Here is a 57,921-nt window from a genome sequence, read left to right on the forward strand (position 1 = left end):
CCAAGGAGAGAAATGAGCTGACAGAACGCCTCCTTTATGTGACAGGTGGATCCATGAGCAAGAGGTAGCATTGCTCCAAACAAACGACCTTGTTCTAAACCTCATCTCCCATAGAGAGGAGATTCAGAACCTGACCCTTACTGAGGAGTGAGTTTGGAAATGGACTCTCTGATTCTGCCTGTTGAAAATCTGAACTTGTGATCTGAGTGAAGAATTCAGGGATAAAGTCACTGGAGCATGAGTTCCCAGTGTACAATTGGAAATCCCTTGACAGGTGGCAGCTTTGCAAGGTTCTAGGTGCTGTGAGTTTGTGGAGAGTGTTTGTACTTGCTAGGAAGGTGACTGAACGCTATCATCTCATGGCAGCACCCTTAGGTAACAGGTCCCACATTGTTGATCATCATGCTTAACTAGAAGGCCTGAGGCTCAGGCCTGTTCCTTCTTGTCTGTGTGCCTTAAACACTGAGACAGTAATGGTGCATACATTTCTACTGATTCTCATTGTGCTCTTTCCATATTTGTCTCTCTTTCTCATTCTCTGAGTCTGTTTACTTTTCTTTTCTTGTGGGTGTGTCCCAGTTTGTGTGTCTGTGTGTGCACAGGTCTGCATGCATATGCACAACTTTTATATGTTTCTATGTCCCTGCACACTTGGAATTTAGGGGTCTGTTTTTTGAACTCAGGATATACCTGTATAATAGTTTCATGGAGGTGTAAGTGCTTTATTTTGGAAGCCCCACTTTCAACAATACAGTTCTTTGCCTGTATGGTCACATTTGTCTATACATTTGTATGCCTTGGGGAGATTATAAGTTTGTGGCAATATCTGGTCTCATCTCCAGAATTATGTGTACTGTCTGCCTCTAGAATATTAGTTATTCGGCTTGTAGCATTCCACTTGTCAAAACAGGAAAAATGAAATCAGAGGTTTCTGGGTGTGTGTGTGTGTGTGTGTGTGTGTGTGTGTGTGTGTGTTTGTGTGTGTGTGTGTGTGTGTGTGTGTGTGTGTGTGTGTGTGTGGTTGGGTAAGCTCTGTGGCCTAGGCTCTTGACAGCATAACAGGTTTGAATGCAGATCCAGCCCTCCTGATTGAAAAAAGTGAGCCAGGGAACCCTTTATCTGGGTGCTTAGCTTCTGTTGTCCTGGGCACACAATTCCAAGTTTCTGAATCTGAAGAAGATCCAAATATGTAGAATTCAGAAAGTGTCCTTCCAGGGCTGGGGTAGTACAGGACACAGCCTGAGTTCATATAATCCTAAACCTCGATGTTCATTGGGTTCTATCTTCCTGGGGCCAGCCCCTACTTCAGGCCAATTCCATTTTATGAAAACTTGAAGATAAAGGAGAAAGAGGTCATGTCATTACTGCACAACTTAGACACAAAGAACATTGAACATCGTGAGAAATTTCAGGAGCTCAAGAAGGAGATTAACTTCTATCAGTAAGTACTGGTCAGAAGGGCCCATCACTTGTGGAATGGCCATTGCTGCCTCTCTTTGTTCTGGACCGGAGGGTCTGCAGCTCTGGGCCCATCTCTTCTGCTGTTTAAATATCACTGTGCCGTGGGTCTTTTGGACTCAGTTTCAGTTCCATAAGAGACTGTGACTTCTCAGCACAGTGTCTATGCATCTTTAGAAGGCTCTGGATAGAACTACACTGATTCAGGCATCAGAGTGTTATTAGGCCAACCTGTGGCTCTGGGGTCATACCAGGTTTAACAAAGCTCAATGTGTGGACCACATGGTTTGCATGACCTCCCTTGGTTCTACTGTCCTCTTGTGGTTGTTTACTGCCTACGAATTGATGCTGTCCCAATGCATAGGGCTCTCATGGGTAGTTGTAGATCCCTTGTTCTTTTGGACAGACATGGACTCTTATTGGTGCTTGGGTCACAGAAACAATTTATTCTTCCCTGGATTGGCCGTTTGCTGTTTGTGCAGCAGCCTTACATGTATGGAGATGTATTCTATGAAGTCTTTATGGGTATCTGGGTCCTGGTGGAGTTTGTGGGATTTGGCAGTTGGAATGGGAGGAAGAGGCTTCAGGATCTTACTATGCAGAGTGTGTTTCCAGCAACCTGCACAGCCGGCTCCTGATGGACCAGGCATGTATGAAGAAGAAGTTGGTCACATTGAAGCAGGAGAGCAAGGAGTTACAGCGATACTTGTTTGAGTTGAACCCGAATGATGAAGACGAACAGGAGAAGGCCAGCAACCTCCAGACCCAGCAAAATGTGGTAGGAACAAGCAGCTGAGTCAGATTAACAATGTCTGATACCATTTGCCTATTGGATACATCTTTGCTTCCCCTATCACCTTTCTAATCTCCCCACACCCAGTCAGTCACCCACCTCATGTGATAGAGTTATTCATTGCTCTGTCTATGCACAAGTATTCTGGGATGTTAACCACTCTTCAGAAACTGAATTATGGGCAATTATACTTCTCTGCCCTTTTTGAAACTGCAATCCAGAAATGGTGACAGAGGAATAACATATCACATGACTGCATCTCCCTATCACAGATTGGATGCTATGAAGAGTTTTGAACGAGTTCTTGGTCGCGTGACAAAGGTCATACAGGGGTCATGTGATGTTTGGAAGCACCTTGTAGGGATAAGAACCAAGTGCAAATGGCGAATGAGTCCTGGTCATTGGCTTTGATCTCAGTATCATGTGGCCTTCTCCTTTCTTCCTGCACCCCAATTAGGTCTCTCCCCATTTCCCCATTCTTGGTTTGCACTGGTAGAGTCTGAGGAGCAGCTTGTTCTCCCACAGTACTGTGAGGGTTGCTGGTGATGTTCCCAGCCTGCAGAGATATCAGCAATGATTTCAGTGAAAAGATCAGTGCTGTCTGTCCAATGCAGCTGTGGGGACAGAAGGCAGCAACTTGACAGCTGGTATGCGTGTCCCCACCAAATCAGTGTCTTAATAGCTGCCTTCTCCTCCCAGGTCTCAGAAACTGCAGGAGACATGGCATAGGACGGATCCCAGGAAGACAGCCCCCTGAGGAATGAGTTTCTCTCTCAGGAGTTCCCTGTGACGACAATCCTCACAGTCAAAACTTTTTGGGGGAATATTCTTCTTCTCAGATAATTTCCTCAATGTATAGAGACCCTAAATTTATGTATCCGTATGCCAGCCTGTCTCATTGAGGTATTTCTCCTTTCTCATACCGACAACACCATTTGAGAGACATCTGAGGGGACTGCCTTGACATCTCACGTCCTAGAGGAGAAACAGCACTACAACTGTGTTTCTAAATGTTCATATAGAAAATGCTGTTAAGAAATGTTTTTGGTTATGATTTTCATTGAAGTTTTCTTTTTGTTATTTCATAGTTATATATTCTTGTTACTGTTTTTCATTTTTTATACCATTTTAGTTGTTCATTTTATGCCTGTTTTTTGTAAATTGTATTCCTTATGAATAAAAATTGATTTGTAACTCTTGACTCTTAAGACCATCTTATTCAAGGGTCCTTTCCCCTCCTGTAGACTTAGAACTGACAGCTGGATATGGATCTTTGCATGATCCAGTGAATTGAAAGCCACCAAGGGGTACACAGGGTGATAGTGTCTTTTGTGTGGATAATGTGACTTATTTTATGGACACACACTTTATGATGTAATCACTGACATACTGTATCCATGCTGTCATGTGTTCTGCTCATCCTAGTCTATATCAGTCTACAACACACATTCATTATTGACTGTGTGCACCAGATATTGAGTAACACACACTCATGCCTGTAGAGCTGCAGAAAAAATGACAACTTTCACAAAGGAATATAGAATAATCCTAATCGAGAACCATGTGCCTCAGTTTTTCTTCCAATACAGCATTAGTATTAAACCACAAAGATAATGACTATCAACGTCATTTTGGGAAATAGGTTTTTATAGGTGCTGTTTCACTTGATCGTTCATATGCTGTGTTTTTTATTGTTGCTGATTATATTTATTTTTATCATTTAACTCAATGGATCTTTTTTTTTCAAATGTATGTCTGGGCCACTCCTGAGTGCATTTCCCTCATGATCCAAAAGAGGGAATAGCATTCCCCATTGTAGATGATTGTTAGGGACCATGTGGTTCTTCTGAGAGAGCAGCAGATGCTCTAACCTGGGAGTCATCACCACAGCTCCTGTAGGTAGCTTTTGTCCTTCCAGGGCATGTGCTGTACTAGGTGGACACGATCACCTCCCATTTAGGAGAGAGATCTCAGGAGATGTGTATGTACAGGTGGTTGAGCAGTGCCTGCTCAATGTGGTAGGCTGCTAGGCAACCAACTGAACCCCAGCCCTGCTCCACCTGCATTCTTCGAGGCAGAGTTTCTATAGCCCAGGATGGTCTAGAATGCATCATCTACCTATGTCTATTTTCCACTAATGCTAGGATGAGGAGCATATGTCCTCCACACCCTTCTTTCCAAACAATGAACATGCTCATGGTCTGGTTATCACATGGCCATGAGGGAGGTAAATAACACTCAGCCAAAACAGAGGCGCATTCCACAGTCACACAGACAGCCTGGACAGATCTGACACGATCAGCACCAGGTTTGACTGCCACTACTTGAAGCAAGGTCCTCCAGTGTTAGGACAACCATTCAAACAGCAAAGAATGAACCTGTTCCCAGCATCCGAGGAGTGGGAGACCCAGAAACCCATGTTTCAATGTGGCCATTTGGAAAATGGAAGAGGGGAGGCAGGGAAGCAGCCAGAACTGGACACAGTTGCAGGGACCCAGGCAAAGAGGGAATATTGGGGCAGAGTCCATGAGATGTCAGTAGGCAACAGGCCAGCTGGGACTAGTGTGGGTACAGGGCTTCTAGTGTGGGTATGAGAGGAGCAAAAGTAGCAATGGTCAGATTCTGATGCAGCATAAATATTGGAAGGAGCTTAGACCGTCTCAGTGTCGTATAGGGACATTATAGACACTGATGGGCAGTGTGGGGATTGCAGGGTCCCTTATAGTGGTCTCTGCAGGTGTCAGGACTCTGTCAGACCTATGACTATCAGGCAGGCTCTGAGCGCAAGTGAGAGTCACGGGACAGGCCCTGTGTACAGCCTGGTTTGGGGACATTTCCAGGTGCCCCATGGACTGCAAAATAAAGGCAAAGGACACAGGGAAGCCAGCAGTTCCCATGCACAGGACATAAATACTTGTAGACCTTTCTAGAATTTCCATAGACCATCTGTCACTAGTCCTCACTATAGAAGGCACCAGCATTCTGCCCTCTACTTCAATTGGTGAGACAGCTAGTCTAACTCCAGCAGTAAGGCCTCAGGGAAGACAGTAAGAACTCACAGGTGACCTCTTTTACTATTGAAACAGGCTCTTCCTATGGAGCCCAGAGTGACTGTAGGGTCCTAATTCTCCTGCCTCACAGTGACTGTAAATTCAAATCTACCTTCAAGAGCAATTGATTAATAGCACAGGGGGGAAGATCAGATTAAGGCTATCTAAAGGCCCCAGGGTGGTAGGATTACCAGGGTCCTAGTAAGTTTCTCCAGCCTTAATTACAACCTGAGTCAGTCCTGCTGTATGGGATATCACCTGCTGCCCAGTGATATCACAACTTGGAATTCTTTGTCAAATATAAGCTGTTATGGGAATGAAGTAGCCACACAATAAACACTGGTCTGGATACTCCTAGGTCAAGAATCCCCTGTTGGAAATGCCTTGGACCGCACCATTTTACATTCTGGATCCTTCTGGCTTTTTAGCAGATTTATAAATACAAAAAAGAAAAATGGGCATAGTAATTTAAGCCTGTGAGCCCAGTCATGGGAAACTGAGTCAGGGTGATGGAAGACTGTAAGTTCCAGGGCAACCTGTGTTTCTAGAAAAAAAAAAGGCATGGTGAAGATTCCACTCAAGTAGAAACCAAAAGGCTTTCACATGGGGCCTGCATTCCACTGGTCAGCACTCCCATCGTCACAGCCACAGGGAGACACTGGGGAATTTTTCCCACTGTCTCGCTTTGGGATGCAGTCCACCCCATGATTCTATGTGAGGAATGCCCCAAAGGTTGCATCATGTGAGGGACCTAGATAGTTCCAGGATTGGGAGAATTCAGGAGTTTATTATTAGGGATGATCTACAGCTTTGGCAAAGCTTTTCCCTCCACATGGCAGCCCCAGGTTTGGCCCCAACAGTAAAAATAAAATCCCCCCCAAAATAATGCCAACAAAATATCACGAAGCCTAAATGTCTGACCAGTCTCCTCAAAAGTGCACAGGAACCTGACTCCACATTTAGGACCCACTATGGCCTCTGTGACCTGTGAGAAGGGATCTAATATGGGAATTAGTACAGTATGACTTATCCTTATGGATATCTTTGGTGACAATCACCACCTGACCCCTGAAAACCCATCTACCTGGGAGGCTCAGCACTCATGTCACCAAAAAAGCCCAGATCCTAGGGCCAGCATGGGCAGGAGGTGAAGAAAGTTTGTCCCTCGTGAACATCAGTTGCTGCTCCTGGCCTGACTCTATCCTCAGGAGACAATGTTGCCCCAGAAAGTGTGGGTGTCAATGGCTATTCCCAGGCCAAGGCTGGGATACTGCTGGTCATCCCCGCAGTGACACCTCACCCTTGCATTGTGTGGTCATCCCCGCAGTGACACCTCACCCCTGCAGTGTGTGGTCATCCCCGCAGTGACACCTCACCCCTGCAGTGTGTGGTCATCCCTGCAGTGACACCTCACCACTGCAGTGTGTGGTCATCCCTGCAGTGACATCTCACCCCTGCAGTGTGTGGTCATCCCCACAGTGACATCTCACCCCTGCAGTGTGTGGTCATCCCTGCAGTGATACCTCACCCCTGCAGTGTGTGGTCATCCCTGCAGTGACACCTCACCCCTGCAGTGTGTGGTCATCCCCGCAGTGACACCTCACCCCTGCATTGTGTGGTCATCCCCGCAGTGACACCTCACCCCTGCAGTGTGTGGTCATCCCCGCAGTGACACCTCACCCCTGCAGTGTGTGGTCATCCCTGCAGTGACACCTCACCACTGCATTGTGTGGTCATCCCCGCAGTGACACCTCACCCCTGCAGTGTGTGGTCATCCCCGCAGTGACACCTCACCCCTGCAGTGTGTGGTCATCCCTGCAGTGACACCTCACCCCTGCAGTGTGTGGTCATCCCTGCAGTGACATCTCACCCCTGCAGTGTGTGGTCATCCCCACAGTGACATCTCACCCCTGCAGTGTGTGGTCATCCCTGCAGTGATACCTCACCCCTGCAGTGTGTGGTCATCCCTGCAGTGACACCTCACCCCTGCAGTGTGTGGTCATCCCCGCAGTGACACCTCACCCCTGCACTGTGTGGTCATCCCTGCAGTGACTCCTCACCCCTGCAGTGTGTGGTCATCCCTGCAGTGACTCCTCACCCCTGCACTGTGTGGTCATCCCTGCAGTGATGCCTCACCCCTACAGTGCAGACCTTTGGGCCTGTGGCCTTCAGGATCCGGATTATCTGTTAAACTCAGTTCGTAATCAGAATGTTTTGTGTTCAGCCTCTGCCTGGACTGTACTCCAAGAAGAGTTCAAGGTTTTCTGTGGCAACATCTAGCGATCAAGCCTGAGCAAAAGGATTCTCACATCACCCTGCAGGCAGATTCCCATAGTCATTTCTAGTCCATTTAAGCTGCTGCTGAAGATGCCTTGAAGGCATAGCCACAGCGACCCTGTGTGTTCAGAGGTGATGTTTTCCTTCAGGAACCTGATGCTGAGTCTTCTAACCCAGCAGGCGGTCCCTGCATCAGGCTGGAGTCTTGAGTTTCTGTGTTGTCCTGATACCACCTGCTGTGTTCTCCTGGGGCAGAATGGATCTCAGAAGGTCTGGGCCAGTCTCACTGGTTGAGGATTCTTGCAAGGCCTCATCTCCAATTCCTGAGGGAAGGTGTAGGGTAGGAGAATGCCTGGATTTGAAATTCAATGTTTTCAGATTTCAGGATTGGATGAGGGGTACTCAGCATGTGCATGTGTCCATGTCTCTGTATGCATGCACATGCAGGCCAGGGATGGACACCAGCAAACTTCCTCAGTCACCCTACCCCTCTCACACAAAGGAGCTCTCACACAGAAGCTGTGGCTCACAGATGAGGTTGCTCAGGGTTAGAGTCCCAGAGATTCTTCTGCTGTGCTTCAAAACTTTGAGAGAGAGAGAGAGAGAGAGAGAGAGAGAGAGAGAGAGAGAGAGAGAGAGAGATTCTACCAGCTTGTACAACCATGCATGCACATATGGATGCCAGAGGGAAATATCCGGTGTCTTCCTTTTCGAACAGGGTCCTAATCAACTATCAGGTCTCTATATCTTAATATCTAGAAGGGGTCCCAGCATGAGCATAGCCAGGGCATACACATGCTTGGCTGTCAGTCAGGCAAGAGGCAGAGATCTTGTTCTATTTTTCATGGTTAATGCTCTTAGCACCCTTGAGGGCCTGGCGGAAAGCTGCCTGGAGACTGCTGGATCTGATGCTGGCCTAGACAGCCAGGGCTATTGATGATGGATGTCCAAAGTGGCCCTCATTCTTGGCAAACTTCTCTTTTCTAGTCTAAATGTGCTTGGGTGTTTAATGCAAGGACTGGGTTGTAGTTTTCCTGTTCTATCCTGCTGCCCCCTTGTTTTCTTCAGCGGGTCACCTGCCCTAGTGAGGAAAGAGAAGTGTGTGAGCCACAGCACCACCCTCCCATGCTTCTGCTTGCTGATCTGTGGTATCTGTTGATGTAGAACCGTTCCTGTGGCAGTCCTGTTGATGTTTGTGAGTTTTGAGGATTTACGCCAGTGTAGTAATGTGCATAGTCACCCTGGAAAACCCCACAGGAAGTTGGTCCCCAGGTTTCAGCACACAGAAGCACAGGCCATAAGAGATGCCCAGGTGTTGAAGGAGGTCCAGTAGATGTGCTGTTAGTTTCCTGTGTCTGATGCATGATTGTCCCTTGCTTAATAAAATGTATACACAAAACTCTTTAAGTGTCCCACTGACCTCTGAGAAAGAACATCAGTGGGAAGATGGCTTTGAACTCTTAACTCCCTGTTCCTTTCCTCATAACAGGTTTCTGTAGCAACCAAAGGAGAGAAGCCACCTGAGGGAAGGAAGTCCAAGACAGTGCCTAGGAGCAGAAGTAGGGTCTGGCTGTAGAGGGGACAAGTGGCTGGGTATAGGGACTCTAGGATCAGAAAAGAGGTTGCCTGGCATCTCCCACAGCAACGAAGACAGTCACGCATAGTCATGCTCAAAGGCCAGTCTGATCCAGACTGTCCCTCATTTCCCAGGCGATTATAGATGGTGTCAGGTAGCAGTTGAAAACTGGCCATCAGGGCATGATTCAAGTGTTTATTAAGGTATCATGGCATCAAGGGTATATGAGGGAATAGCCATATGTACACAGAACGACTTGCAGATCCAGAGAGCAGGGAGGGAATAGTCAGGAGCTCCTGCTTGCTGCTGCCTTAGGGGTTCTACAGAAATCCCAGTGGCACTTGGGAAGTGGAGGCAATATCAATTAGGGATTGTGGCCACATGGGGAGATTGAGACCAGCCATGTGCTGTGGCATCAGAACACTGACCAGCGATGACAAAATGAAACATAAAACACTGGTTGCTCAGCTTTGATACTGCTGACTGCTGACGTGGCCAGGGGCCATCCGGTTCACCAAAGGCTCAGCCAACAGTTGTCTCTCCACTCAATAAAAGTCAAAGAGTGGCCCAGCTCCAAAACCAAATGTGTGCCCACATTGCAATGGCTCCGGTACTGTTTCACCTCAGCTGCGGAGATCTCAGGATCCATGAGTGTCCAGCACGCACACACCCAAAAGAGACAGTCTTAGGGGTCTTAGGCAGCACTGAGGGTGGTGAGCCTCGGCCTCACGGCTCAACGGCCCTGACCTTGGCATTGTTTGGGCAGAAGAGAGCAAAGTGCTGGGGACAGACAACCTGCAGTCTACCATGCTGGAAGGGCATGACTAACACTGATTGATCACATCCATGTGACTACTGAAGCTTTTCCTGCTCTCTGTAGTGGTGACCTTACAGAAACCATGCACACCCGGTTTAGACTGTATTAAAGTAGCCACCATTTCAGGGTTCCCTGCAAGGTGCCATGGGACAGTAGTAGCATGAGTCTGCATGTATCTCGACAGTTTTCACTAGGGACTACACACACACACACACACACACACACACACACACAAACACACACATACACACACACTTACTGACATGGTGCACATTCTTTGCACACAGAAGAAAGTGAGTAGTAGTGAAAACACACCAATCATGGAATTGATGGAGGGAGTTGTGGGCAGAAGCTGGGGTTTAGAGTTACTTAAAGGCCCTATGCAGGCTCTCCTTTTGTTGGATGAGAAACTTCAACTGCAATGTGGTTCTTTATTTTCTTTCTCTAAAGCACAGAGGGCTAGGGTGGATCTCAGGGCTTTGAGCATGTTCGGCAAGTGCAGTCACACTGAATTAAATCCTAGGGCTGGAACCCTATTAATCTTCTACAGAATTATAGAGCAGCCTGGATGAAGACTCTTAGCTGAAAATGTGGACAACTCAAGACAGGTACTGGACAATGGCTGTCAGACTTGACTGAAGACTGGAAATGTTTTGCTATCTCACAGGAAAAGAAGGCCCCTCCCACTACACTGTACTCTAAGGACATTTTATTCAGGATAGGATGACATGAACTATTGTCTCATGTCACAGATGTCAGCACAAAGTATCCAAGGTATTGTATGCCAATGGTAGCATCAACAGAACAAAGCACACAGTGTCATGAAGACATAAATTATGAGTTTGTGTAGCAAGACCCAGGCCTCTTCCAGGTTCTTAGATAGTAACTGAGAACTTCAAATACGGTAGTGATGTGATAGTGTGGTGTAAATCTAGTTACAACTAGTTTTGACACAGATGACACTTTTTGTGTCATGGTCAGCTTATAGTGAATGACTAGACCTAAGCATGAGAATAACCAAATACTACATTGCTTCTCTAGCTGCTGAGCTTCTAAAAGCCCTGGGGTGACAGCAAGCTTTTGTGGACATACTGGATTGGTTCTTCTGTACTTTAACTCTCTGAGTCACCTGCACTCTCAGCAAGTTAGATGAATTCCACAAATTGGAAATCAGTCACCTGGAAAAAATACATTCTCAATACGATCCCAGATTGGCCATGGAAAAAGGGTAGCTTGAACTGTCCCACCTAGGTTGGGCTTACACAGGCCTGCTCTCCAAAAGAAATCTGTGTTCACAGCTGCAGGCTACATTCACTATGGATGCTCTTGAGGTTCCTTCCTAAACTGCTTAGATTACAATAATTTTCTTGCTAACAATCAAAAAACTGATTATGCCAAGCTGGCCTACAAGAAGCTAGTTTCTATTCTGTATTTTATCAGATGTGCAGAATACATATGGTCATCATTGATAACAGGTGAATGATCTGCTCTAATATGGACACTAAGTGATGCTGGAGGACGATCCTGACCCACAATGAGCAGTGGGGACACCAGAGCCCTGTAGGGATGCCTGGCAACCTAACACGTTGAGCACGCACAGCTCAGTAAGTTCCCTGTGAACACACATCTCCTGAGATCTCTCTATTTAATCATAGGTGATCCTGTCCACCTAATACAGCACCTCATGTGGAATAACAAAAGCCACCTGCAGGAGATGTGGTGATGACTCACAGGGTAGAGCACCTGCTGCTCTCTCAGAAGAACCACATGGACCCTAACAATTGGGTAAAGTGTGTCAGTGATTACATCATAAAGTGTGTGTCCGAGGAACAGCCACATTCTCCACACAAAAGACACTGTCACACTGAGTACCCCTTGGTGACTTTGAATTCACTTATTAGCCCAGGATCCATGGAACATGCAGAGATCCATGTGTAGCTGTCAGTTCTAAGTCCACAGGAGGGGACAGAACCCTTGAGTAAGAATGATGGTCTTAAGAGTCAAGAGATAGAATTCAATTTTTATTCATAACAAATACATTTTTACAACAAAACAGGATTAAAATGAATAAAAATATTTAAAAATATTTGAAAGTAAAAATAGTAACAAGAACATATAAATATGAAACAACAAAAAGAAAACTTCAATTAAAATCATAACAAAAATATTTCTAAAAGCATATTCTTAAGGAACATTTAGAAGCACAGATGTATTGCTGTTTCTCCTCTAGCCCACATAATGAAAGGCGGTCCCCCAAGTTGTCTCTCAAGTGCTGTTTTCTGAGAAGAAAGTAAGACTTCAATCAGTCAGGCTGGCTTAGTGGTATATAAATTTAGCGTCTCTAAGAAATGACAAATTAACTCAGAGGATGAATACTCATCCAAAAAATGTTGTTACCATTCAGGATGTTGGTCATCAGGGACTCCTGAGAAAGCAACTTATTCTTCAGGAAGCTCTCTTACTGCTGTGTGTCCAATTCCAGCTCTCTTGCACTTTCTGAGACCTGGGAGAGGAAGGCAGTTTTTCAGACACTGATTTGGTGGGGAAATGCAAGCCAGCTGTCAGAATGCTGCCTTCTACCACCTCAGTTCTATTGGACAGTCGACATGGACATTTTAAGTGATATCATTGTTGCTAACTCTGTGGGCAGGGCAAAATCTCCAGAGAGCCTCACAGTAATGTGGGCTGACAATATGGGACCCAGACTTATACCAGTGCAAAACAAGAACAGGGCAATGGCAAGAGACCTCATCAGGTTGCAGGAAGAAAGGAGATGTCCATATGTCACCAAGGATAAAGCCAATGACAAGTACTAATTTGACATTTGCACTTGGTTCTTATCCCAAAGGTGCTTCCTATACAAGAGATCACATGACCACAGAGTGTCATTTGTCAAAGAACCAAGAAACTGTTCAAAACTCTACATAGGATCCAATGTATCACATGGATATGCAATAATATGATATGTTATTCATCTGTCACCATTTCTAGACTGCAGCTTCAAAACGAGCAGCAAAATATGCTTGCACAATAATTCAGTTTCTGAAAAGTGGTTAACTTCCCAGAATACTTGTGCATAGGCAGAGCAATGAACAATTCCATTACATGAGGTGGTTGGCTGGTTGTGAGTGTAAATTAGAAAGGTGGTAAGAGAAGCAAAGATGTATCAAATTGGCAAATTTTATCAGATATTGTTAAGCTAACAGGTCCCTACCTGATAATGCTGGTTCTGTCCGTTGATGGTCTTTATCGTTCTTGTTAAAGTCAACCAAATATTTCTGGTTCAGTGCACAATGAAGATGTACCTCCTTGCTCTCCTGCTTCAGTGGGACCAACTTCTTCCTACATGTGTTCTCCATCAGGAGCTGGCTGAGCAGGTTTCTGGAAATACAGTCTGCATAGTAAGATCATGCTGGCCCTTTCTCCCATTCCTACTCCCAAGTCCCACTAACTCTACCAGGTCCCAGATACCCATGAAGACTTAATAAAATGCATCTTGATACATATAAGGCTACTGCACAGAACATAAAGAGTTAATTCGGGGAAGAATAAATTGTTTGCTTGGCCTGACACCAATTAGTGTCCACACCTCTGAGAAAGAACATGGATCCACAACTATCCATGAAAGCCCAATGCATGGGGGCAACATGAATTAGTACTGGGCCAACACCCTCAAAAGAGGTCAGTAGAACCAAGAGAAGGTCATGCTAACCATGTGGTCCACGCACTGAGTGTTGTAAAACCTGGTGTGACACCATAGGTCCAGGTCAGCCTAATAAACTTCTGCTGACTTCAATCAGTGCTGTTCTCTCTAGAGCCTTTTGAAGATGCCTCGACAATCCTGGGATGAGGAACAGTCTTTTATGGAACTGAAAACTGAGTCCTAATGACCCTGGCACACTGATGGGTAAATAGCACAAGAGATAGAACCAGAGCTGAAGACCGTCCAATCCAGAACAAAGAAAGTCAGAAATGGCCATTCCACAAGTGATAGCCTTTCTGACCAGGACTTACCTAGAGAAGGTAATCTCCTTCTTCAGCTTATGGTTGTTCTCATGGACCTCAGTGTTCTCCATCTCTAAGTTGTGCAGAATTGACATGACCGCCTCCTCCATTCTCTCCAGGTCTTCATAATATGGATTTGGCCTGAAGTGTGACCTGGCCCCAAATGATAGAATACAATGAACATCGGCATTTAGAAATATATGAACTCAGGGTGGGTCCTAAATTACCCCAGGCTGCTGCCTGGATCTTCCAGCACTCAGTCACCTGCCTAGCAAGTACAGAGACTCACCATAAACTCACTGCAATTACAATCTTGCAAAGCCACCAGCTGTCAAGGGCTTTGCAAATGCACACTGGGAACTCACTCTCCCTGACTTTATCCCTGAATTCTTCATTCAGACCACAAGTTCTGCTTTAAAATAAATGGAAGCAGATGAGTCCATTTTCAATCTCACTCCTCAGGAAGGGTCAGGTTCTGAATCTCCACTATATGGGAGGTGAGGTTTAGCACAGGGTGGTTAGGGAGGCACAGCTTTCTAGAACCCAAAACCTTAATAGGATAAGAAGGTGACCTTGCAGACCCAGGAATGAAACAAGAGCATTTGGAACGATTCATACCTGTTCTTCATGGATCTCTCTGTCAGAAACCTCAGGCGATCTCTCAGGTCATTTCTCTCCTCGGTAATGAGCTGCAGCTCTTTAATCAGCCTCTCCTTTTCCTTCTTGGCCTGATTCTCGCTTAGTTCAGTGCCAGGGGATGATGTTTCTCTCCCAGCGTCTGTAGGTAGAAGAACACAAGTGAACCTGCATGGGGAGAATGTATAGAGTGTTCATAGACCTCAGTGAGGCCTAAACAGGAGAATAAGCCAGGAACCCAGTGTCACTGCTAGGCGATTGGTCTATGCTTAAGAGGCCTCCTCAGTGGATCTCAGTTCTCCCACTACTCTATAGATACCAAGAGACATAAGCAGCCAGGTGTTCCCTATGCCGGACATCACGTGCTTACATGTACCACGGAGATGGCTTCTCCGGGATTATCATCAGCTGAACAGGGTACAGCTTGGTTTCAGGACCCTCACTCCTGTGGCTTCAGAACTCAGATGATAAATTCACCATCCAGAAAACTTGAGTGATTGGAGACACTCAGATGCCCTACCCTGATACTCTAAGCCAACAACTTTGGATTTAAAACGCATTTCCGGGGAGGATATGTTCAACAGACTTATCAGTGTCCCTATGTGAAATACCAAATGCCCCAGAAGTGCGAATAGGTTACAGGCTGAATCTTGGTCTACACGATCCAAATAGTTTTGGTATTTTAGAAACATGTTTGTAACACACACTCTAATATATAAAGCTAACGATGACCCTGCCAGTTAGAAGAAATCAGAGAAGGTCTAAGAACATAAGGTTATTGCCTGGAGCACAATCTCTCCCTGTTACTACTGTCAGATACCCACTGTATTTAAAGAAGCAATGATAGTGAAATACATTGCTGCCCTGTCTAAACTCAGAAAAGGTGGACCCTCCATGACTACTGATGAGGTTATTATATCAATGTAACATAACAAATGAACTGAAAAGTAAAGACCAGAAGTCCACAGTATAATAGCATTGGCCTTACCATATCCTCCCAGTGGGGATGGGGAAACTAAAGTTCTGAAATCCTGACTTTCAGGAATTGTGATATTCATGGAAATTCAATTCCTTTTCAGATGCTCCAGTTGTTGTGGCCCATTGCTAGAAAGGTCAGCGTAAGCCTGCAGCCACCCTGGCAGGAAGCTCAAAATACACTGCCCAGAACTTACTCCACATTCCCCAGAAGTGCTGTCTTTGTCCATCATTACTTTGAGACGAAAGGCCAGACTCCTTCACTGTAGTCTCTCCAGAATCGACGTTCCCCCTCCCAAAACGCTTGCGAAGACGGGAAAACATGTCTTAGCTTGTAACTGCCAGACTCAGACTGAGAGAAACTAGGGCACTGGTCGTCACTACAACACTGGTGACATCACAGAGGATTCCAGAACTCTCTAGGAGACAATAGAATGTCCAAGAAGGGACAGCTGATGTCATGGGGAGCAGACTTTGCCTCCCTGCTAATGTTCTCCCTGTACTGAGCATAAGCAGAGGTGCCCTTTCCAGGAGACTTTCCTGGGGCAGAGCCACTGAGCATCTCCTGCTTCCAAAGCCAAATTTTCCTCAAGGCTTGATTATAAAAACCTTAGTAATTCCTATGCATCTAAATGAATGTTTCCTTTCAAATCTTTCCCAAAAAATGTCTCATCCTAACTCAAATTGTCCTCATTTACCAATGTTAGCCATTAAACTTCATGAGATTTCACACCAGCTTGAATATGCAGTCAAAAGTTCTCCTGTCTCATTATGTACGGGTGCTTTATATCACATCAAGAAATAGTCTGCATGGTAGGTTACAACATGCGTGTGTATTAGGGGAACACTCATGAAGTCATGTGCTTAGCAATCGACAATTGCTAGAAAATTCCTTAGGAGAAAGAGTTGAAGTCTTTAAGGTGCTAGGAAAAGTGTGGAGACCAGTTGGCAGAGGAAAATGCAATATTGGAGACACCAGTGAAGGGAACCTCATGCTGCTTGTGGGGTTCTGCTCTCTGCACCAATGTCGCTAAAGGAGCACTGATCACAGGCCTGAGTAAGATGTACCATGAGCTTCTATCAGAAAAATAAAATAAACAAGAGATATAGAGGGTGCACAGAAATGTCTAAAATGAGGCTATAAACATCATTAAGTGGATAGAGCAAGGTCCCAGCACCTGTACACTGGGAAATGGCCACCACACCAAACACAAAAGTAGTAACACATTTATCATAGTAAAACACATTTATAATAGTAAAAAATGAATACTTTATAGAATGCACCCACTAACACTGATTGATCACATCCGTAGTTCAAATTTTGGGGGCAAATTCATGGCCTTAACTACCTTTGTCTCAACTTATATAGCAAAAAATAAGAAAGAACGAGAAAAGACAAAGTCAAAACTAAAAGCTCAAGCTTCTCATATGAGGATTGCAGGAAGTGTTATATGGGAGTCAGTTCTGATTAGGCCATTTTAGATAGAACAGTGCATAGTGACCCTTAATGTGATGGGCCCTATATAAAGCTTTTTGCAATATTGGAATTTTAACAAACCTCATCCAGTATGTACGGAAGAGGCAAAGATGTGATCACCATGTCCTTACTCTGTATCAGGTTATTTTTCTGCATCCTTGATTGTCAGGCATAGAACAGCAACAATCTGAAATAGCTGGTAGACATGGAAAAACATGGCTAAAACTATAGTTGTGGGTTACACACCTCAACTGTGAAAGGCTAATGCTGTGTGCACAGTCCTTGGAGGCCACTCTTTTAAGCCTAATTATTTCAAACTGAAAGGAGGTTTATCTGAGCTCAAGGTGATCCTGGCCAGCCAGGTAGAGGGCAACATGTGATACTTGAGACCCTGTTTTAAACGATCACAGAAATCCACACTTCATTCAAAGCATCATCTACGAATTCTCGATTATTTACCATTCTCTCCCTACCAGTCGTTCTGTTTGGAATGGTAGAAAACAACTGGAACTGATCTTTCTATTTTAAGGACCTTGATCTCTCTTTTTTTAGGTCCACATTAAGAGTGCATACAAATGGACATCACCATCTGAACATCTTAGTATTATCTACTCTGTATATATAGCATAATACTGTGCCTATGAAAATCTTAAGCTTCCTTGAGTGTAGTTGCCCCATCAAGAAGTGTGAAGTTCTGAGTTCAAACCCCAGTGATGCTTTAAAGGTACTAGAAGAAAGCGATCAGAGATACTCCACTTCTTTGTCCTTAGATTAAATCAAGTTGACACAATGTGAACCTGGTGGGCTATTTAACCATGCATCTTTCTCCCAACCCCACTTCCACGAGTTCAGTCCATGGCAGAATTCATCCCCCACCATCCTAGATATTTCTTTGTATATTTCTACAAGAGCCAGGTTTCTTTTTTTTTAATAGAATTAGTTGTAGTCAATCAAGTGCTGCCCTATGTGAGAAATGATTAGTATCTATTGCAACTTACCACACTGTATTTGTGTATACAAGTACATTATTGGAAATCCAGCATTACTGAGGGATTGGAAACCAGTGCTGTGGCCTTGCCTTTCTGTGCCTCTTCCTGGCTCACAGGCAGCTGGGGGCAGACCTTGAGTTCCTCTTCAGGGACAGAGTGATGTTGAATGGGCACTGAGCAGGCAGAGAAACACAGCTGAGGCAGCTCCTTTCAGTTATTAAACACATCATCTCCTTCCGATCTTAAGGGCTATTGCTGAGGTCTTGCCCCCATACCTACCTTAATAGCAGTGAATTTGTTACACAGCAGCCAGCTCTTTCCTATTGCTCTGTAATACGCCTCCACATCATGGATGCCAAGAAAAACACTAACAAAGAACAAAAAACTCTGACGTTGAACTGTGTGGTGCTGGTCACATACCCTGTTATGTTCTGTATGTTATGAGGTTTGTTAATCTTAACAAGTTCCCCAAGTGTATTCTTCACATAGGACCCAATAGATTCAAGGAAAATAGGAACAATTATGTGTAAAATGGCCTGAGTCAGGGCCCACAGACCGAAGCATTTCCAACACTTGTGCACCAGCCCATGTGGATTTTGCAATGAGCGGGGCCTAGCAATGTCCAGTACACAGTTGTGAGCTGTTGCTCTGGTTGAACTGTATTGGTGTGTGCATTAATAAACTACACCTATTTAAATGAATTCAGTGTCCTGTGGTTTGAATCCAGACCCCTTGACACCAGGTCTTCCCTTCTGCAGCACTGGGGAAAAAGGCTAAGTTTAGGAAAGGTGACCTCTTGTCATAAGTTATGTGACAAGAGGGATGGTGAATGATCCCTTGTGATAAGAATCAAGGTTTCCTCTGTGGTATTTAGGTCTATACTGGCCCTGTGCAACAGCTTCAAGAACCCATTTCTGATTTTCCTTGGGATTCCCGTGATGATGCACTCAGACAGGATTGGAAACAACCAAAACGGTGGTCAGACTTGATTTATAAAATGTAGGTAACATTGCAAACTTATGTTGTAGGATATTTGATCATATTGTCATCCCCAATATTGTGTTATTTACTTAGAAAAATACCTTCTGGCTGTGTAGTTCAATACTAGCACCAATATTTAACCCTAGAGCTATTTTTGTTTGTTTGTTTGTTTTTTGTTTTTGTTTTTGGATGAACAAGTACTTTCCTATTTTGTGGCCCAGCCCTATCTCTTACTTCTTTGCACAGTCATAGAGAGACCTCAAACATATACTCAGACAAAGCCAGGGGAGTGTATAAAAGGGCCTAAGGCAATACCACATAATGACATTGAAAGTGGGCTCTCTTCTTCATGCACGCCTCCAGCTCTCCTGACATCTACATGAATTATAACTCCTAATGCAGTGTAAATGATGTCTGCGCTATTGCTGAAGGAATCATGAGAATAACAACTGTAAACATTCCACCATGGATAGAATTTGTGGAAAGAGGCAACTGGCAGCCAATGAGAGGGCTCTACAGTTAAAGGGGCTTGCTGTCAAGTCTGATGAGCTTGACTCAATCCCCAGGACCCACGTGGTAAAAAGGAGAGAACCAAGGGCCAAGCTGTCCTCTGGCTTCCACTCATGTGCTTACATGTATGTGAGTATATATGTATATGTCTGTATGTACGTGTGGATATGAATGTGTGTATGCATGTATGTGTATACGTGTATATGTATATGTGTGTATATGTCTGTCTATATGTGTGTATAGGTGTATTTGTATGTGTGTATATGTATTGTATGTGTGTGTATGTGTGTATGTATATGTGTATGTGTGTATGCATGTATGTGTGTATGTGTGTATGTGTGTGTATGTATGTGTGTATGCATGTAGGTGTGTATATATCTGTGCATGAGCATGAATGTGTATAGTCATGTATATGCATGTGTTTTCAGGTACGTGTATTCGTGTTTATGTACGAATGTATGTGTGTATATGTATGTATGGACACACAAACACACACAATGTTAAAACATAAAAAGCTCCTTGGAGTATTCACCATGCCTGGATAAGTGGTGACCATGTGGGGGAAACACATGTCCATGTAAGCACACCTGTTCACGTGCACTGAGCAATGCCCAGCCTGGTCTAGAGCTCACTACCTGCCCAACGATGAGTTTCTGCCCACCTGGTCTTCTCAGAGCCAGGCGACGATTGTTCCTGCCATTCCAGTTCTGTTCCAGTTTCTCATGCCACAAACCTTCTAGCTTGAATCGCACCTACTGACGCAGGAACCTAACAGCCTCCAACCCAGTGAAGTAAGTAAACTTCTTCCTGACATCCTCAGGCTTGGTGTCCCCCATGAGTCACAGGGAGGAAGGATGGCATGCACCAAGGAGAAGAGCCATGGGCAAGGAAGACAGGATCATAAGTCAGTCATCCCTGACACCAGCAAAGTGTGTGCTTCAGAGCTGGCTCTGCTCACTCTTGTCCCAGTGGCAGGACTTAAGAGTGGTGCATACCTGTCACCCAGCGCTCAGAGACGTCTGAGGCATGAGAACCAGGAGTTCATGGCCATCGTAACTAATGGTGAGATCAAAGCCAGCCTGGGCTGCATGAGACTCAGTCTCAAAGCAGGCAAGGAGGAACTTGCTATATTTGAGCAAGGAAGCTGGAATCCTCCTGGGTTCTAAACATTCACTGCAATACAGAAAGATGCTAGGGCTAGTGTGGCAGAAAGTAGGAGACAGAGAAGCCAGGTTAACCCTCACTAATCTTCTCATGCTGTGTGAGCTATGAGTAGATGGTGCCCTATACACTGTGGACAGGATGGTCTCTCAGACAGTTCAGAAAGCCATGGAGGACTCCAGCAATTCTCCACTTGGGTGTCACTTGAGTCTTATATGTGTGTGTTTACAAGCCAAAACATAAAATCCATAGGTGACTGTGTGAATTCAACATGGCCCAGCCATGTGCTGGAATATTATTCAGCCTTACATAGGATTCAGATTCTGATCCTTGAACAGGAATGAGAATGGTAGCCATTCTCCTAAGTCAGACCTCCAGGCAGTGCAAAGACAAACTAACACTGTATGACACCACTGAGGGCTGCAGTGTCACCAGTTATATAAAGACAGAAAGCAAGAAGGTTTACAGAGCCCCAGGGGTGACATGGAGGGGGGAGGTTGGAGGGTAGGTGTGTAAGTGGGACTGAGGCTCAGAGGAATCAGACATGGCTGCAGAATATGCATGTGGTTGCCTCCCATACCTGTGGGTGCTGCCTCCTCAGAAAGGCAAATACAGCAAAAGAAAGGACCAGAGGGGACAGGCTCTGACCTCCTGTAGACACACACAAATGACGTGACAGAATGTGCACACTGCTGCCTTGCTGCAGGAGCAGTTGAGCTTCCAGAAGGGTTGAAAGAGGCTGGAAGGGCTGAGCATGGCACTGAGTTCAAGGACATAGCTTTAGGTCCTGGGGAACCTACGGTGCCCAGGCCCCATCCTGCTGATACTGAGGGACACAGCTGACATTCAGGGTGATGGCTGGGCTGGGCTGGGGAATAGGTGTCCACTCTCACCTGCTCCAGCTTGAAGATGTGCTGGGTGAAGTAGGACTGCAACTACTTGTTGGATTCATTGATGCAAATCTGCTGGAAGCAATTCTGTTCAAAGTCCTCAAATCTGAAAATGGCCAAGACACCAATGGGCAAGCACTGGGAGACAAGGTTTTGATATAGCCGGGGCCTCCTGGGAAGACTAGCCCTCCTGAGAGGAGTTGCAGCAGAGGGGTGTGTTTTCCTGACCTGTTTGGTACCCAGTGTTTTTTTGCCAAGGGTTCCTTTATTGCTTCTTGATGGAACCAGGCCTTCACATATCCAGGAAGCATTGGGGTGTAACCTAGGCTTGGTGCCCACATGCTGGCATCGCTGAGGGTGAAGCCTAGCCTATCACACTTCCAGACACCGAGTGCAGATGCCTGGGTTCCTATAGAATGGCAGTTCTTACCCTTCCTAACACTGTGACTCTTTATTTCAGTTCCTCATGTCGTTGTCATCCCAACATAAACTTATTGGAGAGCTACTTCATAAGTGTCACTTTGTTACTGTGAGGAACTGTAATGTAAATGTCTGGTGTGCAGGAGCGCTGATGTAGAACCCACAGATTGAGAGCAGCTGCTGTAGAGGATCAGAGTCCCCTGCCAGCCCTGGTGTTTGCAGAGATCCCGTGGGTTCCTAGTCTCCATGGCTTTCCCAAGGACAGGGTTTATTCTTGGCCGTCTCAGGGCCTGGGACCTCACAGAAACAGCCTCTCCCATGTCCTTCCTGTTGAGAGTGTGGTTGGTCCTCAGCACAGTCCAGTCAAACAAGGCGCGGTATAGACACTTGGCCAGGGGTCTCCTGCAGTTATGGCCTCTGGACAGAGGGGTTTCTTACCTGGGGTGGGGCAACCGTGCCAGGTACAGGCAGTGATGCTCAGAGTCAAGACCTAGTTTTGTCTTATTTTCATAGACAAAGTTGCCCAGGCTGGCCTCAAACTTGCCGTGTAGCCAAGGATAATTAAACAACTGATCCTACTGCCTCTACCCCCCATGGCCTGGCATTGCAGATGAGTGTCACCAGAGCTGGCTTGTCACAGCTGCTATACGGCTCTAAGTCAGGGGCCTCATGTGCAGGAGTTTTATGACTGTGCCATCCCAACCCCGCAACCAGGGTTTTCACCTTTCTCCTGCTGAAGTCTGCTTAATCCTACCCTGGACCCAGGACACAGCAGCTGTGGGAGACTCAAAGTCTGGGGCTTCAGCACAGCATGGGTACACAGCATGGCATGCAGCCTACAGGGCTGTGAAAAAGCCAAGGAAGTGCTTCTCAGCTCACCCCCTGTAGGAGTGTCTAGCCCATCCTTCTCTCCATGGACGCAGACATCTGCTTCCAACTGCCTGACATGTCCCTCTGGTTTTGACTTTCCTGGATGCCATGTCAATGCCACCACACAGAGTGCTGCCTCTACTGGGGACACTCACACAACCTCTCTGGGGGACATCTGAGCCAAGCAGGGATTGGGTGCACTGCAGAGAGGTCAAGTCATGTCGTGAAGTACCTTGTCCCACAAAGGCTCACTGTTCAGGGAGTTGACTGGAAAAGTAAGCTTATGCCCCTGGGCAGGGTCCCCATAGGGAGTGTCCTACACCCTGCCATCAGGTCTATTCCTGGTGCCATGCAAATTCAATTTGCAAGACCCAATGCTCTGGAAATGTCAAGAGCTAATGGAAATGTACCAGGAAGTGCACACCATAGCAAAGGGAGAGGATGGCACAGAGACCTATGCTATGGGTTAAAGGGCACGGAAAGGCCACCTTGAGCACAGGGGTCAGACACCTCTTTCACAAACAAGGCAAAGGTCAAGGCTCTCAGCTCTGGGAGCCTAAAGGGCTCTGTGGCTCCTAAGCCCTGCAGCTGCAGCCAGAAGCAGCACTGAACAGGATGTAAATGCTGAGTATGGCGATGTCAATAAAACTTTATTTACAAAACCAAATTGGTGGTAGTGGTGGTGGTGGTGGTGGTGGTGGTGGTGGTGGTGGTGGTGGTGTCGGCGGACTGGTTCATTTCAAAGCATGCTGGAGTGGCATGGCCACTGAGCATCGGGAAACACAGAAAGGAATGCGACCGGACGCAGGGCTCCCAACACCCTAGACGTCGACCTATGGCACTGGAACAGGGTCCCTGAAGGTAAGTCTGGACAGTCAGATAAGGTAAGTACAATTTATTACAAGGAAATGGGACAAGATAAATCTTCTCTTCATCTCGCTATGCTTAAGCATCTTTAAGAGTGCAGGGAATTCATGTCTATCAGTCTGGTTTAGAAAAGTGTTTAGAGACAGCAAGAGTACACTCCATGGTTCCCTTACGAGGGTTCCAGGGATTCTGATATCTGGGTCGAAGTGAAAGTTAAGGAGAAAAAGGCTGTCGGGCAGGGCAAAAAGTTTCCAATTTCTGGTCTCTTTGGGCTGTAATTTTTACTGTGTTCAAGGCCATGAATGCAGACAGGGTAATAACGAATACAGAACAAGAAGCTAGAGCTTCATTAAGACAAAACGAAAGTAAAAGTTTTGCCCTCTGCACCACTGCCTGAAGCAGGTTTTTCTAAGTCATTTCCCGAGGATGGCATGTTGACCATTAGATTCACAAGATGATAATGACGAATTCACCTGCTTTTTCTTTTCCTATAATTAGGCCAGCATCGATTCAAGGTGTGGCCCAACCGACTTATTATAAAGGATGATACTGGTTGGTTGAAAAAGGTAGTAGCTTTCTATGAACCATATATTAAGTTTTTATGTATATTAAAATTAACATTGGAAAGAACAATGGTAGGAGAGGTAGCTGGAGGACAACTGCTGCAAATGCTTGCTTTTGAAAATGCTAATGAAGAGTACAGGAGAGCATTATTACCTATAAAGGAGGCTGGGGATATTAATGCTTATATGAAGGCATGCAAGGGTATCTTTTCTGAAAATGGAAAGATGCATATTTGGCACGTATTGATCCAGATAGAGTTATTAAATTATATGTTTAAATACTCTTGAATATCCTACAGGCACTTTCGCTCAGGATGAGTTGCCTTTAGAATGGGTTTATATTAAATAAAACTTTAACCAAACATTAACAATTAATGAGGAACAAATTTCTTTAATTATTCAGCAAGGCATACAAAGACCTGTTACTCTGTGGGGATATGATTGTGCTGCTATTGTTTTCCCATTAAGCAAAGATAAAGGGGAATATTTAATGCAGATGTCTGAGGTTTTTCAATTAGCCATGATTTCTTACACTGGAAATGTTGAATTTCATCCTCTCCATAGTAAATTGTGGGATTGCTTTAAAAAACAAAAAAAATTTGATAAATACACTAATTTCTGTTGATCCATTACCATCAGCCCTTACTGTGTTTACAGATGGCTCTAAGACCAAGATGGCTTATTGGACCAAAGATTAATTTTGGGGACAAGAATCTTCTTTTGGGTCAGTACAACAAAATGAATTATTAGCGGTAATTAATGTATTCCAGGATTTTACTCATGATGTAAAAATATTATAGCTGAGTCCGCTTATGTTGTAGGAGTAGTACAGAATATTGCGACTGCTGTTGTTTCTACATCTAAGCCTATATTAAATGTTATTCTCACATATTAAAGGACTATTGTTATTATGAAACTCTAGAATATTCATTACACATACTAGATCACATTCAAAATTTCCAGAATCTTTAACACTTGGCAATCATATGGTAGATCAATTAGTGGCATTTGCTACCCCAGAAGAACACAGTCATAATCATGCCAATACAGGATATTTACATATTAAATATAAGATTCCCTATTCTCAAGCCAAACAAATTATTGCTAATTGCCTATGTGTCAGTCTTCACGTATAAAATGTATTCCATCTCAAATTAATCCCAGAAGGATGCAACTTCATACATCGTGTCAGATCGATATAACCCATATTTCTGAGTTTGGTCGCCTTTCACATATAGATGTAAGCATAGAAAATTTTCCAAATTTGTGTGGGCTACACCATTGCCAGGAGTACGCACTGCTCATGTTATACAGCATCTATTGGAAACTTTTGCTGTTATGGGACTGCCTTCTAAAATTAAAATTGATAATGGACAAACATATATTTCTTATCAATATAAACAATTTTGTCAACGATATCATATTGTACATATTACTGGTACAGAACACAATACACAAGGACAAGCTTTTGTGGAAAGAATTCACCATACCCTGAAATGACAAATTATAAAATTAAAAAGGGGGAAAAGAGATGGCCTTATGCAACCTGAATGGAGTTTGCAGACCAGTCCCAGGGCTATATTGGCACAAGCATTATACGTTATTAATTTTCTTAATTTACCACAAGGTGAAGTTATATCAAGAGCCAATAGACACTTTGTTGAACTTCCCCCAAGAAGGCATGGAAAAGACAGTATGGATAAAAATTGCCTGGGATGCTGAATGGCAGGAAAGGACATCATTGTATATAGGGGAGAGGGTTTTGTCTCATTACAGGATGGGAGACTATTCTGGTTACCCGGGAGATGGATCCAAGCACAGAATAATAAGAACTGCTCCCTACCCTCAAAGGAATCCAGTTAAACCAGCTACATTTTCTCCTGATGGATGTTCTCAGGAGATGAGGAGGTGTCCTCCATTACTGAGGCCCTGGCTTCTCTTAGTGTCCACAAACAACAATGGATAAGGATCCGTGTAGTGACAACCCTATTACCTATGTGGGGTCAGGTGAAGCGATTAAGCACTGAAAGGAATAATTTTGTCTCCTTCAGGAAAGTCCTTTACGGCTGAGCACTTATTCTTAGCAATGTGTGTTTTACTCATGGTTTCTTCTGCTGCGGACAATGCCAGTTATCGGGCTTATATTGCTTATCATGATGAAATCCTACTACTTTTCTGTTAGTAAATATATGGATAATGACACAGAACATGATTGGAAGTTAATTCAAGCCTATTTAGAGGGTAATGAAAGTGCTTCAAAAGTAATTAATGCCTTGAAATATGATGTTCGAATGTCTTTTGGTAAACAGCTAGAAGATATGGAAAAGCGAAATTATTGGCTGATCAATTGACAGGATTAGATCCCAAGGCTTGGCTTCAAAGGATTTTCCATAGCATGGGAGGAGCTAGTTTTGCCATAATCTTATGTACATTATGTATTATGTTGCTTTATTTTTACATGACTAAACCCCTACAAGGACCTTTAGCTATGTTATGTAAAGTGTTACTTTAAAACAAAAGAAAAAAGAAGGAATTGTTAAGACATAGAGATGCAGCTCCCAGGCAGGGTCAAGAAAGGCCTGGTGCCAGATTCAAGTAGGGGCTGGAATGCCGCCCTGGAGAAGAAAATGTTTTTCTCACTTGGTCTTAAATTATGTTCTGCTGTGTCCCGTTTTGTGGAAGTGGTTCTAACGCTCTCTTGGTAATGGTGAGTATATTTTGATTATAATAAGAGAGGTTATTTGTTATATGAATATTTTTAGAAGAAGCTTTCGTTTATTCGTCTTTCTTTGTTTAATCTTCCCTCATTGTTCCTGGTATCCTGGGAATAATGATCTTATGGTATCTTGACACAATGAAAATTGTAGTAATGCATATTCTTAGCTTAATAAGGATTAATAAAGCTTACAACTGCGTGCAGTTTCTTATGCCTTTGCTCTGCACCCCCTGTGTCCTGGGGGTATGCGACCATACCCAGGGCCCCAACTCACTACACATTGACAATGGGTCACCGCACAAAACACAGAAGCATCTACCTTAGTCAAAAATGGACATTTTATTGAATGCACACACTAACACTGATTGATCACATCCATAGCTAAGATACTAGGGGCAGATCCGTGGCCCAAAATACATTCTTCTAAACCTATGAAGCGAAAGAAAGAAAGAAAGAAAGAAAGAAAGAAAGAAAGAAAGAAAGAAAGAAAGAAAGAAAGAAAGAAAGAAAAAAAGAAAGAAAGGAAGGAAGGAAGGAAGGAAGGAAGGAAGAAGAAAAAACACAAAAAACTTAAGCTTCTCATAGGAACTTCGCAGGAAGTGTTGTCTGGCGGTCAGTTCTGATTAGGCCATTTTAGATGAAACAGTGCATAGTGACCCTTAATGTGATGGGCCCTATATAAAGCTTTTTGCAATATTGGAATTTTAACAAACCTCATCCAGAACATACAGCAGAGGCAAGGATGTGATCACCATGTCCTTGCTCTCTATCAGGTTATTTTTCTGTTTCCTTGATTGTCAGGCATAGAACAGCAACAATCTGAAATAGCTGGTAGACATGGAACAAAGTGGCTAAAACTATAGTTGTGGGTTACACACCTCAACTGTCAATGGCTAATGCTGTCCTCAGAGACCTCGGAGGCCCCTCTTGTAAGACTATCTATTGGAAAGTGGAAGCAGGTTTATCTGAGTTCAAAGTGAACCGGGCCAGCCAGGAAGAGGGCAACATGGGATGCTTGAGACCCTGTCTAAAACCAGCACAAAAACCAACCCTTCATTCAAAGCATCATCTATTAATTCTTTATTATTTACCACTTTCTCCCTACCAGCCTTTCAGCCTGGAATGGTAGAAAAGGACTGGGAATGTTCCTTCTATTCTAAGGACCTTGATCTCTCTTTCCTTAGGTCCACATTAAGAACACATGCAAATGGGTATCACCATCTGAACAACTTAGTATCATCTACTCAGTATATCTAGCCTAATACTGTGCTGTGACAATCTCAAGCTTCCTTGAGTTTCGCTGAACTAGCAAGAAGTATGAAGTACTGAGGCCACACCCCAGTGATCCTTTCAAGGGGTTAGAAGAAAGCCATGAGAGATGCTCCACTTCTTTGTCCTTAGATTAAATCACATTGACACAATGTGGGTGGACTATTTAACCAGACATGTTTCTCCCAACCCCACCTTTCTGAGTTCTGACCATGGCAGAATTCATGCCCCACCACCCTAGATATTGAGTTTTGTGATATGTAATTATTATTTAAACCTATGTATTAAATTTTGTCATTTTGTTAATTTTTGTGGTTTTCCCAGTCTTCTTTGATTAACTTTCCTAGTTTTATTAATTTATCCCCTGTGTTCTCTGGTATTTTGTCCTTCCCTTCAAACTAAAGTATTCCTTTTAGGATCCTCTACAGAGCTGTCTTACTGGTTACTCATATTTTGTTAAATTTATTTTTAGTATGCATTCGTCAGCACAGTAGCTGGGCAGCTGCCTGCCCTCCATGGTATCAGATCTACTTTCCAAACAATAACGCTCAACTCTTACAGGCTGTGTAGCATCTTGACTGTTTTTGTTCCACTTGGACAGCCCTCAGGACCAGGCTCTCCTCTCCCTTAACCATGGCTGCTGTCCTCTTCCTCTCTCCTCTCCTTCACACACGTTCTTCCTTTATTCTCTGGCAGCTTCTTCTTCCTTCTTCCCTCCTCATGATCCTCTTTAGCAAAGCCCTCAAAGCTCCCCTCCCCCATCTCTCTGCTGTGCAGCTGTTGGCTGTTGGCTTCTTTATAATCACAGTTAACTGGGAACACGGTCAGTTATTTGGGGTTAACCAGTCCTGAGTTCCACAAATTAGCATTAAAATACAATCAGAATTAGGCCAATCCACTACAGGGATTTTTGTTTGTTTGTTTGGTTGGTTTGGTTTAATTTTCATTTACCTTTTTACTTGTTATTTTATTTTTGGCTATTTTTTATTAATCGGTTATTTTATTTATTTACATTTCAACTGTTGTCCTGCTTTCCAGACTCCCCTCATCAAACCTTACATTCCATTTCTGCTCAGCTTTGCCTATGTGACAGTGCTCCTGCACCCACACATATCCATCCCCACCTCACACCTCTAGGATCTGCCTTTGGTGGGGCTACAGGCCTCACCTTGAACCATAGAGCATCCTTGCATACAGTTTGGCTGGCAGTTTGGCCCCTGGGAGCTTGGGGATTAGGGAAAGAAGATCTGTTCAGATATTAAAGCCAATGATTGCTGCATTCTCTTCTTTTTCTGGTTATAGGTGAAATTATGTTTGTGTGCTTCTCTTTTTTTAAATTATTGAGAGAAGATTAATTTCTTGGTTTTTCTTGGGTATAGTTTAGTTCATTGTCTTGGAGTTTTCCTCCTATTAGCCTCTGTTGTGCTTTCTTACAGAAAAGAATTCTTTAAATTTGGTTTTGTCATGAAATATCCTGGTTCCTCCTTTTATGGTGATTGATGATTATGCTGGATATAGGAGCCTGTGTCTGTATTACATCTGCCCAAGATTTTCTGACTTTTAGAATCTCTGTTGAGAAGTCTGGTGTAATTCAGATACGTCTCAATCTATTTGTTACTAGATATTTATACCTTACCCCTTTTAATGTTCTTTCTTGATCTGTGCATTTAGTGTTTTAATTATTATGTGAATGGAGGAATTTTTCTGGTACAAGTAGTTTGATGTTCTGTAGGCTTGTTGTACCTTTATTGCCTTTTCTTTCTTTACCTTATGAAAGTTTGCTGCTATGATTTGTTGAAGGTGTTTACTGGATCTATGAACTAGAAATCTTAATTCTCTTCTCTATCTATTATCCTTAGGTTTCAACATTTAATTGTGTCCTGAAATTCATGGATGTTTTGGATTCAATAAACCATACATGTTTATCTGAGATGGGTGTTTTGTGCTTTGTGGGATGACCTCCTTGACCCCAGGCTGCATGAAGAATCTCAGCTGACAATGGGGACATAAATCATGAGTTTGTGTAGCAAGACCCAGGCCTCTTCCAGGTTCTTAGATATTAACTGAGAACCTCAAATACAGTAGTAATGTGATAGTGTGGTGTGAATCTAGTTACTCTTCTCTATTTTGATATAGATGACTCTTTTTGTGTCATGGTCAGCTTATAATGACTAGAAGACCTAAGCTTGAGAATAACCAAAGACTACATTGCTTCTCTAGCAGCTGAGCTTTTAAAAGCCCTGGTGTGACAGCAACTTTTGGTGGACATTCTGGAATATTCCTTCTGTACTTTAACTCTCTGTGTCACTTCCACCATCAGTAAGTTAGTTCAATTCCATAAATTGAAAATCCATCACCTGGAAGAAATACTCTTTTTTTTTAAAGATTTATTTATTTATTTATCATATACAAGTACACCGTGACTGTCTTCAGACACACAAGAAGAGGGCATCAGATCTCATTACAGATGGTTGTGAGCCACCATGTGGTTGCTGGGATTTGAACTCAGGACCTCTGGAAGAGCTGTCAGTGCTCTTAACCACTAAGCCATCTCTTTAGTCCAAGAAATACTTTCTGAATATGATCTGATATTGGCCATGGAAAAGGGTAGCTTGAACTGTCCCACATAGGTTCTGGGCCTGCACAGGCCTGCTCTCCAAAAGAAACCTGTGTTCACAGCTGTTGGCTGGCTAAGAAAGATTTCACGAGACGTGATACACAGCCCTCGGACTTCTGCTTCAGTCATCTGCACAATTTTTCCCGGACGATATCCTCATACCTCCAGCAGGCGGGTGATGAAGCTGTCCACTCTCAGCTCCCCTTCAGCCATCTTGTGGGCACCAGACTCTCCTCCCTGCAGCAGGAACAAGGGCTTCTCCATGGTGGCTGCAGCAGCAGTGGTGGTTTGGCATTCTCACCTAGGAGGCCCTATGCCTTTCTACCCCAGTTCCAACTCACCTCAGGTCCGGGCCTTCCCCCCATCCACTTCCCACGGAGCAGGGAGAGCAGCACCCACTAGAAATAAAAGGGAAGCCCTTGGTCCTGCCAAGACTGAACCCCCAGTGAAGGGGCTTGTTGGGGGGAGGGTGGTAATGGTGGGAGGATGGGGAGGGGAACACCCATAGAGAAGGGGAGGGGGAGGGGTTAGGGGGATGTTTGCCTGGAAACCCAGAAAGGTAATAACAATTGAAATGTAAATAAGATATACCCAATTTAATAAAGATGGAGAAAAAAATAGAAAGAAAAGGCACACATTTAAAACAGAAGAATATGGACCCTAATTTTAAACCACAGCTCTGTCAATTAACTATACCTTAAGGAAGCTCAGAAAAGCAGGCCAAACAATTAATATTTTCTCGGTTTAAGTAAATAATAATGTCCGTTTCTTGCTATTGTGGAGGGAATTAAATAGATAATATGTAATCATGGAAGTTTTGAAGTACCATCCATTTTTCTGTTCATTAAATTAATCTTACTCATTTCATTGATCAAATATGTATGTTTTCCGTTTCACAGTTATATGTATAATAAAACCAGTATAAAAACCTTCAGAATATTCAGTTATTATAGATATTTGTCATTTCTTACAGAGGGCAACTATGATTGACTACACCCAATTCTATAAAAAACAAAACTCAGGAAACCTGGCCCTTGGCAGCATGAATCAAAAATATCTCGGATGGTGGGGCATGAATTCTGCCAAGCAATGAACTCAGATAGGTGGGGTTGTGAGGAAGATGTATGGTTGAATAGCACACTAGATTCACGTTGTATCATCTTGATTTAATCTAAGGACAAAGAAGTGCAGTATCTCTGATGGCTTTCTTCTAACCCCTTGAAAGGTTCACTGGGGATTGACCTCAGTTCTTCATTCTGCTTGCTGGGGCAGCAACACTCAGGGAAGCTTGAGATTGCCATAGGCACAGTATTAGGCTAGAAATGCTGAGTAGGTAATATTAAGTTATTCAGATGGTGATACCCATTTCATTTGTTCTTAACGTGGACCTAAGGAAAGACAGATCGAGGTCCTTAGAATACAAAGATCATTTCCAGTTCTTTTCTACCTTTCCTGAATGAAAGACTGGTTGGCAGAGAATGGTAAAAATTCAAGAATTGGTAGATGATGCTTTGAATGGAGGGTGGGTTTCAGTGCTGGTTTTAGACAGGGTCTCAATTACCCCATCTTGTTCTCTACGTTGCTCGTCAGGTTCACTTTGAGCTCAAATAAAGCTGCTTCTACTTTCCAACAGGTAGTCTTACAAAGGGGCCTCCAAGGACTGTGAGGACAGCATTAGCCAATGAGAATTGAGGTGTGTAACCCACAACTATAGCTTTATCTGAAAGACCCTCAGACAGAGGAGACTCTCGCTCCAGTCCTGAGGACAATCACCACCCCATGAACACACAGGACTCAGTCTTGATGTAAAAACAAGAGGTTTACTTTGGGATACCAATGCACTGGGGCTCGACACGGTCCTCACGCAGGAGGGATGTGAGGAGCCTCAAACAACAGAAATATACAGCTTAAATAGTCAGTTAAGATTACACAGTTTCCTTAGCTCAGCTATTTCGTGCCAAGGATAACTAGGTAGATGTTTCTTGTCCTGGAATTCCTGGGATAAGGCCGTAACCACATCAATGCAGCTATTTCAGTACGAAGGACATCTGACTTGATATATGTTTTCTTATCCTGGGGTTCCCAGGACAAGGACCAAGGATATCTGTCTTGTCAGGTGTTTCTCTTCTGGAGTTCCCAGGACAAGGCTATAGCGATGTCAGCCTATAGCACAGCTGCATTCAGTACCAAGGACATCTCACTTCTATAGTGGTCAGTCAGCTTCCCAGAGATGTTTCCTGTCTTCTAATTGCCCTGCAGTAAATATGTTCTGTACCCTCTGTTCTTATGGTCCAGCAGCTTCCTAGAGAGTGGGTGGGAATGTGCTTTCTGTACTTTCTGTTCTATTGTCTAATGTGTAGGGGCTAAGCGAGGGCCACCTTAAAAGATTCTCATTCGTAAGAAATGGCTGTACTGATATCAAACGGGCATCTTTCATATCTACTTTCTTCCAAGTCTACCAGCCATCTCAGATTGTTGCTGTAATATGCCTGACAATCAAGGACATAGAAAAATAACTTGATACACGGCAAGGACATTGTGATCATATCCTGTGTTGTTATGTATGTTCTGGATGAGGTTGGTTAAAATGACAATATTGCACAAAGCTTTATATAGGACCCATCAAATTAAGGGTCACTATACACTGTCATAGCTAAAATGGCCTGGTCAGAAGTGACCACTGGATCACTCTTCTGTAACTTCACATGAAAGGCTTGTGCTTTTTGTGTTTTTTTATTTTTCTGTTTTTTCTTATTTATTTATTTATTTATTTATTTATTTATTTATTTATTTATTGTTTTATATGTTGTCAGGAAGATAGTTCAAGTCATGGATCTGCCACCAAAATATGAGCTTTGCTACCAATACTGTAAACAGTATTAGTGTATGCATTCAATAAAATAACTTGGTTTTTTTTTTTTAAGTAGGATAGATGCTTTTGTGTTTTGTGGGGTGATCCATGAAACAGGAGTGAAGATGCTTGTTTCTTACTCTGTCCACTGAGTTATGTCTCTAGGCTTGTCCTACTCCTTTGGCTGTATCCCACCCAACATCTGCTGACTATTTTATTTTTCAGATGAAATCACACGTTATAGCTTAGAGAGGCCTGTAAGCAATCCTACTTTGGTAACTTAAGTGCAAAGAGGAGAGCCCCACACTCAGCCTGAGGGTGCATTCACTGGTGGATCCAATATTTCAGTTTCCTCTGCTAACAGATCACCACATTGTTGCCAGGACCATAATGAATGCAATTCTTTCTCCTAAGGAATCTGGTGGCAACTGTCAAATGTTAAGCACAAAGCTTCAGGTTGTACCTATAACACACACCCACATCGCAACCTACCCTACAGGCTATTTCTGGGTGTGATTTCATGCACCTGCACATGATGAGACAGGAGACCTCTTTGGCTACTTATAGGAACTGGTGTGATTCCTCAGTAATCTTTAATGGGTAATATTGCTGACTGAGGAGAATTTGAGGTAGGATGAAACATTTCTGTGCAGGGATTGGGGAGGAAGCACTCATTTAGAAACATAGCAATGACTTAGGTTTTTCCAATCAAGCCTAGAGCCAAATTTGGCTTTGGAAGCATGTGGTGCTCAGTGGCTATGCCACAGGGAAGTCCCCTGAAAAGGGTCCATCAGCTTTTGCTCAGTACAGGGAGAACATTAGCAAGGAGGCAAAGTCTGTTATCCATGACATCAGCCGTCCCTTCGTGGACATTCTATTGTCTCCTAGAGAGACCTTGGAATCCCTGTGATGTCACCAGTATCGTTGTGACAACCAATCCCTACTTTTTCTCTTAGTGTCCAAAGGATATATCCACAGGCATGTTTGCCCGTCTTCTCAGGCGCTTTGGGAGAGTTGATGTTGATAGAGAAGAGTCTAGAGTGAAGCAAACGAAACCTAAAGGTAATGATGGACACAGGACATGGGGAATGTGGAGTAAGTTCTGGGCAGTGTATGTTGAGCTTCCTCTCAGGGGTGAATGTGGGGGACTTCAGCTGGCCTTTATAGCAATGGGCCACAACTACTGGAACATCTCCACAGATATTGAATTCCATGATTATCACAATTCCTGAAAGTCAGGGTTTTCACATTATTAGTTTCTCCATAACCACATGGAGGATATGGCAATGCCTATGCTATTATTGGGTGAACTTCTAGTCTTTACTTTTACAGTGCATTCGGTATGTTAAATTGATATAATAACACCATAAGTAGTCATGGAGGGTATAACTTTTCTGAATTAAACAGGGCATCAATGTACTTCACTTTCATTGCTTCTTTTAATTCAGTGACTATCTGACAGTAGTAAGAGGGAGAGAACTGTGCTCCTGGCATGACCTTATATTCTTAGAACTCCTTTGACTACCTCTGGCTGACGGGGCCAATCTTACCTTCATATATTAGAGGTTCTGTGTGGCAGATATTTTTCTACAGTAGCCAAACTATATGGAGCAGGTAGAGAAAGAGCCTGTAACCTATTGGCACTTCTGGGGCATTTGTCATTTCAGTAGGGGGAATTAATAAATCTGTTGACCATGTCCTCCCCCTACATGACTTTTTAATGCAAAGTTATTGGATTAGAGTAACAGTGTAGGATATCTGAGTATCCCTGATCAATCAAGTCATTGTGGATGCTGAATTGATGATCTGACTTCTGAAACCAGAGGGGTAGGGTCCTGAAACCAGGTTGTAGCCTGCGTACCTGATAATAATCCTGGAGAAGGCATCTCTCTGGTACTTGTAAGCCTGTGTGGGCGGGCATAGGGAACACCTGGCTGCTTACATCTCTTGGTCTCTATATAGTAGTGGGGGAACTGTGATCCACTTAGGATGCCTCTTTCACATAGACCAAACTCCTTGCAGTGACACTGGCTTCCAAGCATGTTCTCCTGTTTGGACCTCACTGTGGTCTGTGTATGCTCTATGCATTCGCCCCATGAGGGTTCACTTGTGTTCTTCTACCTACAGCAGCCTGCAGACAGACGTCATCCCCTGAAAATGTCCTAAACAAGGTGCAGGCCAACGAGGAAGAGGAGAGGCTGAATAGAGAACTGGAGCTAACTACGAAGGAGAGAAATGAGCTGACAGATCGCCTCCTTTATGTGACAGGTGGATCCATGAGCAAGAGGTATGCATTGCTCCAAACAAACGACCTTGTTCTAAACCTCATCTCCCATAGAGAGGAGATGCAGAACCTGACCCTTACTGAGGAGTGAGATTGAAAATGGACTCTCTGATTCTGCCTGTTGAAAATCTGAACTTGCAATCTGAGTGAAGATTTCAGGGATAAAGTCACTGGAGCATGAGTTCCCAGTGTACAATTGGAAAGCCCTTGACAGGTGGTAGTTTTGCAAGGTTCTAGGTGCTGTGAGTTTGTGGAGAGTGTTTGTACTTGCTAGGAAGGTGACTGAACGCTATCATCTCCTGGCAGCAGCCTTAGGTGACAGGACCCACAGTGTTCATATCAATGCTTAAGTAGAAGGCCTGAGGCTCTGGCCTGCTCCTTCTTGTCTCTGTGCCTTACACTCTGAGACAGTAATGGTGCATGCATTTCTACTGATTCTCATTGTGCTCTTTCCATATTTGTCTCTCTTTCTCATTCTCTGAGTCTGTTTACTTTTCTTTTCTTTTTCTTTTTTTTTTTTTTTTGGTTCTTTTTTTCGGAGCTGGAGAACTTACTTTTTTTTTCTTGTGGGTGTGCCCCAGTTTGTGTGTCTGTGTGTGCACAGGTCTGCATGCATATGCACAACCTTTATATGTTTCTCTATCCCTCCACCTTTGGAATTTAGGGGTCTGTTTTTTGACCTCAGGATTTACCTTTATAATAGTTTCATGGAGGTGTAAGTGCTTTATTTTGGAAGCCCCACTTTCAACAGCACAGTTCTTTGCCTGTGTAGTCACATTTGTCTATACATTTGTATGCCTTGGGCAGATTATAAGTTTGTGGCAATATCTGGTCTCATCTCCAGAATTATGTGTACTGTCTGCCTCTAGAATATTAGTTATTCGGCTTGTAGCATTCCACTTGTCAAAACAGGAAAAATGAAATCAGAGGTTTCTGGATGTGTGTGTGTGTGTGTGTGTGTGTGTGTGTGTGTGTGTGTGTGTGTTTGGGTAAGCTCTGTGGCCTAGGCTCTTGACAGCATAACAGGTTTGAATGCAGATCCAGCCCTCCTGATTGAAAAATGTGAGCCAGGGGACCCTTTATCTGGGTGCTTAGCTTCTGTTGTCCTGGGCACACAATTCCAAGTTTCTGAAGCTGAAGAAGATCCAAATATGTAGAATTCAGAAAGTGTCCTTCCAGGGCTGGGGTAGTACAGGACACAGCCTGAGTTCCTCTAATCCTAAACCTCGATGTTCATTGGGTTCTATCTTCCTGGGGCCAGCCCCTACTTCAGGCCAAATCCATTTTATGAAAACTTGAAGATAAAGGAGAAAGAGGTCATGTCATTACTGCACAACTTAGACACAAAGAACATTGAACATCGTGAGAAATTTCAGGAGCTCAAGAAGGAGATTAACTTCTATCGGTAAGTACTTGTCAGAAGGGCCCATCACTTGTGGAATATCCATTCCCGCCTCTCTTTGTTCTGGACTGGAGAGCCTGTAGCTCTGGGTCCATGTCGTCTGTTGTTTGAATATCACTGTGCCGTGGGTCTTTTGGACTCAGATTCAGTTCCATAAGGGACTGTCAGTTATCACCACAGTGTCTATGCATCTTTAGAAGGCTCTGGATAGAACTACACTGATTCAGGCATCAGAGTGTTATTAGGCCAACCTGCGGCTCTGGGGTCATACCAGGTTTAACAAAGCTCAATGTGTGGACCACATGGTTTACATGACCTCCCTTGGTTCTACTGTTCTCTTGTGGTTATTTGCCGCCTACTAATTGATGTTGCCCCGATGCATTGGGCTCTCATGGGTAGTTGTAGATCCCTTGTTCTTTTGGAGAGACATGGACTCTTATTGGTGCTTGGGTCACAGGAACAATTTATTCTTCCCTGGATTGGCCGTTTGCTGTTTGTGCAGCAGCCTTACATGTATGGAGATGTATTCTTGAAGTCTTTATGGGTATCTGGGTCCTGGTGGACTTTGTGGGATTTGGCAGTTGGAATGGGAGGAAGAAGCTTCAGGATCTTACTATGCAGAGTGTGTTTCCAGCAACCTGCACAGCCGGCTCCTGATGGACCAGGCATGTATGAAGAAGAAGTTGGTCACATTGAAGCAGGAGAGCAAGGAGTTACAGCGATATTTGTTTGAGTTGAACCCGAATGCTGAAGACGAACAGGAGAAGACCAGCAACCTCCAGACCCAGCAAAATGTGGTAGGAAAAAGCAGCTGAGTCAGATTAACAATGTCTGATACCATTTGCCTATTGGATACATCTTTGCTTCCCCTATCATCTTTCTAATCTCCCCACACCCAATCAGTCACCCACCTCATGTGATAGAGTTATTCATGGCTCTGTCTATGCACAAGTATTCTGGGATGTTAACCACTCTCCAGAAACTGAATTATTGGCAATTATACTTCTCTGCCCTTTTTGAAACTGCAGTCCAGAAATGGTGACAGAGGAATAACATATCACATGACTGCATCTCCCTGTCATAGATTGGATGCTATGAAGAGTTTTGAACGAGTTCTTGGTCGTGTGACAAAGGTCATACAGGGGTCATGTGATGGTTGGAAGCACCTTGTAGGGATAAGAACCAAGTGCAAATGGCAAATGAGTCCTGGTCATTGGCTTTGATCTCAGTATCATGTGGCCTTCTCCTTTCTTCCTGCAACCCAGTTAGGTCTCTTCTCCTTTCCCCGTTCTTGGTTTTCACTGGTAGAAGTTTGAGGAGCAGCTTGTTCTCCCACAGTACTGTGAGGGTTGTTGGTGACTTTCCCCAGGCTGCAGAGATATCAGCAATGATTTCAGTGAAAAGATCAGTGCTGTCTCTGCAATGCAGCTGAAGGGACAGAAGGCAGCAACTTGACAGCTGGTATGCGTGTCCCCACCAAATCAGTGTCTTAATAGCTGCCTTCTCCTCCCAGGTCTCAGAAACTGCAGGAGACATGGAATAGGACAGATCCCAGGAAGACAGCCCCCTGAAGAGTGAGTTTCTCTGTCAGGAGTTCCCTGCTGACGACAATCCTCAACAGTCAAAGACTTTTTTGGGGAGAATATTCTTCTTCTCAGTTAATTTCCTCATTGTATAGAGACCCTAAATTTATGTATCCGTATGCCAGCCTGTCTCATTGAGGTCTTTCTCCTCTCTCATACCGACAACACCATTTGAGAGACATCTGAGGGGACTGCCTTGAAATCTCGTGTCCTAGAGGAGAAACAGCACTACAACTGTGTTTCTAAATGTTCATTAAGAAAATGCTGTTAAGAAATATTTTTGGTTATGATTTTCATTGAAGTTTTCTTTTTGTTATATCATAGTTATATATTCTTGTTACTGTTTTTCATTTTTTATACCATTTTAGTTGTTCATTTTATGCCTGTTTTTTGTAAATTGTATTCCTTATGAATAAAAATTGATTTGTAACTCTTGACTCTTATGACCATCTTATTCAAGGGTCCTTTCCCCTCCTGTAGACTTAGAACTGACAGCTAGATATGGATCTTTGCATGGTCCAGTGAATTCAAAGCCACCAAGGGGTACACAGGGTGATGGTGTCTTTTGTGTATGACTTTTTTTATGGAAACACACTTTATGATGTAATCACTGACATACTGTATCCATGCTCTCATGTCTTCTGCTCATCCTAGTCTATATCAGTCTACAACACACATTCCTTATTGACTGTGTGCACCAGATATTGAGTAACACACACTCATGCCTGTAGAGCTGCAGAAAAAATGACAACTTTCACAAAGGAATATAGAATAATCCTAATCGAGAACCATGTGCCTCAGTTTTTCTTACAATACAGCATTATTATTAAACCACAAAGATAATGACCATCAACGTCATTTTGGGAAATAGGTTTTTATAGGTGCTGTTTCACTTGATCATTCATATGCTGTGTTTTTTATTGTTGCTGATTATATTTATTTTTATCATTTAACTCAATGGATCTTTTTTTTTTTCAAATGTATCTGGGCCACTCCTGAGTGCATTTCCCTCATGATCAAAAGAGGGAATAGCATTCCCCAGTGTAGATGATTGTTAGGGACCATGTGGTTCTTCTGAGAGAGAAGCAGATGCTCTAACCTGTGAGTCATCACCACAGCTCCTGTAGGTAGCTTTTGTCCTTCCAGGGCATGTGCTATACTAGATGGATATGATCACCTTCAATTAAGGAGAGAGATCTCAGGAGATGTGTATGTACAGGTGGTTGAGCGGTGCCTGCTCAATGTGGTAGCCTGCTAGGCATCCACACCGGGCTCTGGTGCCTCCACTGCTCATTGTGCATTCAGGATCATCCTCCAGCACCACTCAGTTTCAATTCCAAACAGATCTTTCACTTACTATCGATGATTATATACATTAAGCACATCTGATAAAATACAGAAGAGACTAGCCTCCTTCTACAGGCCAACTTGGCATAATGAATTCTTTTGATAGAAAGCAAGATAATTATCTCAATCTATGCAGCTTAGGGAGGACCTCAAGAGCATCCATATTGAATCCAGACTGCAGCTGTGACCACATGTTTCTTTTCCAGAGCAGGTCTGTGCAAGCCCAGAAGTTAGGTGGGATAGTTCATGTTTCACCTTTTACCTTGAAATCTGTGATTTTATTGAGAAAGTATATTTTCCACGTGACTCATTTCCAATTTATGGAATTAAACTGACTTACTGAGAGTGGAGGTGACTGGGAGAGATTAAGTGAAGAAGAATAATCCAGTATGCCTGCAAACAGATGCTGTCTCATTAGGGCTTTTCAATGCTCAGCAGCTGGAGAAGCAAGGGAGAGGCATTGGTGACTCTCAGGCTTAGGTCCTCTAGTCATTATAAGCTGAGCATGACACACAAAGGGTCATAGGCATCACACTAGAATCTAGTAACTAGATTTAACCAACCTATCACATTAATGCTGTGTTTGGTGGTATTTTTTGCTCTCCTAGAACCTGGAAGAGGCTTGGGGTTTTCTAATCCTACTCATAATTTATTAATCTTCCCAACACTATGTGCTTTGTTCTGTAAATGCTAACAGCGCCATCCAATACCTAGGATATTTTCTACTGACATGTGTGACATGAGACAAAACAGTCCCTGTCATCCCTCACCTCAATAAACTTCCTTAGAGTTCAGTGTAGTTGGAGGGTCCTTCTTTCCTCTCCAAGATCGAGAAACATTTCCAGTCTTCAGACAAGTGTGTCAGCCATTGTCCAGTGACTGTCCTGAGATGTCCACATTGTCAGCTGAGTGAGGGCAGGGCAGGGCAGGGCAGGGCAGGCCAGGGGATTGGGGCAGGGCAGGGCAGGGCAGGGCATTGGGGCAGGGCAGGGCAGGGCATTGGGGCAGGGCAGGGGTTTGGGGCAGGGCACAGCAGGGCAGGGCAGGGCATTGGGGTGGGGCAGGGCGGGGCAGGGCAGGGCAGGGCAGGGGATTGGGGCAGAGTCCATGAGATGTCAGTAGGCAACAGGCCAGCTGGGGCTAGTGTGGGTACAGGGCTTCTAGTGTGGGTGAGAGAGGAGGAAATTAGGAATGGTCAGATTCTGATGCAGCACATAGGCCGGAAGCAGCTTAGATCATCTCAGTGCCATATAGGGACATTGTAGAAACTGATGGGCAGTGTGGGGATGGTAGGATCCCATATAGTGCTCTCTGCAGGTGTCAGGAGAGCATACAGTGGCTCTGTCAGACTTATGACAATCAGGCAGGCACTGGGTGCAAGTGAGAATCATGGGACAAGTCCTGTGTGCAGCCTGGTTTGGGGACATTCCCAGGTGCCCCATGGACTGCAAATTAAAGGCAAAGGACACAGGGAAGCCAGCAATTCCCATGCACAGGACATAAATACCTGTAGAACTTTCTAGAATTTCCATAGACTATCTGTTACTAGTCCTCATTATAGAAGGCACCAACATTCTGCCCTCTACTTCAACTTGGTGAGACAGCTATTCTAACTCCAGCAGGAAGGCCTCAGGGAAGACAGTAAGAACTCGCAGGTGACCCCTTTTACCATTGAAACAGGGTCTTCCTATGGAGCCCAGAGTGGCTGTAGGATACTAATGCTCCTGCCTCACAGTGACTAGAATTCCAATCCACCCTCAAGAGCAGTTGATTCATCACTAGATCAGACTAAGGACATGTGAGGCCCCAGGGTGCTAGGATTACAAGGGTCCTAGTAAGTTTCTCCAGCCTAAATTACAACCTGAGTCAGTGCTGCTATTTGGGACACTGCCTGATGCCCAGTGACATCACACCTTGGAACTCTTTTTCAAAAATAAGCTGTTATAGGAATGAAGTAGCCACACAATAAACATTGGTCTGGACACTCCTAGGTCAAGAATCCCCTGTTGGAAATGCCTTGGATCGCAAAATTTTAAATTCTAGATCCTTCTGGGTTTTAGAAGATTTATAAATACAAAAAAAGAAAGATGGGCATAGTAATTTAAGCCTGTGATCCCAGTCATGGGAAACTGAGTCAGAGTGATGGAAGACTGTAAGTTCCAGGCCCACCTGTGTTTCAAGAAAAAAAAAAGGCATGGTGAAGATTCCACTCAAGTGGAAACCAAAAGGGTTTCACATGGGCCCTGCCATCCACTGGTCACTACATCCACTCTCATCACCACAGCCACAGGCAGACACTGGGGAACATTTCCCACTGTCTCTCTTTGGGATGCAATCCACCCCATGATTCTATGTGAGGAATCCCCCAAAGGTTGCATCATGTGAGGGACCTAGAAAGTTCCAGGATTGGGAGAATTTAGGAGTTTATAATTAAGGATGATCTACAGCTGTGGCAAAGCCTTTTCCCACCACATGGCAGCCCTAGGTTTGCCCCCAACAGTAAAAATAAAATCCCCCAAAATAATTCAAACAAAATGTCCTGAAGCCTGCGCCCTGACCAGTCTCTTCAAAAGTGCCAGGAACCTGGGTCCACATTTAGGACCCAGCACGACCTCTGTGACCCATGAGAAGGGATCTAATATGGGAATTAGTACAGTATGACTTATCCTTGTGGATACCTTTGGTGACAATAACCACCTGACCCCTGAAAACCCATCTACCTGGGAGGCTCAGCACTCATGTCACCTAAAAAGCCCAGATCCTAGGGCCAGCATGGGCAGGTGGTGAAGAAAGTTTGTCTCTCGTGAACATCAGTTGCCACTCCTGACTTGACTCTATCCTCAGGAGACAATGTCACCCCAGAAAGTGTGGGTGTCAACGGCTCTTCCCAGGCCAAGGCTGGAATACTGCTTAAGTTCCACAATGCACAGCAGTGCTCACTCTAGAGCTAAATGTTCTACAGCTGAAAGGGGTGGGTGCTCTGCTGGCCATGCCCCTTCCCTGCAGTATTTAGTGCACTCAGAGTGGTGCTTCAGATGTGAGGGACTTCTTGAGGCTACTCCCATGGAGAATGGCAGATTCATCAGAACGGGGCACAGGGTGAGTTCAGAGCACAGCTGGGAGGAATTTAGGGATGCCAAGCCATGACTAAGACCAGATCCTGGGCTGACAGGCAGTTGAGCTGGAGAACTGGCATCCAAAGTGTGACTGCCTGAATTCCTCTTAGACCAAAAGCCCTGGATCTGAGCTACTTTGGTGCGTGCTCCTAAGTGGGGTCCCAGACACAGCTCAGAATTGGGGCTGTGCATGGACTTTGGTGCTGGCAGCAGGTGGCTTAGCCATAAAGTGCCGAGCTTTCCCATCTGTGCCCACTCAAACTCCTCTGTTTCATTTTAGGTGTGTTTGGTATAATTTTGAGACAGGGCATCTTGTAGCAGCCCAACTCGCTTTGAGCAACAATGTAACATAAAAATAACCTTGAATTCAAGATCCTCCACCCCCTCTGTCCCAAGTCCTGGAATTAAGACCTCCAGCTGTGACCATTTTACTGTAGCATAGGATCCATCTGTATTAGAGTGAGCTTTGGAAATACTGGAGCTCCGACTGTTCCTTAGAATTCAGGTTTCCTTAATTCTTAGCAGGAGTTTTGTGATGATGCTGATGAGAGAGTCAGGAGTTACACTGGGAGAGGTAACAGTCCTGGCAGCCCTGAGTTCTCAGTGAAAGTCAAGACAGAAGCCTGCTGATTAGCACCTGAGTGAAAGTGGGAGGATTCAGAGTTCAAGAACAGACTCAGTTACATACCTACGACCATATTGCAACATTTTTGTTTCATTTTTGGCTTGTTTTCTTTGAGACAAGGTGTTAATTTATAGCCCTGGCTGTCCTGGAACTCACAATGCCTCTACCTCCCAACGGATGGAATTAAAGGCATGCGCCAACATGCACTGCCACTAATTAATTTTTAATTAAACATGCTGGCACAATCCAGTAATCCCAGTGCTTAAGAGGCCGAGGCAGGCAGATATCTGGTTTCCTGACAAGTCTGATCTACAGAGAGCCTGTCAGAATAGCCAGGGCCAAACAGAGAAACCCTGTCTCAAAAAATAAACAACAAAATGAATTTGTTTTAAAGAAGAGAGGAACTATTTAACAGAATTAGAGGCAGAGAACCAAAAGGTAATGGACAGTGCAGAGTCTAGCTTCTGAGATGAAAGTGGACACCAGGGGTTAGGGTGGGGATTCTCATCTTGTACTGGGACACAGAGGGTGGCTTCAGGGATGGAAGGCTCAGTCAGTCATTAGTCAGGATTCTCAATCAAGAGGGTGTTGTAAGATCCAAAATGTGTGAGCAGTGTTCTGCATGAGACTAGAAGAACCTGCCTACCTATACAAAACAGCCAATGAAGAGTAATCACAAGCATACATCTGGAGGTCCACAAGAGGTTAACGTCCACCTTAGTGTGGATTATACAGAGCACAGGTGGAGAGGAGTAGAAGAGCTGATGGTGGCTGAGGCAGGAGAGGAGTTCAGGTGTGAATTTGAGCCAGTAAAGGAGCTTGTAGGTCGGGCAGAGCAATGAGAGGTCTAACAGCATAGCTGTTGAGATCCTTCAGATTAATTTGTCTTAAGAGCCTCATGCCATAGCCAAGGACAGGAGTAGATCTGACTATTGGGTGGCTGGGCTCACATAGCCCAACAGGTTTGGCCTTGCATCTGTGAGATTCCAAGTCTCTCCCTTTAGACACAGCCATGGAGAAGGTGTAGCAGTGAAGGTGCAGATGGCTTTGCAATGCTTGGCTTATGGTGTTGAGTACTTCATGCTCCATAGAGCTAGGAAATGTCCTAGAAGCCAGGGAGGCTGAGCATGAGGAAGACAGGTCTCTGGGAGAGAGAAATGATAACCAAAGTCACTAAGAACTTCCTGAATCACAGTGTCTGTTAACCATATATTTTATTTACTTATTTTTATGGGCCTGAGTGTTTCACCTAATAAATGCTTGTGCACCATGTGGTATGTGTGGTGCCCGTGAAGTACAGACTGATTCCCTAGAATTGCAATTACAGGTTAATAGGAGCCACCATGTGGACACTGGGAACTGAACCTTGGTCTTATGCTCTTAGCCACTAAACCAACCATCTCTTCAGCACCACCCCCCAATTGTATAGTCATTAAGATTTAACCATTTGGCCTTCAGTATTTGAATTAATACAGATGTGACAAGAGTTATAGTTAACATGGTGGTTCAGGTATAGACAGGCAGGCATCTCATTGTATACAAAACATGAATCCTTCCTTCCTTTCTTTCTTTCACTTCTTTCTTTCTTTCTTTCTTTCTTTCCTTCTTTCTTTCTTTCTCTCTTTCTCTTTTTGTTTTACTCTTGGAGACAGTGTTGTTTTTTGTGTAGCTGACCTGGAATTAGCTCAGTAGAGGAAGCTGCCTTGAATTCAGAAATCTGTCTGCCTCTGCCTCCCAAGTGTTAGGATCAAAGGCCTGTGCCACCACCACCACACATCCTTCTGTTTAAAGGAAAAATGTAGTCTTACAGGGCAGCATGAATTTAGCCCCGGTATAGACATTTTCCTAGGCCTCAGGAGCTGTAGAGTTCATGAAGGATTTGCTGCCTTACCCTTTAGCCTGGCTAACTATGAGAGCTGCACACCCATGGGTGTTTGCTTCACAAGAGTCTGGAGGATGAGGGTCACAGGCTGAGGTAACTGTGTAGAGCAAAGGATGCTTGGTGAAGGTCAAGTGGGTAAAATGCTGAAATGCTGAGAGAAGAGGCCTATGGTAGGCGCCTCCTACACCTGAGACTTCCAACCCCGAAAAGCAGGGGGTAGAGAGTGAGGATGCAGAGTCCACACAGGTCAGGAAAAGGCCATGTTCCTGAAGCCTCCATGTGTGGTGGACAGGCTCTAGGGCACCATGAGGGAAATCAGGAGCTTCTGGACTTTGTAGAATTACAGGGTTCCATGTTACCTCACATGCCCATGATTTGCCCCCTACTGCATGGAGAAGCCAACACCAGAAGCCTCCAGCTCCCAGCCCTGCTTTTGCCATGTAGGTTTATCCAGAAGAGCTTGGAAGTCCCTGGACCTGGAGTCTCAGGTGGTTGTGAGCCACCTGACCCGGGTGCTGGAGACTGAACTCAAGTCTTCTGCAAGAGCAGCAAAGACCCGTGCGCTGCCTGGCCCAGCCAGGGCTGTGAAATGGTGTTTATTTTCATCTGAACAAGCCCAACAACAGTTTAGGTCCCTAGAAGCCACATAAACCTGGATGCAGTAGAGTCTGTCATCCAGCCCTTCCCACAGGGAGATAGGAGCCTAAAGTGGACAGTCTCTAGGATTAGAGGGAAGGGCTAGCCTAGCATACACAGCCATGGACGAGAGGTAGAAGGTGAGGATCTGTGCTCAGGTTGTCCCTGACCTTTACACAAGCACATGAGTACCTGTACTCACAGAACGCCATACAGACATACGTGAGTAAAGATATAAAACAAACAACATTGAAAATACAATATACTGGGGCTGGAGGGATGGCTCAGTGGTTAAGACCACTGACTGCTCTTCCAGAGGATCTGAGTTCAATTCCCAGCAACCACACTGTGTCATATAACCATTTCTAATCTCATCTTCTACCCTCTACTGTTGTGTCTGAAAACAGGGACAGTGTACTCACTCATATGGACAAAATAAATAGTTTTTGTTTTAATCCTTTTCTAAAAAAAGAAACCCATCTGTGACACATGATCATTGTGTGATTCCAAATGTGCCTAAGTCAGTACAGTCCTATTGCTACATGGTGCACCAGTTGTGTCAGCCTTGGTAGTAGAATGGCACAGTTGAAAAGATGCTGGTCACAGTGACCAGGCAGCCTAGAAAGTTCACCATGAGCAGAGAAGGCTGTGCTGTGTCCTAGTCCTCTACCCCACACTGCCACCTCATCCCTACGAATAGAGCAAAAAAGAACAGATGAGGAATCTTCCAGGTTTCTTTCCTCTTTGATTTCTTTATTAACCTAGCCCCTGTGCTACATGTAAACTTGTCACATCCACTGTCCCATCCCTAAGCCCTCATACCTGTCAGATAAGACCGGAATCTTGCTTTGGGGGGAAGCTCTGGTCCCTCTCTGTCCTAAGAGGCTCTGAGCCATCGCTGAAAGAGAGTCCTCTGAGGATTGAGGGAAGTCCATAGCCCGTACTCTGACTTCCAGGAAGGTTTGAGGAAGGTGGTCCTCTTCTTGTGGTTCCTCTAGTAGGAGCAGCCCACACTTGGGCCCAGCTCCCACTATCAGGAAAAGACAGGTGGCTCTGGTCTTTGCACAGCTCCAGCGGAATGAAGAGTGCATCTCTCCTCTCTCTCTTTCAGGAAGTCTCAGCCTCTGGTGCAGGTGATGTTCCCAAGGCAAAGGAAAGGGAAGTGCAGAGTGAGGACTCCCAGGATCCTTTAAAACATTGTCTGCATTGTCTTCATTAATTTTTCTGTTTAATTTTTATTCCATGTGTATTGATCTCATTGTAGGGGTGTGCATTCCAAAGCATGAGTGTTGAAGGTAGAGGAAAAAGCATGGGAGTCACTTTATCCTACCGTGTGGGGTCCCAGGCTCTGAACCGGGTTGTTGAGCTTGGCTACAACGATCTTTCATACTGAATTTCCTGCTGGCTCTGATTTCAGGGAGAGCGTCTCATAGAGCCCAGATTGGCCAGTAAACTACTGATCATCCTGCCTCAAGTATTGCCATCTAGTTCATGAAAGGGTTGAGTTATTGACACGAGGAACTGGGGATGGGTAGAGGTGCATGACTGAGGCTATCTCTGCTCAGTGGCATGCCTTTGGGGACTGATAGTTTTCATCACTGATATGTCATTTGACTGCAGTGCTCCTCTGGAGAGAAGGAGTCTCTTTTGCCAGGGCATCAGGCTCTCCAGACAGGCCTGGAAGGTGGAGGTCTAGAGGCCAGGCCTGCATTCCTCTTCAGAAGCTGCATTTACCACTCTGGACAGTGCTGTAGAACAGGGTCACATATCCAGTTCTACCCTGAGACCTGCTGATAAAGAATGTCTATCCTGGTGCTCGCTTCGGCAGCACATATAATAAAATTGGAACGATACAGAGAAGATTAGCATGGCCCCTGCGCAAGGATGACACGCAAATTCGTGAAGCGTTCCATATTTTTAGAAATAATTGACTCAACTGTCAAAGATAATGTAAAGCGGAAAAAGCTACTGGTCCAAAACATACAGGAAATCCAGGACTCAATGAGAAGATCAAACCTAAGGATAATAGGTATAGAAGAGAGTGAAGACTCCCAGCTCAAAGGACCAGTAAATATCTTCAACAAAATCATAGAAGAAAACTTCCCTAACCTAAAAAAAGAGACACCCATAGGGATACAAGAAGCCTACAGAACTCCAAATAGATTGGACCAGAAAAGAAACACCTCCCGTCACATAATAGTCAAAACACCAAATGCACAAAATAAAGAAAGAATATTAAAAGCAGTAAGGGAAAAAGGTCAAGTAACATATAAAGGCAGACCTATGAGAATCACACCAGACTTCTCGCCAGAAACTATGAAGGCCAGAAGATCCTGGACTGATGTCATACAGACCCTAAGAGAACACAAATGCCAGCCCAGGTTACTGTATCCTGCAAAACTCTCAATTAACATAGATGTAGAAACCAAGATATTCCATGACAAAACCGAATTTACACAATATCTTTCTACAAATCCAGCACTACAAAGGATAATAAATGGTAAAGCCCAACATAAGGAGGCAAGCTATACCCTAGAATAAGCAAGAAACTAATTGTCTTGGCAACAAACAAAGAGAATGAAAGCACACAAACATAACCTCACATCCAAATATGAATATAACGGGAAGCAATAATCACTATTCCTTAATATCTCTCAACATCAATGGCCTCAACTCCCCAATAAAAAGACATAGATTAACAAACTGGATACGCAACGAGGACCCTGCATTCTGCTGCCTACAGGAAACACACCTCAGAGACAAAGACAGACATTACCTCAGAGTGAAAGGCTGGAAAACAATTTTCCAAGCAAATGGTCAGAAGAAGCAAGCTGGAGTAGCCATTCTAATATCAAATAAAATCAATTTTCAATTAAAAGTCATCAAAAAATATAAGGAAGGACACTTCATATTCATCAAAGGAAAAATCCACCAAGATGAACTCTCAATCCTAAATATCTATGCCCCAAATACAAGGGCACCTACATATGTAAAACAAACCTTACTAAAGCTCAAAACACACATTGCACCTCACACAATAATAGTGGGAGATTTCAACACCCCACTCTCATCAATGGACAGATCATGGAAACAGAAATTAAACAGAGATGTAGACAGACTAAGAGAAGTCATGAGCCAAATGGACTTAACGGATATTTATAGAACATTCTATCCTAAAGCAAAAGGATATACCTTCTTCTCAGCTCCTCATGGTACTTTCTCCAAAATTGACCATATAATTGGTCAAAAAACGGGCCTCAACAGGTACAGAAAGATAGAAATAATCCCATGCGTGCTATCGGACCACCACGGCCTAAAACTGTTCTTCAATAACAATCAAGGAAGAATGCCCACATATACGTGGAAATTGAACAATGCTCTACTCAATGATAACCTGGTCAAGGAAGAAATAAAGAAAGAAATTAAAAACTTTTTTAAAATTTAGTGTAAATGAAGGTACAACATACCCAAACTTATGGGAAATATGAAAGCTGTGCTAAGAGGAAAACTCATAGCGCTGGGTGCCTGCAGAAAGAAACAGGAAAGAGCATATGTCAGCAGCTTGACAGCACACCTAAAAGCTCTAGAACAAAAAGAAGCAAATACACCCAGGAGGAGTAGAAGGCAGGAAATAATCAAACTCAGAGCAGAAATCAGCCAAGTAGAAAAAAAAAGGACCATAGAAAGAATCAACAGAACCAAAAGTTGGTTCTTTGAGAAAATCAAAAAGATAGATAAACCCTTAGCCAGACTAATGAGAGGACACAGAGAATGCATCCAAATTAACAAAATCAGAAATGAAAAGGGAGACATAACAACAGATTCAGAGGAAATTCAAAAAATCATCAGATCTTACTATAAAAACCTATATTCAACAAAACTTGAAAATCTACAGGAAATGGACAATTTCCTAGACAGATACCAGGTACCGAAGTTAAATCAGGAACAGATAAACCAGTTAAACAACCCCATAACTCCTAAGGAAATAGAAGCAGTCATTAAAGTTCTCCCAACCAAAAAGATCCCAGGTCCAGACGGGTTTAGTGCAGAATTCTATCAAACCTTCATAGAAGACCTCATACCAATATTATCCAAACTATTCCACAAAATTGAAACAGATGGATCACTTCCGAATACCTTCTACGAAGCCACAATTACTCTTATACCTAAACCACACAAAGACACAACAAAGAAAGAGAACTTCAGACCAATTTCCCTTATGAATATCGACGCAAAAATACTCAATAAAATTCTGGCAAACTGAATCCAAGAGCACATCAAAACAATCATCCACCATGATCAAGTAGGCTTCATCCCAGGCATGCAGGGATGGTTTAATATACGGAAAACCATCAACATGATCCATTATATAAAAAAACTGAAAGAACAAAACCACATGATCATTTCATTAGATGCTGAGAAAGCATTTGACAAAATTCAACACCCCTTCATGATAAAAGTCCTGGAAAGAATAGGAATTCAAGGCCCATACCTAAACATAGTAAAAGCCATATACAGCAAACCAGTTGTTAACATTAAACTAAATGGAGAGAAACTTGAAGCAATCCCACTAAAATCAGGGACTAGACAAGGCTGCCCACTCTCTCCCTACTTATTCAATATAGTTCTTGAAGTTTTAGCCAGAGCAATCAGACAACAAAAGGAGGTCAAGGGGATACGGATCGGAAAAGAAGAAGTCAAAATATCACTATTTGCAGATGATATGATAGTATATTTATGTAATCCCAAAAGTTCCACCAGAGAACTACTAAAGCTGATAAACAACTTCAGCAAAGTGGCTGGGTATAAAATTAACTCAAATAAATCAGTAGCCTTCCTCTACACAAAAGAGAAACAAGCCGAGAAAGAAATTAGGGAAACGACACCCTTCATAATAGACCAAAATAATATAAAGTACCTCGGTGTGACTTTAACCAAGCAAGTAAAAGATTTGTACAATAAGAACTTCAAGACTCTGAAGAAAGAAATTGAAGAAATCCTCAGAAGATGGAAAGATCTCCCATGCACATGGATTGGCAGGATTAATATAGGAAAAATGGCCATTTTACCAAAAGCGATCTACAGATTCAATGCAATCCCCATCAAAATACCAATCCAATTCTTCAAAGAGTTAGACAGAACAATTTGCAAATTCATGTGGAATAACAAAAAACCCAGGATAGCTAAAGCTATCCTCAACAATAAAAGGACTTCAGGGGGAATCACTATCCCTGAACTCAAGCAGTATTACAGAGCAATAGTGATAAAAACTGCATGGTATTGGTACAGAGACAGACAGATAGAACAATGGAACAGAATTGAAGACCCAGAAATGAACCACACACTTATGGGCACTTTGATTTTTGACAAAGGAGCCAAAACCATCAAATGGAAAAAAGATAGCATTTTTAGCAAATGGTGGTGGTTCAACTGGAGGTCAACATGTAGAAGAATGCAGATCGATCCATGCTTATCACCCTGTACAAAGCTTAAGTCCAAGTGGATCAAGGACCTCCACATCAAACCAGATACACTGAAACTAATAGAAGAAAAACTAGGGAAGCACCTGGAACACATGGGCACTGGAAAAAATTTCCTGAACAAAACACCAATGGCTTATGCTCTAAGATCAATAATCAATAAATGGGATCTCATAAAACTGCAAAGCTTCTGTAAGACAAAGGACACTGTGGTTAGGACAAAACGGCAACCAACAGATTGGGAAAAGATCTTTACCAATCCTACAACAGATAGAGGCCTTATATCCAAAATATACAAAGAACTCAAGAAGTTAGACCGCAGGGAGACAAATAACCCTATTAAAAAATGGGGTTCAGAGGTAAACAAAGAATTCACAGCTGAGGAATACTGAATGGCTGAGAAAAACCTAAAGAAATGTTCAACATCTTTAGTCATAAGGGAAATGCAAATCAAAACAACCCTGAGATTTCACCTCACACCAGTGAGAATGGGTAAGATCAAAAACTCAGGTGACAGCAGATGCTGGCGAGGATGCAGAGAAAGAGGAACACTCCTCCATTGTTGGTGGGAGGCAGACTGGTACAACCATTCTGGAAATCAGTTGGAGGTTTCTCAGAAAATTGGACATTGAACTACCTGAGGATCCAGCTATACCTCTCTTGGGCATACACCCAAAAGACGCCCCAACATATAAAAAAGACACGTGCTCCACTATGTTCATCGCAGCCTTATTTATAATAGCCAGAAGCTGGAAAGAACCCAGATGCCCTTCAACAGAGGAATGGATACAGAAAATGTGGTACATCTACACAATGGAATATTACTCAGCTATCAAAAACAACGGCTTTATGAAATTCGTAGGCAAATGGTTGGAACTGGAAAATATCATCCTGAGTAAGCTAACCCAATCACAGAAAGACATACATGGTATGCACTCATTGATAAGTGGCTATTAGCCCAAATGCTTGAATTACCCTAGATGCCTAGAACAAATGAAACTCAAGACGGATGATCAAAATGTGAATGCTTCACTCCTTCTTTAAATGAGGAAAAAGAATACCCTTGGCAGGGAATAGAGAGGCAAAGATTAAAACAGAGACAGAAGGAACACCCATTCAGAGCCTGCCCCACATGTGGCCCATACATATACAGCCATCCAATTAGACAAGATGGATGAAGCAAAGAAGTGCAGGCCGACAGGAGCGGGATGTAGATCTTTCCCGAGAGACACAGCCAGAATACAGCAAACACAGAGGCGGATGCCAGCAGCAACCACTGAATTGAGAATAGGACCCCCGTTGAAGGAATCAGAGAAAGAACTGGAAGAGCTTGAAGGGGCTCGAGACCCCTTATGAACAAGAATGCCAAGCAACCAGAGCTTCCAGGGACTAAGCCACTACCTAAAGAGTATACATGGACTGACCCTGGACTCTGACTTCATAGGTAGCAATGAATATCCTAGTAAGAGCACCAGTGGAAGGGGTAGCCCTGGGTCCTGCTAAGACTGAACCCCCAGTGAACTAGATTGTTGGGGGGAGGGCGGCAAGGGGAGGAAGATGGGGAGGGGAACACCCATAAAGAAGGGGAGGAGGGAGGAGGATGTTTGCCCGGAAACCGGGAAAGGGAATAACACTCGAAATGTATATAAGAAATACTCAAGTTAATAAAAAAAAAAAAAAAAAAAAAAAAAAAAAAAAGAGAGAATTCTGGTGTAATTCAGATAGGTCTGAATTCATTTGTTACTGCATATTTATACCTTACCCCTTTTAATATTCTTTCTTGATCTGAGCATTTAGGGTTTTAATTGTTATGTGAATGGAGGAATATTTTCTGGTCTGCTCCCATCTGTCAGATTCTATGGCCGTGCTTCTCAACACTCCTAGTGCTGCACACCTGTAATACAGTGCTTCATGCTGTGATGACTCCCACCATAAAATTATTTCAGTACTACTTCATAACTAATATTGCTACTCTTATAAGTCATAATGTGCAAGGTATCTGATATACATTCTTTGTGAGTGGTCGTAGCCCAGAGTTTGAGAAACATTGCATTATATACATTTTTTTTTAAAGAGAAGCCTTCATCTAAGACGGTCCTGATGCAGGTGTAAGAGCAGAGACACCCTGACATAGTGACAAGTTAGCAGGCCCAAGGCCGCTTGCCTTAATGGCAACAGAGATTCCTGGGTAAAGGCACAATCTGAAATCACTGTCCCCAGGACATTTCTTACCTCAGTTTTTCCCCATTACACGGTGTGTCTGCTTGGCCATGTCTGTCCAGGAAGCCAGTCCCTGTAGTCTCTGATACAGACAGAATCCTAAAGGTGAGAATGTTTTCCCTCTGTTGGCTCCCAGTCACTTCTACAGAAGTAAGTTCAAATCACCCGTGGGTATATGTGTCTCTCTCCCATAATGTGTGAGACTTGAAATGTCATCCATTTGAGTTGACAAAAACCAACTCTCACTTCAGATTTACAGCTGACCAACACTTAGTTTCAGGAGAATGAAGAAGCTGGCCAGGCCTGCAGAGTCAGATCCCCTCCCTGCCTGGGACAATCCCACCCACAGTAGACTTCAGCTTCACCTAGCAGCTGTTATCAGAAAATCTGACCTTAAGGTTCTGAAGTCCACACATGCACAAACCCTAAGGTTGTTAGATGGTGGATATGGGGTTTTTCTCCAATTTAAAATCATTCAGGCCTCTTTTCTCCCCTGGGATGCACTTTGTTCTCTCAGGTCTGTTCTTCTCAGAAGTCAACTCTCAGAAGGGGCACTTTGCTCTAACTCCTCCATGGGACCCACCCAGCATTGTGACTGGAGGATCCTATGGAGTTGTAGCTCTGAGCTGGGAGGGGCTGCTCTCACCCTGACTTGAAGAAGCCTGTTTTCACAGCTGAGCTAGATCTGAGGAACAGGTGCTTTTAAAGAAGCATGTGAAAGTATCTCCTGCAGGAGAGCTCACTATGCAGGGAAAGTCACACAGGACAGGGAAAAGTGGCTTCCCAACTTCCCGAGGGCGCTCAAATCAGGGAAGGTACCTGATTTCAGAGAGTTTGAGAAAGGCCTCCATCTCCCTGAAAGACTTCCCTCAATCATAAGTCCCACCACTATCCCAGGCTCAGCAAAGCCCTGCACCTGCCAGTTTCCTGCAAAGAAACCCAGTGTGGAGAATTGAGGATAACACTTCTAGGAAAAGGAAGACACAAGTCTCTGGGGGTCCTGGCCTGGAGTCTGTCCCTTAGGCTCTCCTCACTTCCCCTAGGTGCCTAGGGCAGAGGCAGGGTCAGGAGTAGGGGGAGGGGCAAGTTCATGGTCAGGGGCAGGGTCAGGGGCAAGCAGTGACCTCCAGCCACAAGATAGGCTTTGGGTGCATGGAACAGGCAGCAGCAGAGCTCGCCCTGCCCTCCTTCTCTCTGGAGTGGGAAAGCATGGAGACCTGAGTGGTAGGGAAGAGTTGGGGAACTCACAGCTGCTTTTCCTCTGGCTGCAACTGCAAGTGGAGGGCGAAAGAAGCCAGAGAGTCTCAGGGGATCCCCCCATTTCCTGATTTCATTGTCCTTGTGGATGTCCAGGATGAAGGCTGTGCTTGGCTGGGCCAGAAGCCCCGCAGACAGGTAGAAGATGCACAACTGGCCTGTGACCTCCCTGGGCACCCACTGGGACCCAGCTCAAGTGGCCACAGACACTCACCAGGCACCCTGCCCCAGCCCTAAGCCTGTACACACCAAGGCCACAGCACCTCTCCTAGTCTCTCCCACCATGAGCACTCACCCTGGCACCCTGGCTGGCTTACACTCTCTGTAGGGAGCTCCTTGTCTGGTTTAGACACCAGGTTGATTATGGCCTCAGAGAAGGAGTTTGACATTGTTCCTTCTCTTTCAATATAGTGGAATAATTGAAGCACTACTGTTCTTAGGTCTTCATTAAAAGTCTGATAGGATTCTGCATTAAAGCCATATGGCCTGAGATTTCGCTTTTTAATTTTTGGAGGGGCAAACTATACTGACTGTATCTATTTTCTTCTGAGAATTATCCATGTACCTTCCCAGATCTGTGTTTATGTTGGTAATTGTTATCTGTCTAGAAAATACCAATATCAAATAGATTTTCAGTTTTCTGGAGTAAAGGCCTCTGAGGTAAGACCTAATGGTTGTTGAATTTGTTCATTGTCTATTGTTAGATCCCCCTTTCATTTCTAATTGTGTCAATTTAGGTATTGTCTCTGGTGTGCAGTTTGTTTGAGGAAGGGGTTGCCTCTCTGGTTGATCTTCTCAACAAAAATACAAAAAAAGAAACAAAAAAAAAAATAAAACAAACAAAAAACCCAACACACAGTACTTGATTCTCTTGACTCTTTGTATTTTTCACTTTATTTGTAATTGACTGATTTGATTTGAGCCCTGAATTAATTTCCTGCCATCAAATCGTACCTGACATTCTATGGGATGAGGTTTGGCCTCATCTTGTTAACAGCAACATGTAACTTCTGAGCTGTTTCTGCTCTCTGTAGTGGTAATGATGTCAAATCTTACTGAAAACCATGCATAGCCTGGTTTAGGCTGTATTAAAGTAGCCCACCAATTCAGTGTTCCCTGCAAGGTGCCATGGGACAGCAGTAGCATGAGTCTGCATGCACCTCGACAGTTTTCATTAGGGACTACACACACACACACACACACACACACACACACACACACACACACACTTTACTGACATGGTGCACATTCTTTGCACATACAGAAGAAAGTGAGAAGTAATGAAAACACACCAATAATGGAATTGATGGAGGGAGCTGTGGGAAAGCTGGGGCTTAGAGTTATTTAAAGGCCCTGTGCAGGCTCTCCTTTTGTTGGAGGAGAAACTTCAAGTGCAATGTGGTTCTTTATTTTCTTTCTCTAAAGCACAGAGGGCTAGGGAGGAACACAGGGCTTTGAGCATGTTCGGCAAGTGCAGTCACACTGAATTAAATCCTAGGGCTGGAACCCTATTAATCTTCTACAGAATTACAGAGCAGCCTGGATGAAGACTCTCAGCTGAAAAGGTGGACATCTCAAGACAAGCACTGGACAATGGCTGACAGACTTGACTGAAGAGTGGTAATGTTTTGCTATCTCACAGGAAAAGAAGGCCCCTCCCACTACACTGTACTCTAAGGACAGTTTATTCAGGTTAGGATGACATGAACTATTGTCTCATGTCACAGATGTCAGCACAAAGTATCCAAGGTATTGTATGCCAATGGTAGCATTAACAGAACAAAGCACACAGTGTCATGAAGACATAAATCATGAGTTTGTGTAGCAAGACCCAGGCCTCTTCCAGGGTCTTAGATAGTAATGGAGAACCTCAAATACGGTAGTAATGTGATAGTGTGGTGTGAATCTAGTTACAACTAGCTTCTATTGTGACACAGATGACTCTTTTTGTGTCATGGTCAGCTTATAATGAATGACTAGACCCAAGCATGAGAATAACCAAATACTACATTTCTTCTCTAGCTGCTGAGCTTTTAAAAGCCCTGGGGTGACAGCAAGCTTTTGTGGACATTCTGGATTGGTCCTTGTGTACTTTAACTCTCTGAGTCACCTCCACTCTCAGTAAGTTAGTTCAATTCCATATTGGAAATCAATCACCTGGAAAAAATACATTCCCAATACGATCCCAGATTGGCCATGGAAAAAGGGTAGCTTGAACTGTCCCACCTAGGTTCTGGGCTTGCACAGGCCTCCTCTCCAAAAGAAACCTGTGTTCATAGCTGCAGGCTACATTCACTATGGATGCTCTGGAGGATCCTCCC

At 43.9% G+C, this 57,921-nt stretch overlaps 2 protein-coding genes and 1 non-coding gene across 8 annotated transcripts in view; all 3 read left to right on the top strand.

The window, feature by feature from the left end:
• LOC147999083 (disks large homolog 5-like) overlaps positions 1–3,445 on the top strand; it is a 45,330-nt gene extending 41,885 nt beyond the window's left edge. Inside the window, exons 2-5 of the mRNA XM_087596109.1 lie at positions 1–64; positions 1,298–1,441; positions 2,074–2,236; positions 2,951–3,445. The exon at positions 1–64 is cut by the window's left edge and continues 96 nt beyond it. Of these exons, the coding sequence (XP_087452235.1) occupies positions 1–64; positions 1,298–1,441; positions 2,074–2,236; positions 2,951–2,980 (401 nt within the window). The 3' untranslated portion in view covers positions 2,981–3,445. The remainder of the gene's footprint in view (positions 65–1,297; positions 1,442–2,073; positions 2,237–2,950) is intronic.
• Positions 3,446–23,566: 20,121 nt separating this feature from the next.
• Positions 23,567–39,472, top strand: LOC147999085 (disks large homolog 5-like). 6 transcript variants are annotated; one of them, XM_087596103.1, is made up of 8 exons: positions 23,570–23,746; positions 24,973–25,039; positions 32,551–32,610; positions 34,725–34,830; positions 35,896–36,055; positions 37,314–37,457; positions 38,089–38,251; positions 38,968–39,472. In XM_087596103.1, exons 3-8 carry the CDS (start codon positions 32,599–32,601, stop codon positions 38,995–38,997), a joined length of 615 nt encoding a protein of 204 aa, XP_087452229.1. In that variant the 5' UTR covers positions 23,570–23,746; positions 24,973–25,039; positions 32,551–32,598; the 3' UTR covers positions 38,998–39,472. The 6 variants fall into 6 exon arrangements, with proteins under 6 accessions (XP_087452234.1, XP_087452229.1, XP_087452230.1 ...); XM_087596104.1 differs by lacking the exon at positions 32,551–32,610 and adding an exon at positions 24,251–24,318 and having other exon boundaries at positions 23,576–23,746; XM_087596107.1 differs by lacking the exon at positions 32,551–32,610 and adding an exon at positions 24,251–24,318 and having other exon boundaries at positions 23,576–23,746; positions 35,899–36,055.
• An 8,983-nt stretch (positions 39,473–48,455) lies between these two features.
• On the top strand, positions 48,456–48,562 carry LOC147999086 (U6 spliceosomal RNA). Its single transcript, XR_015644383.1, has one exon. It is a non-coding gene; the product is annotated as a U6 spliceosomal RNA (small nuclear RNA).
• Positions 48,563–57,921: the final 9,359 nt, after the last annotated feature.

The sequence above is a fragment of the Rattus norvegicus genome, chromosome 19 (genome assembly GCF_021556685.1).
Source record: "Rattus norvegicus strain SHRSP/BbbUtx chromosome 19, alternate assembly SHRSP_T2T, whole genome shotgun sequence".
NCBI classification, from domain to species: Eukaryota; Metazoa; Chordata; class Mammalia; order Rodentia; family Muridae; genus Rattus; species Rattus norvegicus.

What these genes read in the sequence shown, in the direction of transcription:
- LOC147999085 (XM_087596103.1), top strand. An exon ending in GGTGGATCCATGAGCAAGAG is followed by an intron (nt 36,056 to 37,313) that starts GTATGCATTGCT and finishes TCCTGGGGCCAG; the next exon opens with CCCCTACTTCAGGCCAAATC. An exon ending in TCCAGACCCAGCAAAATGTG is followed by an intron (nt 38,252 to 38,967) that starts GTAGGAAAAAGC and finishes TTCTCCTCCCAG; the next exon opens with GTCTCAGAAACTGCAGGAGA.